The sequence below is a fragment of the Euprymna scolopes genome, chromosome 40, assembly GCF_053919585.1.
Source record: "Euprymna scolopes isolate OS-2025 chromosome 40, ASM5391958v1, whole genome shotgun sequence".
Taxonomy (NCBI): domain Eukaryota; kingdom Metazoa; phylum Mollusca; class Cephalopoda; order Sepiida; family Sepiolidae; genus Euprymna; species Euprymna scolopes.
In genome coordinates this window covers 67,377,743-67,446,425 of record NC_136521.1, presented here as the reverse complement: position 1 = coordinate 67,446,425, position 68,683 = coordinate 67,377,743, and the positions used below count along the sequence as shown (strand labels likewise).

At 34.2% G+C, this 68,683-nt stretch overlaps 2 protein-coding genes, 1 long non-coding RNA gene and 1 pseudogene across 3 annotated transcripts in view; 2 read left to right on the top strand and 2 right to left on the bottom strand.

Moving 5' to 3' along the window:
* The window catches only part of LOC145265601 (uncharacterized), a 100,525-nt gene extending 99,201 nt beyond the window's left edge, over positions 1-1,324 (top strand). Inside the window, exon 4 of the long non-coding RNA XR_013864682.1 lies at positions 1,006-1,324. This is a non-coding gene — a long non-coding RNA (uncharacterized LOC145265601). The remainder of the gene's footprint in view (positions 1-1,005) is intronic.
* Positions 1,325-9,732: 8,408 nt separating this feature from the next.
* LOC145265771 (uncharacterized) lies at positions 9,733-38,366 on the bottom strand. Its single transcript, XM_080121817.1, has 6 exons — positions 38,180-38,366; positions 33,968-34,081; positions 25,771-25,855; positions 18,059-18,235; positions 14,463-14,568; positions 9,733-9,895 (listed from the first exon to the last, which is right to left on the bottom strand). Coding segments are annotated over exons 1-6 (609 nt in total). The 5' UTR covers positions 38,306-38,366; the 3' UTR covers positions 9,733-9,894.
* A 22,191-nt stretch (positions 38,367-60,557) lies between these two features.
* LOC145265770 (uncharacterized) overlaps positions 60,558-68,683 on the bottom strand; it is a 13,474-nt gene continuing 5,348 nt past the window's right edge. The window contains exons 2-6 of the mRNA XM_080121816.1: positions 68,329-68,448; positions 66,326-66,419; positions 63,605-63,781; positions 61,574-61,677; positions 60,558-60,713 (exon numbers count right to left, since the gene is read on the bottom strand). Of these exons, the coding sequence (XP_079977942.1) occupies positions 60,645-60,713; positions 61,574-61,677; positions 63,605-63,781; positions 66,326-66,419; positions 68,329-68,448 (564 nt within the window). The 3' untranslated portion in view covers positions 60,558-60,644. The remainder of the gene's footprint in view (positions 60,714-61,573; positions 61,678-63,604; positions 63,782-66,325; positions 66,420-68,328; positions 68,449-68,683) is intronic.
* On the top strand, positions 62,945-63,061 carry LOC145265925 (5S ribosomal RNA; annotated as a pseudogene).

The window sequence follows — 68,683 nt, the reverse complement described above, 5'->3', positions numbered from 1 at the left end:
TGTTTTTAAGTAGTTTTAAATGCCCTTTTTTATATCGCAAATATTCACTTTTTTATGAGGTTAGAGTTAGGGTTTAGGGTTAGGGTTAGGGTTAATCAACAAAAATGGCTACCATCATTTTCCGTGTAGCGGCAGCAATTTTTGTTGGATTCACTGCACAATCCGCGAATTATTAATTTTCATTTTGAAAGGAGTTGTGTTTGAAGGCTACATCAATGCAGTTCATAGCAAACACCGTAGTATTTATTTATTTATTTTACATAGGCATCACCACTATTTAAGGCCAAGAGGCCACTCCAGGATAAGGGTTAAAGAGTGTACAGTTGTAAATTGGACAATATAGTAATAGTTAGTAATGGAAATTCGGTAAATTTGGTAAATTCGGTAAATTTGTTAACTTAGATGGAACGGCTCATCAAGAACTTGTTTACGTTAGACTTGAATATAACCATATTGTAGTCAGCTGGAAAGCAGGCAAACGGAAGACAATTCCACATGCGTGCAAACAAGCTTTGTTCATGGAATCTACGTTTATGTTTAGGCACAGATAAAGTGGGGGAAATTATTGATAGTGGTTTCAGCTAAACGAGTGTTTCTCGTGAAAGTTTGGCAAAGGGCGACCATGGATTGGAGCTCAGACGAGCACTTGCCATGAAAATAACGATAAAGTAGAGATAGGCTCACAACGTCCCTTGTGTGGGGAAGAGGTTGCAGTGAAGAGAAAAGGGCATCCACTACTAGGCTACGAAGTCTATTTTGAACTCTGTCAAGGCAGGATAAGTCTTTTCTAGCAGATCCTGCCCAGATTTGGCAACAGAATAATAATATTAGAAGAATTTTTCAGTTTTATATGCTTTCTCGTGTCCACTCGTTTCTTATGAACCCACTGATATAGCCTTCAAACACAACTTCTTTTACATTACACATAATGTTTGAAGCAAACTACAACGCCCTTCTTTGATTTTCATTTTGTTTAATCGTCTTTTGTGTTTTGTCTCTTTGCAGTTATAGCTCCAACAGTGTGTTATTTGGTGCGAAATGATGACATCATCGCCTTTGCCGCTGTCGCTGCCGACATTCAGCTGCTTCTGACAGTCTCTCTCTCTCTCTCTCTCTCTCTCTCTCTCTCTCTCTCTCTCTCTCTCTTTCTCTCTCGTTCCTTCTCTCTATTTTTTTCTCTCTTTTTCTTCTGTATTTATCCCGCTTAGTCACATGTACAATGTCTGTTAGTCGCCGTTCAGTGAAGCCTCAACACCTTTTGGAAATGTATCAATAAAAAGAAAGACGTTGCGTCCATCAAAAGACGCAACCAATTTAATTATCACCGCTTGTTTTCGTGTTTCTCTTTCTTTTTTTCTTTCTTTTTTTTTTAGATAGCGATCGACAATTCGTATCGCTTGGATTAGTGGGAACAACTGTTCTCATTTTGGGCGCTATTTTAACAACGTTTCGGCCGATCTAACCTTTGACCTTCCTCGGGTGTATCGACAAACTCGTAAAGTTCTGTGCCTAAATCTAAACGTAGATTCCATGAACAAAGTTTCTTTCTTAGACCTACATGACTGTGGAACTCTCTTCCGATTGCCTGCTTTCCAGCTGACTACAATTTGATTGTCTTCAAGTCCAACATAAACAAATTCTTGCCCTCCTAAGTAATCCAATTTACAAAATTCCCACTACTTAAGTTTACTACGCTATAATCACATTGACTAATATATACCCATTAACCTTTATTCTCGAGTGACCTTCGGGCCTTGATAAGTGGTGATTCCTGTGTAAAAATACAATTTCTGTCGAACTTCGGAATTTGTACGCAAGTTAGAGCGGAACGCTTTATTTAATCAACGGGGTAAGCATGCTCTCGTTCCGGCAGCCATGGCTGAATAGAATTCCTTACTAATTAAAAAATTATATTTAAAAACTAAAAAAAGAATTTTAACAAGTAATTATGGATTTATATGGGTCTCTTGTGCGTTGTTTGGTACATCATTCAACGAGACACGTGTAAGATGTAACACATAGTATATATATATATATATATATATATATATATATATATATATATATATATATATATATAAAATGAAAATTACAATTGAATTTACCAAAATGATCCAAGATGGTAAATATAAAGTAAATTATAAATATTAAAGAATTAATACTTATAAAATTATCTCAGCCAGATATAAAAGCTCAATAAAACCAAATAGGAAATAGAGCTTATAATATGAGCAAACAGTTAATAAAATATGTTAAAAAAACACTTTGAAATGAGTTAAAAACATATTTAATCTTAAAAGGAAACACTAGATAAATGGATAGTCCTTAATCCGCGGAGTTTCGAAGAAATACTTTCCTTCTCATCAGAGAGTAGGAATTAGCAAAATGCGGGATCGGATTTTGCATGCAAAAGTATTTGATGAAACAAGAAGTAAGTCAAAGATCTTACTTGATAACAAAAAAGTGAAGTAGAGGGAATATTGTAAAGAAAAAGGTGATTACACATGAATGGATAGTCTGGTGGAAGATAAAAAATCCAATGACGGTAAAATCCAAATGTAAAACTTCAAGAAAGTTAAAAGAATTTCCATTTGTACAAGTAAAATCCAAGGAAATACTGTAATTGGAAGAAGATGGTCCATAATAATCCAAATGCAGAAACCATGGAATAATTCACAAAAATGTGTACAAGGAAGAAAAGAAAAGAAAAGATTCCAATAATATTAATAAAAGAAAAATAAGATGTGCTTTTCACTCTACTTCCGAGACATAAATATAAATAAGATATACATATATATATATATATATATAAATATATATATATATATATATATATGTATATATATACATATATATATATACACATATATATATATTGAGTAGAAAGATTAATAATTATAAATTACGAATCAGTTTCAAAAGGAAAAACAAATAAACTCAACTGGAGTGTACGATCGTTTCGTTAATTAAAGTTGACAATAATTATTGATAATAATTGACAAAGGTTTTGCCTTGGAATACAATCTCCTCATCAGCAAAAAAAAATAAGGAGGGGATAAGCTTAAGACACAAAAATAAACTAGCATATTAATATAGCTCTAGGACACATATACCTATTGAGCTTATTATATATCTACAGTACTGTGGGCACTGTCTTTTCAAAGTATTGATACATTTACTAATACATTAAATAAATTCTGCTCTTTAGACACCAAGTCTAATTTCCTCTATAAAAAATACATACGTACATATATATATATATATATATATATATATATATATATATATATATACATATATATATATATATATATATATATATATATAACAAATAAATGGCAAAAGTCCATATTTCAAATTTCAATATGTTGACCATCTTACAATTTATTCCTTTATATACGGTGACATACACAGTTCTTGACAGTACCTGTTTCGGTCAAAATCTGCGCATGAGATGACTGACCAATTTTTATGATTTCAGATTCAAATGAACAGTTACAGCCGGAATTAAAGCTTGATTTTCACGGCTGGCTAATTTCAAAAATGCAATCTGGACGTGAGGACACGTTAGAAGAACGACATTCAATAAAATTCTGTTTTAAACTTGGAAACAATGCGACAGAAACATATGGAATGATTCAGACATGTTGAGGCGCATAAGAGATGGAAAGCAGGGAGTCTGTGAGGAATGATGAAAGGTGTGGGAAGAGTAAGGAAGTCAGAACACCAGAATTGATTGGCCAAATAAAGAATTTCGTGGATAAAGATCGTGGTGTGTCTATAGAGACAATAACTGCATAGATTAGTTGCTGTTTGCAAACTGTACACAAAATTATTTGCAAAGGACTTAAGATATGGAGGATTTGCGTGAAATTTGTGCTAAGGGTGCTCAGAGAAGATAAGAAAGAATGACGTTGTCATGACAACAGGAAGATGGTTGAGCTGATCAATTTAGATTCTGCTGTTTTTTATGCTTTGCTGGCCTGCAATGAAAGCTGAATCTACTGTTATGACCTAGCGACTAAGAGACAAAGGTCTCAGTAGAAGCATGTTGGCATTCCCAGACTTGAGAAGGACAGACAGAGCAAATTCACTCAGAAACTTAAAATGATCCCTTTTTTTTTTTTTTTTTTTTGACAACATGGCCATGAACTAGATGCACTGAATGAGTTCCAACTGGAAAGGGAATCAACAAGGAATACTATGTTGAGGTTTTAAGGGAGTTCAAGGAGAGATTCCGTAGGAAGAGGCCAGCACTCTTCGTATCGGGTCAGTAGCATTTCCACCAGGACAATGCAGCAGTCCACAACTCCATCCTTGTCACAAACTATTTGACCAAGATGGGCACCAAGACAGTTCCTCCACCTTCCCTATTGTCCAGACCTTGTTCTCTGCGACGTTTGCTTATTCCATAAGCTCAAAGAAAATCTTAGAGGCTGTCGTTATGAGACAATTGAGGAGATGAAAGAGGCTGTGACGAGAGTCATTAACACGCTCACGCATAAGCCATGGGGCCTTCCAGAAGTTGTTGAAACGGTACATTGCAACCGGAGGAGATTACTTCGACGGGGACTAGAGTTTCATGTGAGTACTATGAATAAAAGTGACCATACGAAAAAAGTCTGGAAACTTATTGAAAGCATTTCTAGATACTAGGGCTGTGACAACAGCATATTCTTTTCATTGTTTTGACTCTTGAGTATATATCCGTTTATATCTCATATGTGTTTATATAGACTGATGTGGTTCTCGGTTGATTGACTGTGTCTTACTATGTCGGAAATATACCCGAGAGTAAAAAGAATGATAAGAATTTTCTGTTATCACAGCCCTAGTTATTACAATGCGGTTATCTATTGCATATATGTTAAACATAAATTAAGACATGACTAATGCAAAAATGAAATGAGTTATTATTATCTTATTTATTTATTTATTTATTACAAGTTTTTCTTGCTTTCAGTGTCACTAGTTGGGTCTGGATAACATACGTTCGCATTTTGCATATTATTAAAATACGGAGAACCTTTTGGAAAATACAAGGATCATTCCAAAATTAAAATCTCACACGAGACATAAAGTCTACATAAAAAAAACTACGTATACTTTTATATTAGACGCGAATTAAGCGAATTCTTTGCTTTTTTTATATATATACTTTAATAACACAATATTACATGCGAAAATATATTTTAGTTCTGAGATTGAGATATGTTTGGCAAAAATTATATTTAAACTATTTTAATTATGCGTAATTTGTAATTAACTGAACAAGTTGATTCCATCTTTCTCTAAAACCTGGGTACTGCTGCATTTTAAATCTCGTTTGGTTTTTGGGGGGGGGTTGGGTTTTTTTTCTTGTGTGTGAGTCTCACTCGCCACCGCCAGCGATTGGTGCAAACCGCCCCAGAAAATGTCGAATGAGCTTATTCAAAGCGAAACCGAGTCGTTCAAAGAGACCCGAGCGAGCAGACGACTCCAAATTGGAAGAAACAGGAAATAAAGGAAAGGGAAGAGTGTCATTGCGCTTCAAAAGATTCATTGCAAAAACAAAAAGGTGTTCATTCTTGTGGCAAGGATAATGAACAGTTCTAGGCTGGAAGTTATCGAGAAGTCGCCAGAAACGGTCCTCGCGTTTTGAAGAAATTTTTGCATAAAATGCATTAAACACAAATTTGCCATCGTCGTCGTTTGCTTACAAAAAAAAAAAAATTTTGTTGGAAAAAAGTTGGTTCTTAAAATGTAAAATAAAAAATAAATAAATAAATCCACAAAAAGTATTTGTTCTTTGTTTCTTAAATCTAAACAAAAATAATTGTTCATTAATACAAAGAAAAAAAATTACACAGAAAAAAATTAGATAAATAAATGACAATAAAAATAATAAATCCATAAATTTGATTGAATTCTTATGGTAAGTTGTTTATTTTTCTTTTCTTTGTTTTTATGTTGGAGTATGGCATCCAGGTGTCGTCTCCATACCTGGTTTGTGACATTCAGCATCTCAGGTGAGTAGAGAGGCTTGCGATCCGGTCGATGCGAGGGTTTAATAACCTTCCTTACAGGACTCGTCTGCAGCGTCTGAAGGTGTGTAATGTTATGACCCTTTAGGCTGTGATCATAGCGTAGTATCTGTTAACTGTGGCAAGCGGGGCCAAGGGTCAAAACATTATTATTATTTTTATTGTATTCTTGTTAATTTATTTGAGCGACGGATGGTCGCTGGATCAGTTATTATGATTAGAAGAATAAACAATTAAATTGCGGAAGAAATGATTGACGTGTGAATCGCAAAAGGAATGTGAAAATAGAAAATATATGTAAACATTATTTTGGAGGTTTTGAATAAACAAATAACTAGTTGTGGATTAGGTTGGTCTGAGACACGTAATTAGGTGACGTAAGAGAACACGTGATGTAGTTAGTTTTGGAGAGATTCAGAGAGTTGAGGATTGACTACCAGAGCGGACTGACGTCTAGACAGGAGTGGACAGACAGCTAGGGAGCGAGCTGTAAGAATAAAGAATAGAAAATGTAGACAAAACTGCAGATCCTGAGAAAACCATCTGAGACAACTGTAATAAATTTATATTATAAAAATATAAAGAGTTGTTTTAATGGTTTCACAAATAAGAATAGGTGTCTCAATTGGATGCTGATCGTTTCATGTTCGTCACGGAGCAGCGGGAAGATACAGAAGAACTCTTCAAGAAAAAAGGTATGAAGCATATATTATTCTTCTTACATATGATCTGTAAAAATATCCCATGTGATAAGTCTCATACAACATTATTCAGTGTACACGTCAATATCATGTCCTCCTAGCTAAACAACATACATTTTAAGAACCAACTTTTTTCCAACAAAAAATTTTGTTTTTGTTTTGTAAGCAAACGACGACGATGGCAAATTTGTTTAATGCATTTTATGCAAAAAATTTCTTCAAAACGCGAGGACCGTTTCTGGCGATTTCTCGATAACTTCCAGCCTTGAACTGTTCATTATCCTTGTCACAAGAATGAACACCTTTTTGTTTTTACAATGAATCTTTTGAAGCGCAACGACACTCTTCCCTTTCCTTTCTTTTCTTTTTCTTCCAATTTGGAGTCGTCTGCTCGCTCGCGTCTCTTTGAACGACGGTTTCTCTTTATACGTTTATTATCTGTCTGTTAAAAGAACAATATCTTACATCCACTAGATAACACATGACACGTTTTAATATATCATCTCCTCCAATAAAAACCAATATACAACAGGTGCACTTGATTCCCTGTCTACAAACTATGCAATCAATGGAATAATCTTCTTTCCGGGAGATTTCCAACACTACCACCACCACCACCACCACCACCACCACCACTGATTCACACTTTAGTGTTGGTAACATTTACTAAATCAAATGATATGAATCAAATAGACACTACATTAATCCCCAAAAGATTTTCTCTTTGTTTACAAAGTTTAATATAGATACTTTCTAAAATTTTCAGGTGATAGGAAGAATGTAACCAGCTCAAGATGGAAAACAAGTCAACACTGAAGTTTAAGGCACAACCATGATTCTTCACCCAAACTTTTTTTCTTTTCCCCCCATGCGATATTTCCATCTTATATATTTTTTCTTAATCGTTATTCACCTCGATTTTAGTTCTGTTAAACGAGGTTCGAAACCGGTCAGCTTGCTTTTTATATTTTATTTTTTAATTTTATCATAAATAAAATTGGTCTGCACATAGCTTTCATTAAATTCTGTACCCCAAAATAGTTATTAATATATATATATATATGTGTGTGTGTGTGTGTGTGTGTGCGTGTGTGTGTGTGTGTGTGTGTGTGTGTGTGTGTGTGTGTGTGTGTGTGTGTGTGTGTGTGTGTGTGTGTGTGTGTGCGTGTGTGTGTGTGTGTGTGTGAACATCTTCATAGTGAGTGATTCAAACTCGTTTATGTTAGGCTGTCCGAAGAATTCTATCGTGTTTTGTTCAAACTCCTTTATGGTAGGTTGTTCTGTAGAGAAAATCGTAACTTACTTGGCTAGCATGTGTGCGTCTTTCAAAGGGTCGGTCGTGTAACAAAAAAGGAAAGAAAAAAAGAAAGAAATAGGAAAGAAAGGAGAAAAGGCTAAAATGGCGACATCCAGTTTTATGGTTGAAGGTCACGTGAGCGATGCCTTTTATATGCAAATGAAACAGGTGAATAAAAATGGACGTGAAGGGAACGAGTTAGAACGTGCCTAGTCGTGTGTAAGTCGACTTGAAAGAGTGTTGAGTTTTTGAGTCGGAAGTTTTGACGACAGAGTGTCGAGTTTTGACGTTGGACGTTTTGACAACACAGTGTCAAGTTGTGGAGTTGGAAGTTTTGACAGCAGATTATCAAGTTTTAAAGTTGGAAGTTTTGACAACACAGTGACAAATTAAGCCGAGTAATTGTACGTTTAACCATATGTTCAAATCCCTTTATAATGGGTAACTCAAAGGCTTTTATGGTGGGATTTTCAAAAATTGTGATGGGTCGTTAAAACCATTTCATGATGGGTTCGTCAAACCTCGTCGTAATTGATGGAACTTCATGGGGGGTGCTTTAAACCTATTCTAAGCCCATTCTTTCTGAGTGATTCAAACCGTTTCCAGGCGGGTTGTTCAGACTGTTATCATAGCGCCCTCTACTCATAACCAAAGGGGAGATAATTCGGATCTTAAGCGCTCACTGGTGAATGTCATTTAAGTATTTTGAATAAGATTATATAGTACTACAATGGATTAGCACTTGTTAAACATTTACAATTAATTTTCATCAAATTAACAATAGTTTTTCTGCTGAAAGAAAAGTGATTATTTTATAAGTGATGATTCATTGAAGAAATAGGAATTTGTTGCGTCCTATGGAAGGCATGATAGCGAGTTCTAATCGTATCAAACCTATTGTGGGCATTATTAGATGATTGAAATATGGTGAAAATTTTCATAAGTAAAATATTTTCCATTTTATTATTTTTTGTCTTCTTTTTTTTCTGTTTTTCTCTTCGTTTGATCCAAGTCCAGTGTTCTTGTTTCAATCTCTGCTCTGGGCATGTATTTTTTTTTCTAAGTTATCGTCATTCCTTTTTCGGTGGTTATACCATTTGTTAAAATATTCACACTATATATATATATTACAAAGGAGTCGGTCACTACTTATCAAGGTCCGGGGGCCACTCGAGGATAAGGATTAACGAGTGTACGTTGGTCAATGGGACAATATTGTAGTAATTGTTAGGCATAACAGAATTCTGACATTTTATTTTTGCATTCGTTTTTTGATTTTTCTCTTTTGATTTAATCCAAGTCCAGCGTTCTTGTTTCGATCTTTGTTCTGGGCATGTATTTTTTTTATCATCATTTCCTTTTTTGTGATTAAAGTTTTATTAGTTATAATTTTATGTCGATTATTTCGCTTATAATTTTTTTATTTCGTCCATCATGATATGTCAAAATAGGCACGGGAAAAAAACAACAAAAAAATCCAATTTATTAACAAAAACAACAAAAAAATTCCATTTATTAACAAAAAACATCAAAGAAATCCATTTATTAACAAAAACAAAAAAATCCATTTATTAACAAAAAACAAAAAAAAATCAATTTATTAACAAAAAACAACAAAAAAATCCAATTTATTAACAAAAAACAACAAAGAAATCCAATTTATTAACAAAAACAAAAAAATCAATTTATTAACAAACAAAAAAACATAGAATTTCAGGTTAAAAACAATTCTTTTTTTTATTTACTACAAAAAACTCACTTTAAATTTGAATTTCGTGGAAAGAAATTAAAAATTGTCTTTTCATGCTTCCACTTTTTTGACTAACGTCGTTCAACAATGGCACCAAGATCCATGATCATCCTTGCATGTTTATCTGTAAAAATGAATGTAAAAATAAAAGATTATAACGTTTATGATAAACTAGCAAGACGCCCGGTATTGCCCGGTCGGACAATATGCTTGAATATTATATTTTAATTTGTTCAGATTGCGCATGTATTATTATAGAATCAATCCTCTATTGATTATTATATATTACGAGGAATAATTTGTCCGGTGGACTAATTCGCATTTTCTTTTTTAAATAATAATGAAAATTTCGTTCAGCAAATTCTGTCTGAGTTTATTTACAATATCATGTCAGCTTGTTACATATCGTTATCATTGAGGGGCACCATTTACGTTTTGGGTGTATAACATCAAAATGGATTCCGTGTGCGTATGATTGTCTCTAATATAAATGGTTGTGTGTTTGATTATCATAAAGGGAATCGTGTGTGTGACATGCATTTTCAGAACCTACCTCTGCTTCTTCGATGTTGGACCATCTGGAAATTTCTCATCCTGGAGGGAGACTTGATACCTGTTTGACGAAGATTTATCACTCCAAGACGATGAATGGGTTTTATAGTTTTTATTTCACTTTCCCCAGAGGTCCTGCAGAAGGTGGAGGTGAAATCGGCCTGTGTGGGTTCTTCTTCTACACACGTCAGCGTTCGTCCCCCCCCCCGTAGAGAGGAGGAGACAACGGGAAGCCGTCCGTTGTCTTCTGTGTCCAAATCAAATCTCACAGATCTAGTCAACCTGACCACGTCACTCATACGTAATCTGGTCAGCTGACCTTCGGTTCTGGTAAACGTGTCTACACTCAACGTTTACTCACCTCTCTCTCTCTCTCTCTCTCTCTCTCTCTCTCTCTCTCTCTCTCTCTCTCTCTCTCTCTCTCTCTCTGTAACAAGCTGATATTTGGGGTTTGACGATGAATGTCATAGAAAACTCACTTCTGATTAATGTTTAGTGTTAAAATATGCAAACGATGAAATGATTTGCGGCGATTTTAAATGGTACCTCTTCTTTTACTGTAAACTGAACAATTAATAAGAAAAAAATAAAATTAAATGGTGTTATACATCAGGGCTTGAACAGGGAATCATTCGACCTGTAGTCAAATGCTCTACCACCAAGCTATACCTTCAGATGAAAATAATCCTGTTTTTTTTTTAATACTTTGCTAAGATGTTATTATTTTCCTTGTCAGTGTAACGTAGAAAACTCCCTTGAAAAAATTCTTCTTTTTTTGTATATGAGAAAAAAAACTGTTTTTAGGATCGGATTTTTTCGATTTTCGATGCTTATCGGATGAATTTCTATTTAAAAAAAAAAAAACGTATCTAAGAACACTGCCAGACATATAAATTAGTTTTGTGCGAAATTTGAAAAAGATAGGCTCAGCCGTTTTGGAACATATGAGGAAGCAACTCTCTCTCTCTCTCACACACATACAAAAAGTGACTTTATATATAGCTATAGATAAAAACATATCAATAGGAGAATGGTAAAAAAATATGCTGCCTTTTTTAAGTTGGTCAATTTGCGTGTGGATATAGGAGGTGGATGTAGACTATACATAAGTCGATAATAATTGTACAGTTCAACACTATTTAAAAAGTCCTTTAAAATAAAATTATAAAAACCCTTGCATAATAAGACAAGCGCTTTTACACAGAGCCAGCAAAAGCATTTTAAAACGAAATTCATTTCCGTCTATAAACTACTTATATCGACATCAGCGGAAGGTGACGGGGGTCAGGTGGTTAACGACACAGGCTGATGACCTGAGTGTTCCAAGTTCGAATTGAGTTCGTTCCACAAATGTCACTTTCACTAAGGGTGTTGTCAACCTTTATATATATCTACATAATTATAAAACTCAGATCAGTTTGCTTGGGCGTTTAAACCGTCCATCCGGTTTGTACCTTTCGTTTTCAAAAAATTCGTCTACTCACATATTTTATGGCCGCCCTGTCTTAAACCGCTGTTGCCATTCAATCTTTTTTATTTTATTTCCTTACAAAATAGACTCCGTGGCTTGGTGGGGGATGCCCTTTTCTCTACCCTGCAACCTCTCTCCCACAGAAGAGACGTAGCGAGCCTGTCATTGTTCTATAGTTATTTTCATGGCAGGTGCTCGTCTGAGCTCCATTCTCTGGTCCCCCTCACCAATTTTTCTCAAAAAACACCCGACTAGCTGAAACAACCGTCAATAATTTTCCCCACTCCCTACCTGTGCCTAAATCAAAACGTAGATCCCATGAACAAAGCTTCTTTCTTAGAACTGCACGCCTGTGGAACTCTGTTCCACTTGCCTGTTTCCCTTCCGACTTCAACCTGGATGTCTTCAAGTCCAACACAAACAAATTCCTGATGAACCGCCCCCCCCCTAAGTAATGACACCTTACCAATTCTCCAATACTATTGCTGCACTATCCCTTTGGTTACTGTACACACAAGAACCCTTATCCCTGAGTGGCCATTGGGCCTTGATAAGTGGTGAACTCCATGTAAAAAAAAATAAATAAATAAATGCAATTTAATCCCATATAAAAAGAAAAATATAGACAAGATAATATAAATATGGATATATATATATATATTTATTTATCAGAAAAATGAACATTCAAGGGATTATAAATGTTCTTTATATCTAGTAAGAATCATAAAGCTTTTATGCTTATGCTCCACCTCTGCATGTTGAGCTTTTTATATTTTGTTAGGTCTCTATATGAAGAAAATATCCATATTATTCAATCCAATCTGATGCTTAGTATATATATATGTCGGGGGGGGGGGTACTAGCAGTTCAGCCCTATGTACTGTTAATAACTTTATGTGTGTGTATATATATATATATATATATATATATATATATATATATTAAAAAGTTTGACTCATGTCCAGATAACCTACATCTAAAATTTCAAGTGTTTAGACTGAAAATTGGCAGAGGAGTTAGGTAGGTTCTGCAAATGTCAACTCTTTCAACTTTGACGTATTGGCAAACAAATGTTCGCCCTAAAACCGATTACAAAGCTTGCTGCATGTCTGAATACCCTTTATGTAAAATTTCAAATGTTTGAGCCAAAATTGGCTGAATAGTTTGCTAGAGACCGCAAAGGTAAAATCTTTTGAACTTTGACCCCTTGACAGCCAAATTTCCGGCCAAAAACGGATTAAAAGCTTGCCCTATGTCTGAATATACTTTATGTAAAATTTCAAATGTTTAGATCAAAAATTGGCTGAGTAATTTGGTAGAGACCGCAGAGGTCAATTTTTTTTTTAACTTTGACCCCAATTTTTACCCCTTAACTATTATTTATTTGGGTTCAAATCAAGTTAAAAGTTTGATTCATGTCCAACTAACATACATCTAAAATTTCAAGTGTTTGGACTCAAAATTGGCGGAGGAGATTGGTAGAGTTCTCAAAGGTCAAATCGTTTAACTTTTACCTCTTAACAGCCAAATTTCTGGCCGAAAACCGATTACAAAGATTTTCCCAAATCTCGACATCCTGTATATCAAATTTCGAGTCTGTAGACTTAAAATTGAGAGAGTTATTGTGTAGGGAAATGTATACATACACACACACACACACAAACACACACACAGACACGTTCAATTTTATAGATATATAGATATAGTCAAACACACGACGATGCAACACACATAGGTCTAAAACGCAAATACGTATATACACACGTGATTATACATACAAGTACGTTTAACTAGTAAAGTATATTCATCGTATATAAACATCCACACCATTCCCTAATATAGGTTGCATTTAATCTGGTGCCGTTCGAATAAGACAACGTAGCATATATTGATTTGGTGCCGTCCAACACACACACACACACACACACACACACACACACACACACATATATATATATATATATATATATATATATATATATATATATATATATATATATATATATATATGTGTGTGTGTGTGTATATACTCGGGGTTTTTTATTCAAAAGTAATGGACTAATGAATTCAACGAGGTTGTTAGATAGTGCTCAATAAAAAGAGCTGATAATACTTGTTTATTGTTATATAAACATGGTCACATCCTGCTGCTACAAATAGCCACTTGTTTCAATCAAACAACAGATATCATCAGGCAGCGACTTGACTATTCAAAAGTTCAATGAATAATCTGATATCTGTTGTTTGATTGAAACAAGTGGCTATTTGTAGCAGCGGGATGTGACCATGTTTATATAACAATAAACAAGTATATATATATATATATATATATATATATATATATATATATATATATTTGTTATCCACATACAGTACTGTTTTGTTGTATCACAACTCATCAGTGCGGCTAGACATGCACCTTTCCCCAGCCGTGGATCGAACATACAAACGTCGCGTTGACAGTCAACAGCTTAAACCATCAGACCACGAATCAGTGCCGTAAATATTTCTCCTCGAGTGTGTATTAAATCCACACCCGCCCGTCGAAGACAATGCCCAAACCATCATTTGTTTGCAAGCAAAGAAATAGTGGAATGGGTAAACAAACGTTGTGCATCATGTTGACAGAAGGTAAAACGAACGTTGAGAAACAAAAATAGGAACTTACCATCCTGTAGTAATGGCATTCTTACACGCGTCAGGGATAACAAAGGGGGAAGAATCGTGAACGGTTGGCGTCAAGTTCAAGAAGTCCACGTCAGTGGCAGCAATTGCTTTTAGAGAAAGAAATAAAAAAGAAAATACAATTTAAACTTTGTTATTCCAGTGTCTTTTCACGTTTACATAATAATATAAGGAACGATAACTCTTACTAAAATAAGAAGAGTTCCTCCCCTTGGAATGAAAGGTAGCTCGTGTTTTTAGGTTATCACTTAAGATTCATTTGCCGAAACGGAAAAAGTATTGTTTTTAATAAATTGAAGCGAAGTGCATTATTATATTGCTAATAACATACTTAAAAACAATAACAAATAGAAGTTGGCTAGTCAGAATCAAATATTTATTTGTCAACTTAAATGATATTGGAGTGCAACTTCTAAAAACAAAAGCATACGTCCAATCTATGGTCCCCTCTCGCCAACTTTCACGAAAATCATTCGTCTAGCTGAAACAGTGAAACACTATCAATAATTTCCCCCACTCTTTATCTGTGCCTAAACCTAAACGTGGATTCCAAAGACAAAGCTTCTTTCTTAGAACTGCACAACTGGGGAACGGTGTTTCGGTTTCCTTTCCAACTGACTACAATATGGTCGTCTTCAAGTCTAATGTAAACAAGTTCTCGATGAGATGTCCCTTTAAGTAATCCAATTTACCGAATTTCCGCTACTAATGGTTACTACGATATTGTCCAATTGACTATCGTACACTCTTTAATCCTTATCCTTGAGTGGCCTCTGAACCTTGATAAATGATGATTCCTATATAAAAAAAAAAGAGTCTGCATAGCTCCGCCTGACAACGTAAGAATGGGCAGAAGTTTTGCTTCGGTCTTTCTTCTACATATTGTACGAAGTATTTCCGAAGTTATGCGATGAAAATATTGATAAATCAAAAAAGTGTTTATTTAGGTTGAAATTTTATATACCGTTATCAAAAATCATTGGATCGATAATCAAATTTGGAGAAAAAAAAAAGCAGAAATCGAAATTCCGTCAAAATTTAAACCGTGAAGTGCATTCATTTTTCTTTTTCTCCAAGTCAAAATCTTTTCTTTCTTTCTTCACGTTCATAGCGTCAGGCATAATTTCCAAGAAAGAGTTCCAGTTTATGGAAAAGTCAGGCGGATGGATTTAAATGTTGGGCGTCTGGCACCGCTCTCGGCTACGTGTAGTGAATCTTGGCGATAGTAACATTTTTGAAAAATGCTAAGAACAGCGCTAACAATGAATATTCACGTAGTGAAATTGGCATGTGAAAAGGATGAATAAAAACGTAAATGTTATGAATGGGTCACCAGTTGGCAAGAGCAAACTAAAAAACGGAAATTTAATGTAAAATATACTTTGAAAGACCAAAGTTTGTTGAGAAGTTTTAAAGTTCTTCAATAAAAAGTAGAGAAATGCGTCAGAAAGTTTGTTTCAAAGTTTTGTGTGTATGTGTGTATATGTATATGTGTGTATGTGTATGTGTGTATATGTGTGTATATATGTGTGTATGGGTGTATATGTGTGTATGTGTATGTGTGTGCATGTGTATGTGTGTATGTGTGTATATATGTGTGTGTATGGGTGTATATGTGTGTATGTGTATGTGTGTATATGTGTGTATATATGTGTGTGTATGGGTGTATATGTGTGTATGTGTGTATATGTGTGTATATATATATGTATGTGTGTCTATGCGTGTGTATATGTGTATATATATATGTGTGTGTCTGTGGGTATGAGTGTATGTGTGTATGTATGTATGTGTGTATATATGTGTATATATGCGTGTGTGTATGTGTTTCTATGTGTGTATGTATATGTGTATATATATATGTGTGTGTGTCTGTGTGTATAAGTGTATGTGTGCATGTGTGTATGTGTGTGTGTGTATGTGTGCGTGTGAATTTATCTTCTTGGTGGCTGTGTTCACTGGCGTTATAGCAGCAGGCTTAAAAGGAATTTCAGTGTGGGGCATTCCAGTCTTGGATGCAGAAAGTCGAGGCAACTTCTGGTTTCAGTTCACCAAGTCACTATTTTATAGTTTTTAAGTTGTCATCGGTTTGTTTATCTGACACAGGATTATTACTTTTGGTCTTTGACCCGATTTTACTGGTCCAAAATTCTTTGAGTTAATAATAAGAGTAGAAAATAGATGTTGTATTTGCTTACGACAACCTCGTAAATCCCACTTCTCTTTTTTTTTGTGTCATTTGATCCTCACATTCTATGGACAATGTTTCTGACAAAGGAGGAAGACTTGCTGTTTTCTGGGTCGGAATCCATTCATCTCGCACTTATCGTTGGTCGGTTCTCGACCTTGAAGTTGCATTTCTTTTATTTAGCTTCTTACACCAACTGACTTCATGCTGTGTCTGGGGCGATTTTCATTTTTTTTTTTTTAAATACGTTTGTAATAGTTATACCACAAATAGCCTTATCACAAAAAGGTGTTCTTTCTGCCACTCGCACATGCAGAGAAGAAGCAAAAACAGGAAACGCAAACAGCGAAATTGTTTTATGCAAAAAGACGTGAACAACGTGATAAGCCCACATGACTGGGCGAGATTTGGGGTGGATAAAAGAACCCGGCTTAAGATTCACTAATCGATTAATTAAATAAATATGGACATAAATAAATCGTTTTTAATTTTTCTAACTTAGCCTTACGATCATCGATGCAGAGTCTCTAGGCAATATTTACTTAGACTCTGTACATTTTCAGTCGTATTTAACCTCTTTCGCTTCCAAAGTCCGCCTGACAAGAAAATCTATGTAACTTAAACAGGTGACGTCATTTTTATGTAATATCATTCAACACCTGCATTACTAGCACATTTTGTCTAAGAATGTAACCCGTGAGCTCTCCCAGCTCTCGGCTTCAATCATGCCAGCTGCACTGGGTCTATTTCCGTTTGCTTCCAGACTGACATGACATGCACTCATGTAACGCTCGTCGAAGTTCATACTAGTTAACATAATCGCTACTTATTGTTATAGCGTCCTAATATTTTAAGGTCCTGGATATGACCTTAAACTATATCTTAAACTATAAACTAATCTTGCGAGCTCTAGGGAGTGTAGAGCCACCCTTTAATTGCTATTGCTCCCAGTTCCACTCTGACCCAGAGTGGTAGTACCTGTTAGGGTTTCCAACTATGGGTTAAATAGAATATATATATATATATATATATATATATATATATATATATATATATATATATTCTATTTAAAAAATTTTTTTCAAAACAACTGGATTCGGCATTAAATAACCTGAAAATAGTTGATATACCGTAAAACAAAAACAACCAACCAATATTTTAACAGTTACATATTGGTTCCGCTGAATCTTTGTTCAAGGCGTTGTATACTGGGTGACCTGGGCATACACCTTTGAACTACGCCTCAAGCACGCTATATGGAACTGGGTCTATTTTCGTTTGCCGCCAGGTCATCCTGACATGTACTTATGTAACCTTCGCCCAAATTTCACTAGTTAACATAATATCCAGTTACTGGCGTAGGATCCTAATGTATAACAATGGGATGCACATACTTTTATATTTGTTGTTTTCGATTTCACCAGTTTGCGTGGATATGTGCACGGGTATGCAATGTTTCTTCGTGACGGTCATCTGCAGCAGGGTATTCTTTGCCGGGATAGTTATTTGTTGCAGCTCTAGATCTTCATGGGGCCCTCCTATGAATAAACTCTCGCTCACGGTTACATTTTCTGAAAAAAAAAAGAAAGAAAATATGGAACTCCTATTAAATAAAAACAAAGTATTAATATTTTACGAGGTACGTTCAATAAATTCCCATACTTTTTTGTACAAGCATTTAAAATTGTCGCAGACTTTTGAAAATTCATTATGTTTTTGCTAGACATCTTATGAGACGACTGATCAATTTTTATGCTTTCAGATTCAAATGAACAGCCTCAGAAGAAATTGGAATACGCCCTACTAAAGCCTGGTTGTCACCACTGGTGATTTTCAAAAATGCAATCTGGACGTAAGGACATTTTAGGAGAATGATATGCGATAAAATTTTGTTTTAAATTTAGAAAAAAATGTCACAGAAATGTATAGAATGCTTCAGACTGCATTTGGACCATCTTGCATGAATCGAGCATCAGTTTTTGAGTGGCATAAGAGATTAAAGGAAGACAGAGAGTCTGTGAGGCGTGATGAGAGGTGTGAAAGGATTAAGGAAGTCGGAACACCAGAGTTGATTGGACAAATAATTTCATGGATAAAAACTGTCGTGTGTCTATAGAGACAATAAATGCACAGTTTGATGTGAGTTTGGGAATTGTACACACAATTATTTGCGAGAAACTGAAGATGTGGAAGATTTGTGCAAAGTTTACTCCAATGGTGCAGTCCACAACTCCATCCTTGCCACAGACTATTTGACCAAAATGGACATCAAGATAGTTCCTCACCCTCCCTATTGTCCAGACCTTGCTCCCTGTGACTTTTGGTTATTCCCTTAGCTCTGGGAAAACCTTAGAGGCTGTCATTATAAGACAATTGAGAAGATGAAACAGACTGTGGGGAGTGTCATTGACACGCCCTCACAAAAGAACTTACGTGCGGCCTTCCAGAACTTGATGGAACGGTACAACAAGTGCATCGCAGCCGGAGGAGATTACTTCGAAGGGGACTAGAGTTTCATGTGTGTACTATCAATAAAAGTGCCTATACGAAAAAAAGTCTGGAAGCACCTCGTATTTATCTCATCTCCAGAGTTAGAGTTAGGGTTAGTGTTCCGATTTACTTGCCTCCCCACGAGGGCAGAGTTGGATACAAGGTCGGTTTTTAATGTGAGGAAAATCCAGCTCCCCAAAAAGAGGCATCCTGAATAAGAACAAAAGTAAAACGTGCCTCAATCTAGCAGGAGTTCTCCTGCACTGATCGAAGTCAGAAAAGGTAAAGTGTAGCATCGGAACATATACTACACTTTGTTCCTAGCCAAAAGGCCAAGAAGAAAACTGGTTAGTTAAGGTTAGTGTTAGACTCGATGCTATGTGTAGATTTGAAAAGCACTAGGATTAGTAAGCTATGGCGTACAAATAAATGACTGGCATTCCTCTGTATGTGCGCCTCATTGATTAGCAATAAGGTAACCACTTCTCAAAGAGAAGGTAAAACCAGGAATGATAGACCTCCTGAAAAAAAACAACAACAGTACAACAGAGCGGGACAAGCAGAAAACACATCGTCACATCCTTTGCCGAACATACCTTCAATGACGTACCTCGACTGTTGCAGAGGTATCTACAAAACTTGTGCCAGTATGTAAGTATATTTTATAAGCCGTCGGGTTAGGGTTAGGGTTATACCAGTACATTATAATAAATATCACGTTAGCATATTAGCACAAATAGTATATTACTACATTTTTATAATTAATATATTAATATATTATTATAATTAGTATATTAAAATAAACGGTATGTTAGTATGATATTACAAATAATATATTAGTAAATTACTATAAAGAGTACATTATTATTATTATTTAATTATTTAAATTCGTATATATTATCATAAACAGTGTATTAGTAAATTATAATTAGTATAATGTAATAAAGCGTATAGTTGTATATTATTTTAATTAGTATATTATAAACGATATATGATTACACGTATTATAGTTGCATATTAGTATAATTAGTATACTATTACTAATAGTATATTAGTGTATTGTTATAATTAGTATATTAATATTATTATAAATATTATATTAGCAAAAATAGTTAAGTAGTATATACTTATGAAGAGCATATTATTATAAATAACATATTAGTATATTTTTATTAGTGGTATATTATTACAATGAATATGTTAGTATAATTATCATATTATTGTAGATAGTATATTAAAATATTATTATAACTAGTATATTCGGATAATAGTATAAATATTTTATTTGCATACTATTAGAAATCGTATATTGTGTATTGGGGTGGAGAGGGCTCCCGTAAGCCGTGGTGAAGGCAACCTTTCTAGGAGAAGCAAATCTCTGATTTAAAAAAACCATAAAGCGAAAGACCATTACCCGCATTAAGCTGGTCTGCAGTTTAATTTGTTGCTGGCTATCTTGCTCTTGCTTGTTGCTGGATCTCAACATTTTGAACCGAGAGAGAGACTTAGCTGTCGTACAAAGCTAAGACTCTGTAACATCATGTGTATATAGATACTCCCTCAGGCATTTGTCTATAAAAATGGTCCTGTGGCGATGGAAAAGTTGTGACTGTGGAGGCTTGAAATGCTGGAAGCAAGTAATAATTGATCTCAATGACCGTCTTCAGTGTCATGCCTGCTTGAGCGTGTGAATTCACCGGTAGGACTAAAAAAAACCCAAAAAAAACGTCATTTTTGGGCTCATGGACTTTAAGTGTCTGAGGGAGTGGCACTCGTCTGACAAGACGTTGCAATCATCATGTATGCAGCTAAACTAGCAGGAAAGACAACAATTTAGCTGTCGTACAAAGCTAAGACTCTGTAACATCATCTTTGTATAGATACTCCCTCAGGCATTTGGGCTCATGGATTTTAAATGTCTGAGGGAGGGCACTCGTCTGACAAGACGCTGAAATCATCATGTATGTATGCATGTTAGCTTTTTGTGGATGTCCGCGAAAGTTTTTTTTCCAAGAAGCGATCGGTCGGCTTACTCCTGTAAACTTTTTATATCACGTCTAAATGATAATATCTCAGAGTTACGAACAGGGGTCGCGTGTGTATTTAATTTGCCCGACTTTTGCCAGCTCGCCACTTCGAAAAGTGAATGATCTGGCTTGCAGCGCAAAACTAGGTCAGAAACCACGCCACTTCCTCGCACCAGTTTATTTCGCTTCATAAACATTCACTTAACGCCCTTCTCAGTTCCTTTCCCTCGTGGTCGAGACGGTTAGGTGTCTGGCTTTTTTCCCTTTCATTTCCACCTTCACGTCAAGGCTTCGGGGTTCAATCCTACCTTCCTACTAAATTTTTTTTATCGAACAATTGGCAAAAGTCATTTATTCCTTCACCTTCATCTGGCCAGTTTTTTACACGGAGGGGTCGCTTGTTTCGCTGATATTTTCGCAAGGCATCATCTCCTTTTGATTGACTAGTTTTTATTTCAACCTTCGCGACTTCCGGTTTTGCTACGGAGACATCGGCTAAGAGAATACGTTTTTATTTTAACTTCTTTTTCTCCTTTGCGTTAGGAGTTCGAGCCTGCTGCTACCACTTTTTTATCCCCCCCCCCCGGATTCCTTACTACGCAACCTACACATATCCGGGCAACGCCGGGTACGCCCGCTAGTATATTATAAATAGTACATTAGTATATTAATCTAAATTATATATTATTATGTCATCATAAATAGTATTATTTTGTAATGAATTGTATATTATTATGTTATTATAAATTACTATATAATATATATTGTTACCAATAGCATGTTAATATATTATAACTAGTATATTAGTATATTATTATATATATTTTATTAATAAATAAAGGGATATGATAAAATTTAATGAGAAAAACGGTAAAATCCAGAACAGGATAAATCCGAAATGAATCCATTAAAAATCCATTGGTATTCCATGAGAAAAAAGAATTATAAATGTCCAGGATAAATTACAGCTTCAAGGAAAAAACATCATATCATAAAGAAGTGAAGTTCAAGTTTTTTAAGATAAAACGTTTTTTTAAGTAACAAATAAGGAAGTGCTAAAATTTAAATTAAACCAGGAAGTGTTAAGAAAAAGAAAGGGAAAATGGAAAAGAGAGAGAACAGAGAAGAGGAAGAAAGAATAGTAAGAAGTTGAAAAAACACTGGCATTCAGATTTGTTAGCTGCCATGGCTTTTGTGTGCTACGACATTGTGTAGCTGTGGAAATAATTATATCATCTCTCGCATTTTTTAAATTTTTCATATATATATATATATATATATATATATATGTAGAGAGAGAGAGAGAAGGGGAGAGAAAGAGAAAGAGCGGCACAAAACTTATAGATTGTAAAACCCGAGAGGCCCCTTTTATCAAAAGACTCATCAGGAGTTAATCGTTGATTTATAAAAAAAATAAATAAATAAAATATCTCGCAAGAGCAGACTTAATGGGGTGTACGTGTAGATTTTTTTTTTATCGAATGGAGAGAAGAAAAAAAGGAAGGACGAGTGGGAATACGAATAAAATAAAATATTCACAAAATATTATTAATTATGTAAAATATCTGTACAATTGGGGAGAACGGGGAGAGTTAAAATATATCCGCAAATATGTTTAATGACCTAACAAATTCTTTCTGTCGACAGAGAGAAGGTGTGCGTAAGAGAATGGAGATCGACTCCAAAATCCTCAAGTGATTTTAAGAATCAGCCCGATGCAAAATTCTAAAACACTCCATTTTATACACATTGGCACACGTTGGAGTTTCATGGAGGTGTTTGTCATATATATTGTTGTGGTAGCACCCACTCATTTACATATGTGGATAATATTACACATAAATAGCAAGACTCGATTAGTCTGAGTGTGTGTTAACCAGAAACCACCGAAGGCTGAGCCGAGAGCAGATTTGTTCTCCAGCCAAGACTCTCTTACTTGACAACCATTAGGTAAATATACTGTAAATATACTTTTCCTAATACACTTCTTATTGATCTACGTTTGTTTGAGTCTTCATTTGTATTGCCTTATACGTTATTTGGTTCAACCTGCAAACATAACAGTTGGCGACGAAGATGAACGTCAAACATAACATGTGTGTGTGTGTGTGTGTGTGTGTGTGTGTGTGTGTGTGTGTGTGTGTGTGCCAATGTGTATAAAATGGAGTGTTTTAGAATTTTTCACTGGTTGATTCTGAAAATGCTCACAAATTATAGTCCGTTGTGTTCAAATGGCAATATGCGCTGTCGAGTATATATATATATATATATATATATATATATATATATATATATACTCAGCAACACATATTGCCACTTGATATATATATATATATATATATATATATATATATTCAACAACGCATATTGCCAGTTGAACACAACGGACTATAATTTGTGAGCATTTTACGCAGATTACTGTAGGGAGTTGAGCAGTGCAATGTTTGTTCACTTTACATTTAATCTTCTGTCTGTCAGTACAGCCAGGGAAGCAGGAAATAGAGAGGGAATGCTAAAGTCCAGCAATCCGAAGAAGGAACTATTAAAGTAGAAGGCACTTATGGTGTTCAACAGTGAAGGGGTGTGATTTTTCTGCTTGTCGAGTATTTGCGTCAATGGAGGCACGAAATGTATGTCTCTCAGAGAACATTCCATTAACGTAGTTGAAAAAACAGGCACAGGAGGCAACTTGTGGCGATGGGACAGAGGTTTAAGACTAGCTGATAGTGAGGGACTAATTAGATATGAGACTTTTGTTTGGACATTGCCTAAGAGTGAGAGACTAGAGACAGATGGTCTGTTATTTTCTAACACGATAGAGGGAGCCCACCTACTTTGCAGCAGCTTAACAATACCCTCAACGTATTTGTTCCAATTCATGTTGGTTGTGAATGTTAAGGCGAGGAGTTTGAAAGACATTCTCTCAGGCAAGCTGTTATTTGTCATTGCAGTCGATGGTTGAGAAGATTTTTCTAGTTGCTAAAGGAAAGGAGTTTAGTCTTAGTAGCATTAAATCTTATCATCTGCTTTCGACCTCATTCCACTTCCGACTGACTGAGGTCGTTTTCTAGTGTTCTCATCATTGCCTCATGTTTTTTATAAATCATAATGTCATCGGCAAGTATTCTTGTGTAAGACAATATTTTAACAGGGAAGTCATTTAAGAATACCAGGATTAATAAAGGTCGATAGATCATACCTGCATTTGCTGCGCTTGGTCGTCCAATGTGCTTTTCAGTATATATAATTTCTAAAAATTGACTTTTGTCACTGTCTCGATATATACACTTGGCAGCAAAATAACAACACACATTTGGGGTATAAAATATTTTGTTTATTTCAATGACATTTTCGATTTCAATATGAGATTGTGACATCACTGAAGGCGCGTGGCATGGGTGTGGATGTTTGGCAGTGAAGAAAATGTGTCAGTTTGTTCTCTCTCTCTCTCTCTCTCTCTCTCTCTCTCTCTCTCTCTCTCTCTTTCTGTAATTCGCTTTCTGTTATCATTTTATATAATCATTTTTTTCATTCTGGAATGTTTAATATTTCCCATTGTCCATTGTTCTACTTTTTTACCGATATTTTTCATCACAGCCTTTTTCATCTCCTCAATTGTTTCATAACAACAGCCTCTAAAGTTTTCCTTGAGCTTAGGGAATAACAAAAAGTTACAAGGAGCAATGTCTGGACTATAGGGAGGATGAGGAACTGTCTTGATACCCATCTTGGTCAAATAGTATGTGACAAGGATGAGGCATTCTTGGGACAAACTTTGAACAAATTTTTCGCATCTCCAAATCTTTGCGAATAATTGTGTTTACAGTTCCCACACTGACATCAAACTTTGCACTTATTGTCTCTATAAACTCACGACGGTCCTTATCCATGAAATTCTTTATTTGGCCAATCAACTCTATTGTACTTACTTCCTTACTCCTCCCGCACCTCTCATCAACCCTTACATACTCCCTTCTTTCCTAGAATCCCTTATGCCACTCAAAAACTGATATTCGATTCATACAACATTATTCAGAAACAGTCTAATGCATACGTTTCTGTGGCATTTTTTTATAAATTTAATAACGAATTTTATTGTATATCATTCTTCTAAACTGTCCTCACGACCATATTGCATTTTTTAAATTCACCAGCTGTGACAATAAGGCTTTAGTAGGGTGTATTCCAATTCTTACTGTAGCTGCTCATTTGAACCTGAAACCATAAAAATTGGTCAGTCATCTCATAGGATGTATAGCATAACATATTTAATTTTCAAGAGTCTACGACAATTTGAAACGACTGTACAAAAAAAAAGTCTGGAAACTTATTGGAGGCACCTCATATTTACCAAAATTACTGGAATCGACATTAATTAATCTGGAAAAGGGTTGTTATGACGTAAAACCAAACACCCAAACCAAACACCATAAATAAATATTTGAAGACATAAAGAATTCGAACTTAAAAAGTGTTGATATGTCGTAAAAATCCAAACAATCAAACTTTAAACCCCAACGATCTCGACAATCGATTAACCACAACAATGGGGGAGGGGGGAATAGTGTTTTAGAAATTTGAATACATACTTGGGAAACAGTTAGGCTTATCTGCATTGATACTTGGCGCAACCGCCTTGATACAGGTGTCTCCAACTAGAGTGAAAACCTCTCCCTGATAAAGAAAAAGGAACAGATTCATTTTGATGTGACACAAGATCAACAACGGTATAGAGAGGGGGAAGAGGTGTCGGGTTCTATTTTCTCCAATTGTTCAAATCATATCCGATTCACTGTATGGACTTAAATTAATTAAAAACAAAACAAACAAAAAAGCGGGCGTAAAACTTTTTTAAAACAATGGGATAAACAAAAATGTAAAGAAAAGGAGAAAAAAAACAAAAAAATCACAGGGAAAAGCGAAAAAATCCAATGGTGCGTTTCACCCAGTCCATTCCCCTTTTTTTTTTTATTCAACTACGAAAATAAACCTTCGATGAGCTTAAATCCAATGGTTCGTTTCACCTAGTAGAAAACATAGACGGAAAGGGCACGTGAAAATGCCATTCCATTTTTTTTGTAAGCAACTACGAATCCAAATCGGTGTTTCTTCTTGCTGTCCCCTGTGAACGGATCGGCAACGGTGTAAGTGGAAATGGGGGTAGGAGGAATTTATTAGAGAGAAAAGATTTTACAGCTTCCGTTGATTCTAACGGATTCTGGCTGTGAACTCTCACCAGAAAAAATATAGGAATCCACGATTATCGAGGAAGTGTAGCGGTAATAGGCCTATAATACACCTCAGATAATGGGCTGCAGTTTGTGCATATTAAATTTGCATGAAATATCTTGCTTTTCAATCCTACTATTAAGGACAAAATCAGATGGGAAAAATGAATTCATTTTTTATATATATATATATATATATATGGTTTACAGAAAGTTTTTAGATGAGATAAGTCATTGGTACCGTCGGTTTCTAAAATGGGTATCTAAAACCGTCTTAATTATTGGGTTTGAAACTGACGATATCAATGACTTGTCTCATCTAAAAACTTTCTGTAAACAAAATATAAATACGCTCTTATTTTCAGATTTTCCTTATAATTGAGCACTCTGCTGGATTTCTTTTTCCAAAAAAGACTATGTATATATATCATCAGGAATTTGTTTATATTGGACTTGAAGACATCCAGGTTGTAGTCAGGTGGGAAACAGCCAAACGGAAGAGAGTTCCACAGGTGTGCACTTCTAAGAAAGAAGCTTTGTTCATGGAATCTATGTTTTGATTTTGGCACAGATAAAAAGTGGGGAAAATTATTAACAGTAGTTTCAGCTAGACGGGTGTTTTTCGTGAAATATTCGTGAGTGGGGACCAGAGATTGGAGCTCAGATGAGCACTTGCCATGGAAATAACAAAAAAAAACAAAGACAGGCTCGCAACGTCTCTCCTGTGGGAGAGACGTTGCAGGGAAGAGAAAAAAGCATCCCACACTAGGCTACGAAGTCTATTGCTTAATCTTGATTCCTTGAGAGATGAAAAACAAGTGGAGATTTCCCTCTTTCAGAAATAGCTGCTCAAACCATCACTGATGGTGGATGCTGCGTTGGGTAAACCTTTTCTGCATTATCAGGTACTTGAGCCTCACGACTTCCTATAAAGACTCAACCATTTTGACGTTTGTGAGATTGTTTTCACCCGTTAAGATGAGGAAAGAACAGATGTATATAAATCTAAGATAATGGCAGAATCGTTAGAAAATAACTTCCAGACCGTCGTGGAATGGGGCCGCAAATGGATATTAACATTTAATGCGAGTAAGACTAAGCTGTTCTCCTTTAACAATTACATGACGCCTCTCCAACCACCGATACCCATGACAAATAGCACCCTACCTGAGAATTCTATCTTCAAACTCTTCGGCCTAACATTTGCAGGCAATATGAACTGGAACAAATACATAGAGGACATTGCAAAGGCTGCTGCAAAGAAGGTGGGTTCCCTCTATCAAGCTAGAAGACTACTCACAGCTGAGAGTATCTTGTACCTCTACAAGGCCACCATTCGCCCAAGCATGGAGTATTTTTGCCACGTATGGGCTGGTGCATTTACCACTAGTCTCTCCCTCTTAAATAAAGTCCAAAAAGGAGTTGTCAATTTAATCAGTCCCACTTTATCAACCAAGCTCCAGCCCCTGTCCCATCGCCACAATGTTGCATAACTGTGTCTGTTTTACAAATATTTTAATGGAATGTGTTCTGATGAACTCGTTTCACTTGTATCCCCTCGACGTACATATCCCCAACAAACCCGCTTAGCAATAAGATCTCACCCCTTCACTGTTGTTGTCCCTAAATGCCAGAAAGCTTTCTATTCTAATAGTTTCTTCCCTCGAACAGCTAGACTTTGGAATTCCCTTTCTGCTGCCTGCTTCCATGGCTGTACTGATATGCAGAAGTTTAAATGTAACATAAACAAATATCTTGTTAATCGACATGGCCCCAAATAGTAGCCCCTTACTTCCAAGTGGCGATTTGCTTTGTAAGGGGTGAACATGAGTAAAAAAATAAATAAATGATAAAAAAATTTAAAAAAAAGGAGCTGTTGTTGATCGTGCCTGATGCGGTTTAACAAGAGTCGATTCTGATGAGTCGCTTTTGGAGCTTATAGGGTGACATCTGTGGGTCACTTCGACATTTACTTTGAATAGTCTTTGGTGAGGTTTGTGCTTTGTTAACTATTTATCTCATAGAACTTTTCGGATTTCGCCTGATTTTTTTTTTCCTAACATTTTTTAATGAGTTTACTTGTTCTTTAGCTGTGGATCTTTGTCTATCTTTGATTGACGAAATTCCCAGGTAACGATCAATCATCCTTTTTATGAACATTTTGTTGATTTTGAGGTTTTTCCCCAACTTAGATATTTCTGGTGGACGCACGCCCTTCTACTACTGCTCTATGATGAATCTTCTCTTCAATTCAACATTGTTAAAAATTGGTATCTTTTGTTTCTGAAATAAGTGGAAATTGTGACGCTGAAAACGTACACAGTAAAACAATACGTTGTAAAATGCTCTTATGGTTGCCAACGGGTTAATGTAGATTTATTTGTAACAAAATTGCGTTAAAATAACTTAAACGTAATACGGAAATAAACGATGTAAAAAGAAAATGCAAAAAGTATTAACAGTTTTTTTTATTTGGATAATGTAAACTCGAAAAAAAAACAATTGGGACGCTGAAAACGTACACAGTAAAACAATACGTTGTCAACGGGTTAAAGTTGATTTATTTGCAAGACAATTGTGACAGCATAGTTTAATACAGGATAGTTGGAAAACATCCCCACCCTTCCCATGTTAAATAATAATTCCTAAATAATAGCGTTAATATTTTAGTGCGCAAGTCAAATTCTGCAAAAGTAGCGATTTATGTTTATTTGTTTACGGTGTTATGAGTTTATGTTTATGTACGCATACGCAACCGGAAGTCGTAAACCGGATGTTGGGTTACAATACCCGTTACAAGGTCATTTGAGTTTTATAATTATATAGATTTAATATAAAATATAATTTTTTTACCATATATGGTATCACATACATTGCTATGGTATAATTATGGTATTTTTTTGGTTTACCGACCCCTCGGCATTCACCTTTGAATTATCGACATTTAGAAGTTTTTTTTGGGGGGGGGCGGTGAGAACAAATATTGCATTTATTTCTTGTGCAAACGAGTAATTATTCATATTTGAAGACATTCAGTATCCAATAAAATCACTACAGTTTGGCAAGCAAGATGACCGCCCGTGCATTTACTAAAAAAAACACCAAAAAAGAGCCAAACGAGCCAAAAAAAATGACCCCAGGCCTTCTTTCACTTTCTCATGATTGGACAAATAATTATTTTTATGATAAAAAAAACATTTATTTTCTTTTTTTAACACAAACCGATTTTTTTCTTTTGACCACCAAATCTGATAATCAAACCCGTCGCAAATTTACCGTTTGCATGGTATGAACTCCTGGACCATGGGACTTTTTGAAGAAATGTTAGTTTCAATAAAGTGGGGGATCACTTTTCTGTGATAATTTAACCTAACATGAGCACCCACACGTTGACCCCCCCCCAAAAAAAAATTTTGTTTATATTGGGGCGGGGGGGATGTCGGCCGCTGTCGGGGGATGTTGGGGCGTTGTTGTAATTGTACTATCTAGAAATGTTTCCTGTGAAGGTGTGTTTTGCAATGAGCATAAATAAAAGACAAACCATTGGCATAGACCTGACATCAGACTGCTTCAGACACGGTATGTTCTATGTCTCCATCAGGACAGGAAGTTCAGAAAAACTCTACATTCTGGCTCCAAATCAAAGAACCAGAAATGTAGTTTACCACAAGGCTCTTCAATGAAAAATTCTACAAAAGGATATGATGAAAAACTGATATGATCTGATTGTGGCAGTTTTCAGTATTCAATGTGTTAGATAAGATTTAAGCATCGATTTGAAATTTACTTCCCTCTTACAACATCCACTTACTGGAAAGGTGCCCACAAATCGTGTACCTAAGTGTGGAGAAAAGTCCCGTGCGATGCGCGGGTATCTTTGCTAGTATATATATATATATATATATATATATATATATATATATATATATATATATATATATATATATATAGTCTAGCGGCACTGATGAGTTGTGAAACAACGAAACAGGTCTGTATGTCGATGACTAAAATATATTTATAAAGCCCCCCTCTTGGGTAGAGCACTATCGTAAATTATCTTACTCGCTACTTAATTTAGCTGAAAAAATGCGAAGCTCGCGGTTTGTTTACAAACACGTTTGAGCCCTTTACGAGTGGCGGACGGATGTTTATTTAAATAGACATTCGGACAGTATAATTTCGGCCCCCGATTCCGTAGTCAGGGGGTAGGACTGCCGACTGTCATCACGACGATTCTAGGTTCGATCCTCGGCTTGGGAGAGGTGTTAGTCTAGCGGCACTGATGAGTTGTGAAACAGCGAAACACGTCTGTATGTCGATGACTAAAATATATTTATATATATATATATATATATATATATATATATATATAGATAGATAGATAGATATACATATATACATGCATATTATATATATATACATACAAATATATATATATATATATATATATATATGTTTAAAGAAAAAATAGAAAAAACCGAATGAAATTATTAAAAAATCAACGTTTCGTCCTTGTCTCAGAGGACATCTTCAGGATAATTGAAATAAAAATGTGATAAAAGAAAAAGTCATAGATCGTGCGAAAAAAGAGACAGTTTTTTAAAATCCAACCCATGTCGGGAAAGGACGAATATGCACTTTAGGGTTGGATTTTAAAAAACTGTCTTTTTTCGCACGATCTATGACTTTTTCTTTTATCACATTTTTATTTCAATTATCCTGAAGATGTCCTCTGAGACAAGGACGAAACGTTGATTTTTTAATAATTTCATTCGGTTTTTTCTATTTTTTCTTTAAACATAACGTCAACCACCGCTGGTACATTTTTTTTATTCCTTATACATATATATATATATATATATATATATATATATATATATATATATATATATATATATATATATATATACGCACTTCTAAATTTCCTTATCCCCGGAGGGTATCTTCAGTTATGTTATTTGACTTGCGTCTTTCAACATCATACCGCTCTCCCTAAGCCAACCCCGTTAGAGCAGATCAGACTCTGGCGCACCCTACCTAGAATCTAAAGTGCAGAGTTTATTTTAATGTACTAGTAAATGTATTAATACTATTAAAAGACAACAGCGCTCATTGTACTGTAGTTATATAATAAGCTCAATAGGTATAGATAACATAGAGCTATTTTAATAGTGAGTAAAACGATTCATAATACCTGCAGACACCTGTGCTTCATGCTTAAGCAATTATCAGGGCAAGAGATGATGGTCAATATTTTAATACCTACAGACATTAGTGTTTCGTGCTTATGTGCAAGAAGTGCAAGAAGTGAGACTATATAAATACGTAAATATGAAGCACCAGTGTCTGTAGATATACAGGATGTCCGTAAAGTTACTATACAGTCCTATTGTTTTATTGTATTATATTTGTATTAATAGTTAATATTTATTTTTTTTTACAGGTTTATTTAATCAAGCATGCCACTTGTAAGACTGTATGGTAACTTTACGGACACCCTGTGTGTGTGTGTGTGTGTGTGTGTGTGTGTGTGTGTGTGTGTGTGTGTGTGTGTGTGTGTGTGTGTGTGTGTGTGTGTGTGTGTGTGGATATATACCTACAGACACAAAGATGTATAGCAATAACATATTGAATTTTCAAGAGGCCCACATTACAGATGAGGAAGGGGAGAACCGAGGACGGCACATATGGGCACCATTTGACTATGGTTAGAAAATGAAATCACACGATCAGCAGTTGTTGCAAATGGTATCCTGAAATCAGCTGCACAGAGAGAGACAAAGAAAGGGATTGGAGCAGAACACGCTCAGAAAGGTGGGAAATCGGAGGGTTTGAAACATTTGGTGCCCCAATGGTCACCATGACTACAAACAGATGATGATGATGATGATGATGACTGTTGTTGATCATCATCCACATAATGAATCAGATGGTTATTGCTGCATTCGCTTCTAGCCAGAATTCTTTCTTTAAAGATATTAAGTTGCCTTCAAAATTCAATATGTTATTGCGTACAGAAGAACGATATGCAATACAATTCTGTTTTAAACTTGGAAAAAAATCCACAGAAACGTATGGAATGCTTCAGATTGCTTTTGGACCATCTTGCATGAATCAAGCATCAGTTTCTGAGTGACATAAGAGATTCAAGGAAGGCAGGGAGTCTGTGATAGATGATGAGAGATGTGGGAAGAGTAAAGAAATCAGAACATCAAAGTTGATTGGCCAAATAAAGAATTTCATGGATAAGGACCGTCGTGTGTCTATAGAGACAATAAGTGCACAGTTTGATGTCAGTGTGGGAACTGTACACACAATTATTTGCACATAACTTAAGATGTGGAAGTCTTGTGCAAATTCTATCCCAAGGGTGCTCAGCGAAAATCAGACTATTTGACCAAGATGGGCATCAAGACAGTTCCTCACCCTCCCTATAGTCCAGACCTTGCTCCCTGTGACTTTTGGTTATTCCCTAAGCTCAAGGAAAATGTTAGAGGCTGTCGTTATGAGAGAATTGAAAAGGTGAAAGAGGCTGTGGCGAGGATCATTGACACGCTGCCACAAGAAGACACCCATGGGTATTTCCCGGAGTTGTTGGAACAGTACAAATGCATTGCAGTCAAAGGAGATTACTTCGAAGGTGACTAGAGTTTGATGTGTGCACTATAAATAAAACTACCGATACGAAGAAAGTTTGGAAACTTATTGAAGACACCTCGTACTTACAGGAAGAACCACGTGAAGGTTGCCAACATCCCTAAGTGAAAATATTTCTGTGAAACAAACTGGATTCGAACTTTGCACACTTAGGTTGTCAGTCCATGTCTTTAGCCGGTATTTATTTGCTTCCCCACGAAAGCAAATGATACACAGGGTTGCTTTTAAAGTGGGGGAGAAACCAGCTCCCCCAAGGGGGCACTCTGGCGAGGTCCAAATAAATAAATAGCAATTGTCTGATATGAAGAGTTGCCCCCACATTGACTAAAACTGATTGCTTTTACTGAAGAACAGATACTACACTTTGAAATATTAAATCCTTTATTCCGGCTAAAATTATAAAGTAAGTTCAAACTGAACAAAAAACTTAGGTACAAGGCCAATTCAATAGGGCCGGGAGGGGGTCGTTGGTCATGCTTGTCACTCCAGAACTAAACAAACGTTTCTCTTAGCTAGTATCTTCTTTCACCATAATACCGCATTCACCCTTTCGTACAGGGGGGGGGCGTCCTACTTAGAACACAATTGTTTAAAACATTTTTTTTTCTACACTTTGATCTTGTCTCCCTGGCCAAGAAGGCATAAACCACTGTCGCTTTCATCATGACGATGATGATGATGATCATAATAATCATCATCATCGTCATGATGAATCTTCAAGGGCAACAAGGGAAAAGCAACAACATATTACACAATAAAGAATGCAAAAAAAATCACTATTGTGCTCTAGTCGGACTTTATATTACACGAGCTTGAAACACTCTCACTGTCTACCCACACTGAGGCACTGTGATACAGCTTTCTCTTATTAGGTTGTATCAAGAATATTGGTTCAACTTACCGAGTGGAGATCCTGATAAACCTTTGATGTGGATGAACTTCCGTCATCCCGCGTGATTTTCGTAAAAGTGGCGGTCTTTTTGAGTGTTGCATCAAAATATTGAACACCTTCGCTCTAAACGAAAAAAAAAAGAAGTGATTTTTTTTTTTTTTAAATGTGTAAATCACGACGTTTGATATCGCCATGCGAAAGGGTCACTTGAATAAAAATTATAAACCTGACAGGCATCTGAGTATAAAAACAACAAACTTGGAACTATCAGAAAAAGGTTTTAATTAATCTAAATCTGATATTAATAAAGAAAAAGTTAAAAGTCTGATGTTTGAAAAGTCATTTTCTGCAAAAGGTTACACAGGTGCAATCAAAGTCAGATGAATCCGGTGAAACAACGATGATCGAATAAAACACCATTGACACGTAACTACAGCGAGAATGCTATCCAAACAGGGCGTTTTTGGGGATCACAAATACTTATATTATAGTGATCAAAGACGATATCAGTTGGTTGAAAATTTGGGCCTGAGAAGCATTAATCCGTCAAATTGCCGTGTGTACATCTTCTTCCTAACACCCAACCATCCATCAAATTCCCATGAGTGTATCTCCCTTCTAATAAACAAACAGTGAAAAAAGGCATGCTTCCAGTTCCAGACTCGTATCAAGGTGGTGATTGAGGCGGAAGGCGGCTACATTGAATAGATATCAGATCTACTACATAATCAATTACCTGAACTGATTTTTTTTTCAATAAAATTTAAAAAAATAAAGCTGTAGGGTGACAATTTTATCATTTTACCTTGTAAAATGTTCTTTTCTTAAAAAAAACTTCAAAATTTCTTTCAAAACACAGTGCTTTCGGAAGGGAATTCCGTGGTAAAACATTTCCGAATTATGTTTGAAGACTCAACTTTCACTATTTTTAATACTCGACATTACTTTTTGTTTTCACTAAATAAACTCTTTCAAATAAGTTGAAACACTAAAAATTTTCAAAGCTAGGTAGAAAACGAAAATTTAGAAAAATTAATTTAATTTTTTTTAAACAATAAACATGTAAAAATATTTTTTTTTTTCAAATATTATGGGACGTGTCTTATCACCTAAAAATATACAAATTTATTTTCTTTTGGAGGTGGGGGACTCGTTTTAAAACTATATCTACCTCAGTATTTTCTTTAATTTTCTATTTTTGAGCAATTATCGAGACTCCTAAGACGTGATCCTCTTACGGCAGACATTTTTTGTTTATAAGTAACACTCGACATTACTTCTTTTTTTTTAACTAAATAAACTCTTTCAAATAAGGTGAAACACTAAAAACTTTTAACGCTATGTAGAAAACTAAAACTTAGAAAAATTAATTTAATTTTTTTAAAACAACAGTAAACAATTAAAAATATTTTTACAAAAATATTATGGGATGTGTATTCTCTTTTAAAAACAATATCTTCTTCAAGAACGGTCATAAAATGTGTTTTTAATCGATATTTATTCAATAAGGGACCAGTTTTCCTACCTAGCAAAAGGGACGAGTTTTCCGGGTACAAGTTTTCCGGAGACAAGGTTTTTTTGTTTGTTTGTTTTTTTTTTTACATGGAAGTCACCACTTATCAAGGCCCAGAAGCGACTCGGGGATAAAGGTTATTGTGAGTACAGTAATCAAGTATCGTAGTAATCGTTAGTATCGGAGATTTGATAAAGTGTCTTACTTAAAGGGGCGGTTCATCAGGAATTTGTTTATGTTGGACTTGAAGACATCCAAGTTGTAGTCAGGTGGGAAACAGGCAAGCGCCAGAGAGTTCCACAGGTGTGAAGTTCTAAGAAAGAAGCTTTGTTCATGGAATCTACGTTTTGATTTAGGCACAGATAAAGAGTGGGGAAAATTAATGACAGTGGTTTAAGCTAGTCTGGTGTTTATCGTGAAAGATTGGTGAGGGGGGACCAGAGACTGGATCTCAGACGAGCACTTGCCATGGAAATTACGATAAAACAAAGATAGGCTCGCAACGTCTCTTCTGTGGGAGAGAGGTTGCTGTCTTTGTTTTATCGTTACTTCTATGGTAGGTGCTCGTCTGAACTCCAATCTCTGGTCCCCCCTCACCAATATTTCACGATAAACACCTGTCTAGCTGAAACCACTGTTAAAAATTTTCCCTACTCTTTATCTGTGCCAAAACCAAAATGTAGATTCCATGAACAAAGCTTCTTTCTTAGAAGTGCACGCCAGTAGAACTCTCTGGCGCTTGCCTGTTTCCCACCTGACTACAACTTGGATGTCTTCAAGTCTAACATAAACAAATTCCTGATGAACTGCCCCCTTAAGTAAAGACACTTTATCAAATCTCCAATACTAACTATTACTACGATACTGTCCCATTGATTACTGTACACGCAATAACCCTTATCCCCGAGTGGCTTCCGGGCCTTGATAAGTGGTGACTACCTTGTAAAAAAAGAAGCCAACTACTCCTGTGCCTTCCTCGAGTGGTTAACAGAGGAATATTTGACTGAATCGTTGTGAAACAACAATTATGAAGATGGGAATAACAGTCCACAAATAAATAAACAAATAAACAAATAAATAAATAAACAAATAAACAAATAAATAAATAAATAAATAAACAAATAAACAAACCAATAAACACACAAATAAAAAATAAACAAATAAATAAACAAATTAATAAATAAACAAATAAACAAATAAACAAATAAATAAATAAACAAATAAACAAGTAAATAAATAAACAAACAAAAAAATAAACAAATAAATAAACAAATAAATAAATAAATACACAAATAAACCAATAAATAAATAAACAAACAAATAAACAAATAAATAAATAAACAAATAAATAAAAAACAAAAAGATAAACAAATAAACAAATAAATAAATAAACAAATAAACAAATAAATAAATAAATGAATAAACAAATAAACAAACCAATAAACACACAAATAAAAAATAAACAAATAAATAAACAAATTAATAAATAAATAAATAAACAAATAAACAAATAAACAAATAAACAAATAAATAAATAAACAAATAAACAAATAAATAAATAAACAAACAAAAAAATAAACAAATAAATAAACAAATAAATAAATAAATACACAAATAAACCAATAAATAAATAAACAAACAAATAAACAAATAAATAAAAAAACAAAAAGATAAACAAATAAAAAAAATAAATAAATAAATAACCAAATAAACAAATAAATACACAAATAAATAAACAAATAAACAAATAAATAAAAAATAAATAAACAAATAAATAAATAAATAAATAAATAAACAAATGAATAAATAAATAAAAAATAAATAATATACAAATAAATAAATAAACATACAAATAAATAAATAAATATACAAATAAATATACAAATAAATAAATAAACAAATAAACAAATAAATAAATATACAAATATACAAATAAATAAATATACAAATAAATAAATAAACAAACAAATAAATAAACAAACAAATAAATAAATAAAAAATAAATAAATAAACAAATAAATAAACAAATAAATAAATAAACAAATAAATAAATAAAAAATAAATTTTAAAAAACAAATAAATAAACAAACAAATAAACAAATAAATAAATAAACAAACAAATAAACAAATAAATAAATAAACAAACAAATAAACAAATAAATAAATAAACAAACAAATAAACAAACAAATAAACAAACAAATAAACAAACAAATAAATAAATAAAAAATAAATAAACAAATAAATAAACAAATAAATAAATAAACAAATAAATAAATAAAAAATAAATTTTAAAAAACAAATAAATAAACAAATAAACAAATAAATAAATAAACAAACAAATAAACAAACAAATAAACAAACAAATAAATAAATAAATAAAAAATAAATTTTAAAAAACAAACAAATAAACAAACAAATAAATAAACAAACAAATAAATAAATAAAAAAATAAATAAATAAACAAATAAATAAACAAATAAATAAATAAACAAATAAATAAATAAAAATAAATTTTAAAAAACAAATAAATAAACAAACAAATAAACAAATAAATTAATAAACAAATAAATAAATAAACAAATAAATAAACAAACAAATAAATATACAAATAAATAAATAAATATACAAATAAACAAACAAACAAATAAACAAATTACTCATCTCAAAGGATTCCAATAATAAAATGATATAAATGGAGTAATCTTACCCTGTATATACTTCCGCTGATATAGGAAGTGGACCGGAGCCAGGTGGTGTACTTCTCGGGTATGCAACAAACGGCTGAGGTGGACGCCACAAGTGTAAGAGACATTAACATCCCAAGTAGAGACATGGCGGATTGGGTTTTTGGTTTAGTTGTCGTTTGAACGTAAAAAAAGAAGAGCTTAAAGCAGCGCTGGGACTTCACCTTAAATACTTCGATTAGTATCCCTGTGAAGACAACAGTTGCTTATCTGGTGGAGTTGTTGATTTGGGCCATTCATCTTCAACTGTTTATTTTTTGGATCGTGTGAGATGACAGAAACCGCACTTGACGAAATTTGCTTCCGATCGCGTCAATTATGCACTAAATTTTGAAATGAAACAAATATGTAGAATTTCGTCAAATGGGGTTTCAGAAAGATAACTGGGTTTTTTTTCCTTATTATAGACTAGCATGGGTACGCGGCATTGCCCGGGTGTGCAGAGGTGGTATATTAAGGCTATTAATCAACCAACCCCCTAAAAAAAAGCAACTAAAATAATAGCGAGTATCCGTGCAAGTGAAAAAAAAATAGCCGCAGTAGCCAGGCTCGAACTTGTAACGTGAAAAAGGAAAAGGAAGTAAAAAATAAAAGGAAAACGCGTTAGTTGTGACATCACGAGCCTTCGAAATAAGGATTTTAAACGTACGTTCAGACATATAGTAACATACACACATACTAACATACATTTTATATAATGGATTAACAGATCAACTTGGGGTTGCACAGAAACATGGATTAAAAAGTAAGGTTAATTCTGGCGCCACGAGAATTTCTATTCAAAGAAAAGACGACTTTTAATGTATATTTGAAAAATGTACTTTTTTATTATATTAAAAGATTCTAGGGAAAAAGTCTCAAAATCAAGACTAAAAAATATATTTTGATTATAATATATTTTATTAAAAGATAAAACATTTCTAAAAATATATTTTGATAACATCGTATTTTATTAAAAAATAAAACACTTCTAAAAATATATTCTGATTATAACATATTTTATTAAAAAATAACACATTTCTAAAAAATATATTTCGATTATAGCATATTTTATTAAAAAATAAAACATATTTTGATTAAAACATATTTTATTAAAAATAAAACATTTCTAAACATATATTTTGATAACATCGTATTTTATTAAAAAATAAAACATTTATAAATATATATTTTGATTAAAACATGTTTTATTTAAAATAAAACATTTCTAAAAGTATATTTTGACAACATCGTATTTTATTAAAAAATAAAACACTTCTAAAAATATATTCTGATTATGACATATTTTATTAAAAAATAACACATTTCTAAAAGTATATTTACATTATAGCATATTTTATTAAAAATAAAACATTTCTAAATATATATTTTTGATTAAAACATATTTTATAAAAAAATAAAACATTTCTAAAAATATATTCTGATTATGACATATTTTATTAAAAAATAACACATTTCTAAAAATATATTTAGATTATAGCATATTTTATTAAAAAATAAAACATTTATAAATATATATTTTGATTAAAACATGTTTTATTTAAAATAAAACATTTCTAAAAGTATATTTTGACAACATCGTATTTTATTAAAAAATAAAACACTTCTAAAAATATATTCTGATTATGACATATTTTATTAAAAAATAACACATTTCTAAAAGTATATTTACATTATAGCATATTTTATTAAAAATAAAACATTTCTAAATATATATTTTTTGATTAAAACATATTTTATAAAAAAATAAAACATTTCTAAAAATATATTCTGATTATGACATATTTTATTAAAAAATAACACATTTCTAAAAATATATTCTGATTATGACATATTTTATTAAAAAAATAACACATTTCTAAAAATATATTCTGATTATGACATATTTTATTAAAAAATAACACATTTCTAAAAATATATTTAGATTATAGCATATTTTATTAAAAATAAAACATTTCTAAATATATATTTTTATTAAAACATGTTTTATTAAAAATAAAACATTTCTAAAAGTATATTTTGCTAACATCGTATTTTATTAAAAAATAAAACATTTTTTTAAATATATTCTGATTATGACATATTTTATTAAAAAATAACACATTTCTAAAAAATATATTTCGATTATAGAATATTTTATTATAAAAAATAAAACATTTCCAAACATATTTCGATTATAACATATTTTATAAAAATTATAACATTTCTAAAAACATATTTCGATTATAGCATATTTTATTTTAAAAAAAAAATTCTAAAAATGTATTTCGATTATAACATATTTTATAAAAAATATAACACTTCTATAAATATATTTTGATTATAGCATATTTTATTAAAAATTAAAACACTTCTAAAAATATATTTTGATTATGACATATTTTATTAAAAAATAACACATTTCTAAAAAATATATTTCGATTATAGCATATTTTATTAAAAAATAAAATATTTCTAAAAATTTATTTCGATTATAACATATTTTATAAAAAAATATAACATTTCTAAAAATATATTTTTATCATAGCATCTTTACTATTATATAAAAGGAACTTTGTTTGTTCCTGTGTGAGTTCATTCCTTATGGACTCGAAAACGGCTGGGTCGATTTTCTTCTGCATCCTTCAATGGTGAATCTGAATAATATCGTCATATAGCCGTGTATAACGTTTCTGTTTTATAGTTGTGTTTTTATAACAAGCGTCTCTTTAACGTGGTGACGTGTAAAGATAAACACAAACATTCAACTTAGGCCCCCCTCGCTCACCTGTGACAGTCTCAATGTAGTCTACATAATATATTGCATCAAATTTGCTGGCTTCACAAAACATAGTTCTTGCGCTTCAGTATACAATGTAGCAACCGTTACAGTAACGGCAGCAACAGAAAATATCGTTTGGGTTCTCAGCAAGTGTTTTGACTTAAAGCGCTGGTGGTTAAAAATCCACCACTGATACGGTAGGTGTGTCAGAAATTTCGTGAAAAATATTGAATAATTCCACCCCGTCTTTCCAAGCTTATAACTCCTCGAAAAATGTAATTCAAGCCCTAATTTTTTTTTCAATTAAAGGAGCAAGGACCAAGGTTTCATTTAAATAACAAAAAAAAAGAAAAACAAACAACGTGGTTTTAAAAAAAAAAAGGTTTTAAACTTCGGACTTTACAGGTAAATTTCTAAAAACACTACTTTTTTTGTGTTTTAAATTTGAATATATTATTAATTGATCTTTTATATTCAATTTGTGATATATAGAACTTTGGTGAGTAAATTAATTATTTACTTTTTAATAGACACTTGAAAATGGGGGGGGGCGTGAATTAAAAAAACACGTTTGTCTAAAATATTATATTCGGTTTTTTGGAAAGAGCATAAAATTTCACATTGACCCTGAAAATATCGTAAAAATTGAATCAATAGAAAAATTTTGATAGATTTTTAAAGTTTAAAAATTGAAAAATACTGAACTCGTAAAATTCAATTAATTTCATTAGTTTTTTTTTTTTTAATAAAAAAAAATATTTCTATTACTTTTTAAACGACTTTAATAGTTTATTTTGGAAGTATAACCCATAAAGAAAATAAACAACCCACTTTTAAAAAGAGAAATTACGAGTTTTTTAATATTTTATTCGCAGTTTCGTGTTAGGGGTGTGGTACGGTATTGGAAGTTCACACCACCATGGAAATCACTGTATGTATATACAAGCTGGCAGTCCGGCGTTGTCCGGTCGTACAATACGTTTAAGCATGAATTTTCATTCATGCAGATTGCGTACGTATTATTATAGAATCAATATTCAACATCCACAAACAAACAACTAAGAATGAATCCTCACAGCACACCATAGCAATGTACTATACCTTCCCAGCCCACAGCAGAGACAACACCAAATGCATCTTTATAGCCTCCAACTTTCGGACACAGCAAAACAAAACAAAAAAAAGACAATATGAAAAGAAACTCATTCTGAGATTTAACACCCACATCTCCGGTGTCAATAAAGATTTGGGGCCACTAAATGAGTATTCTTTTTATAAAACCTAAACCAATCAAAAACATTTTCCTACATGGCACAGGGCAGAGTGAGTTTGCATGGTGGAAGAATGGCTTAGCGTTCCTCACTAGGTGTTTGTTTTTTGTTTTCGAAATGCATTTTTTTGTTTGTTTTGTTGTTTTGTTTTTGTTTGTTTATCTTTTTGCTTGTTTTTTTGTTGCTTTTTTGTTTTTTTGTTTTTTTTTGTTTTTGTTTTTTGTCTGTTTTTTTGTTTGTTGCTTTTTTGTTTGTTTTTTGTTTGTTTGTTTGTTTGTTTTGTTTGTTTGTTGCTTTTTTTGTTTGTTTTTTTGTTTTTTTGTTTTTTTTTGTTTTTGTTTTTTGTCTGTTTTTTTTGTTTGTTGTTTTTTTGTTTGTTTTTTTGTTTTTTGTTTGTTTGTTTGTTTGTTCGTTTGTTTGTTTGTTTTGTTTGTTTGTTTGTTGCTTTTTTTGTTTGTTTTTTAATTTCCATATATTTTAATTTTCGACATATATTTAATTCCATTTTCCGAGCACGCATATGCGCGCACACAAATGCAGAGGTGTAGACATGGGTGCGTTATTCATTCCCCCTCACAAACCCTATATAATATAATACCCCTCTTTGAAGATGTGTGGGATAAAGTTTATTATTATTATTATTATTATTATTATTATTATTATTATTATTATTATTATTATTATTATTATTATTATTTAACTTTAAGCATTGCAATATATATCTAACTTTGTGTTTTATTTCCAACATCAATTATTAACCTCTGGTTTCTCTAGTCGGCATATTGAGCTTCCAATTTTTGTGATGGCTTCTAATTTAAAAATAATGCTTTTCCCTTATATCTGTCATTTTATGTATGTATGTATGTATGTATGTATGTATGTATGTATGTATGTATGTATGTATGTATGTATGGGCATGTAACCCAGTACTACCTGCCTCATGGTCGGGTCACCGGCGACTAAACTGGTCCCCCCACCAGACTTGTTTGGTGAGGAAGGTGACTAGTCTCCCTAAAGGATTAAAAATAAGACCTTCCAAAGGGCGAATGAAAACTTTTTCGGAGTCAACGGCCAACTAGCACCGTGTGTGTTTGTGTGTATGTGTGTGTTGGGGTGGAGAGGGCTCCCGTAAGCCGTGGTGAAGGCAACCTTTCTAGGAGAAGCAAATCTCTGATTTAAAAAACCATAAAGCGGGAGACCAGTACCTGCATTAAGCTGGTCTGCAGTTTAACTTGTTGCTGGCTATCTTGCTCTTGTTTGTTGCTGGATCTCAACATTTTGAACCGAGAGAGAGACTTAGCTGTCGTACAAAGCTAAAACTCTGTAACATCATCTGTGTACAGATACTCCCTCAGGCATTTGTCTATTAAAATGGTCCTGTGTCGAGGGAAGTCATTTTGGGGCTCATGGACTTTAAGTATCTGAGGGAGTGGCACTCGTCTGACAAGACGTTGCAATCATCATGTATGGGTATAAACGAGTGTGCGTGTGTGAGAGAAGAAAGGGAGAGAGATATGGACACACAGACAGACAGAGAAACGTTATACATAAAATAGCCTGAAACCTAAGAGGTTTTACGCTGATATTTTAGTGTTTAAAAAAAAAATAGAAATAAACTAAGTAAATGAAAAGGAATATGTTTCGTTTATTTAAAAAAAAAAACATTATATGTACGTTTATATCAACCAATGATAGACACCAGAATCTACATTAAGCGGCCGAAAAAAAAATAAATAAATGTGTGTGGGAGTGTGTGTAGACAATCTAGACAAGCAGTTATCCTTTCACCCCGTCCCATACCTAGAACTATAATAAATTTATGATTTTAATGGGAAACATCAGCTTTTGGTCAGAAGTTTCCGCTTATCTTATCGGCCTACATCTGTTCATCAGTCTCCAAGTGTATGTGTACCTACGTCTATAGACGTGTGTGTGTGTGTGTGTGTGTGTGTGTGTGTGTGTGTGTGTGTGTGTGTGTGTGTGTGTGTGTTCTGAGTGCACCGGTACGTGTAGAAGCATATGTGGTAGTGTGTAGGTGTACATACATGCAGGTTTACATATGCGAGGATGTCCGTGGGATGCGTGGGTGTTTTATGAAACACTTAGTTCTGAATAGAAGCCACACAAGTTGCTGACCATTCCAAGTCAAAAATGTTGGAAGGGTCATATTCAAATAGATCTTAACCTCATTGGCTACACCCGTGCCCCACTGCCCCACCTGCTGCCAACCCTACACGCCCTGTACTCATATTTACATTATTCACGCTAGAGCGAAAATATGTGCTTTTGAAAGAAACGTTTTCGTTTTTTGTGTTTTTTTTCGAAAGACTTTTTGTATCCCTACACGTAGCAAGTAAATACAGAAAAGATGTAAACATTCATATATTTTTCGTATTGATTTTTCTCCAGATATATATATATATATATATATATATATATGTATATATATATCCATCTATATATATATAAAAGCGAAAATGTATGTATGTATGTATGTATGTATGTATGTATGTATGTATGTATGTATGTATGTGTGTGTATGTGTGTGTCTGCTAAAAACTTTCGACAGACACGACGAACATTCACAAACTCAGTATCATATCGAAGCCCCATCCTTCGCTCGAAAAATATCGAAAAATTGGCCAAAAACGTTCATTTTTTCACCCCGAAATCGACAATTTTCGATGGGGGGGTCAACAAAAACGGTCTTCTCTTGACGATGAGCGGTTCGACGCATGCGCCAGATGACATCGTGACCTGATTTACTTTAAATAGTTGAAAAACTAAACAAATTTCGTGTACGTCGCGTTAGGTCAGTTGATTAGCGCGTTGGTTCATTGTCTGAATGTTTTGGGTTGGAATCGTAGTGTGAGCTGCCTCTTTTTTTTCGATTTTTTTAAATTTAAATATTGAACCAGTGTTATTTAAGCCATTTTTCACGTAACGTTCGTTTTTCTGTTTTTGTTTTTGTTTTTTTTACTTCGCTTATCCACCCCTGACCACACACCCAAAAACACCCGGGTATCCACCGATTTTTTTTTTAATTTTAATATCGAAACAGGCTTATTTAAGCCATTTTTCACGTGTTCTTTTTTCTGTTTTCATCGTTCATTTGCCTTACGTTAGTGTTTTTTTAGTTTTTTCCCCGCTTAATTAAAACGTTGTTTTCTTTTTTTACTTCGCTTATAACAAACAAACCTACGTCGTCGTCGTCGTCGTCGTCGTCGTCGTCGTCGTCGTCGTCGCCGTCGTAACGCTCGACGACTTCCGGCCGCGCACCTGTCAATTTGGTTTTTAAATAAATTCAAACATCTTTCACTAACTCATTCTGGCTGGCAGATTTTATTTTCAAACTTCGCCTCAGGGCTTCCGGTTCGATCCTAACCCCCCCCGGGTTCTTTTTTATTTAACACCACACACACCTCCAAACAATCGGGCATCGTCGGGTACCCCCGCTAGTCTGTATATATAAAAGCGAACATGTATGTATGTATGTATGTATGTATGTATGTATGCATGTATGTATGTATGTATGTATGTATGTATGTATGTATGTATGTATGTATGTGTGTCTGCTAAAAACTTTCGACAGACACAACAAAAATTCACAAACTTGGTATCATATCGAATCTCCATCCTTCGCTCACAAAATATCGAAAAATTGGCCAAAAACGTTCATTTTTTCACCCCGAAATCGACAATTTTAGACAGGGGGGAAGGGCAACAAAAACAGCTCTCTCTCGGCCGGTTACCCCCACGCGTCAGATGATGTCATGACCTGATTTACTTTAAATAGTTGAAAAACTGAACAAATTTCGCGTACGTCGCGTTAAATCAGTTGATTAGTGCGTTGGTTCACTATGTAAATGTTTTGGGTTCGAATCGTGGTGTGAGATATCTTTTTTTTTTTCGATTTTTTAAATTTAAATATTGAACCAGTGTTATTTGAGCCATTTTTCACGTAACGTTCGTTTTTCTGTTTTTTTTTTGTTTTGTTTTTTTTTTTTACTTCGCACACACCCAAAAACACCCGGATACCCACCGATTTTTTTTAAATTTTAATATCGAAACAAGCTTATTTAAGCCATTTTTCACGTGTTCGTTTTCTGTTTTCATCGTTCGTTTGCCTTACGTTAGTTTTTTTTTAGTTTTTTTTCCCCCGCTTAATTAAAACGTTGTTTTCTTTTTTTACTTCGCTTATAACAAACAAACCTACGTCGTCGTCGTCGTCGTCGTCGTCGTCGTCGTCGTCGTCATCGTCGTCGTCGTCGTCGTCGTCGTCGTAACGCTCGACGACTTCCGGCCGCACACTTGTCAATTTGGTTTTTAAATAAATTCAAACATCTTTCACTAACTCATTCTGGCTGGCAGATTTTATTTTCAAACTTCGCCTCAGGGCTTCCGGTTCGATCCTACCTCTTCTACATTTATTTAACACCACACACACCTACAAACACCCGGGCAACGAGTATATCTATAAAAGTGAACGTGTCTGTGTGTCTGTGTACAGTTCCCAACGCAATAACTCTCTCAATTTTCAATCTACAGACTCGAAATTTTATATACAGTGTACTGAGATGTGGGAAACTCTATAAAATATCGGTTTTCGGCCAGAAATTCGGCTGTTAATAGGTCAAAGTTCAACGATTTGACCTTTGAGAACTCTATCAAACTCCTCCGACAATTTTGGGTATAAACAATTTAAATTTTAGATATAGGTTCCTTGTGCATGGATCTTACTTAATAACTTGATTTGAACCCTAAAAAGTAAATGCTAAGGGGTCATAATAGGGGTCAAAGTTTTAAAAAATTGACCGCTTTATTTTTTGTTCAGCATACACCTTCAATTAACCGGGCAACGCCGAGAACCCATGCTAGTATATCTATAAAACTGAATGTGTCTGTCTGTGTGTCTGCGTGTCTGTGTGTGTACATTTCCCTACGCGATAACTTTGTCAATTTTTAGTCTACAGACTCGAAATTATATATACAGGATACTGAGATTTGGAAACATCTTTGTAATCGTTTTTCGGCCAGAAATTTGGCTGTTAAGTGGTCGAAGTTCAACGATTTGACCTTTGAAAACTCTACCAAACCCCTTCGCCAATTTTGGGTCTAAACACTTGAAATTTTAGATATAGGTTCCTTGGCCATGGATCTAACTTAATGACTTGATTTGAGCCCAAAACAATGAATGTTAAGGGGTCATAATAGGGGTCAAAGTTTAAAAAAATTGACCTTTTTTTTTTCGCTTAACATGCACATCCAAACGCCCGGGCAACGTGAAATACTAGTACACACACACACACACACACACACATATATATATATATATATATATATATATATATATATATATATGTGTGTGTGTGTGTGTGTGTGTGTGTGTGTGTGTGTGTGTGTGTGTGTGTGTGTGTGTGTGTAACATATCTCGACATTTATATAAAAAGTTTATTAAATTACACACGAAGGTACCTGGCAGTGTTCTGAGATAGGTTTTATATCGGAATGTTTTCAATAAATATCGATAATCGAAAAAAAATCCCATGAAAGCAGGAACAGGCGATTTGGACCAAAGTTAACACCTTACACAGCCTAACATCACAGGTGCATTTGAGAAGTTTTATTACCACATGAGCCAAGAGGCCCGACGTATAAAATCAACAGTAGGTTCTTTGATATGACAGGGGTGCGTTCGAAATGAATGTTTCTTTTTAAAGCATCATTCCACAATGATACTTGTACTTTTATATTTTAAACTTTAATTCAAGCCATTATCTATCTATATATCTATAAAAGTGAAATTGTCTGTGTGCATCGGGGGTGTACATTTCCCTAACTAGTCTGTCAATTTTCAGTCTACATATTCCAGATTTGACATAAGCGGTATTGAGACTTGGAAAAATCTTTTTAATCTGTTTTCGGCCACCAATTTGCCTGTCAAGGGCTAAAAGTTCAAAGATTTGACCTTTAAAAGCTTTACCAAACTCCTTCGCCAATTTTGGGTCTAAACACTTGAAATTTTAAATGTAGGTTACTTGGTATAGGCCAAACTTTATCATTTAATTTGAGCGCAAAACAATAAATATTAAGGGGTCAAAATTGGGGTCAAAGTTTTTTTTTAATTGATCTCTGCGGTCTATACCATATTGCTCATCCAATTTCTGGTCTAAACATTTGAAATTTTACATAAAGGCTATTCAGAGACAGGGAAAGCATTTAAATTGGTTTGGATCGAAAAATTGGCAGCCAAGGGCTCAAAGTTCAAAAGATTGGACATTTGCAGTGTCTAGCAAACTTCTCAGCCAATTTTTGGTCGAAACATTTGAAATTTTACATAACGGGTATTCAGACATGTCGTAAGTATTTTAATCAATTTTGGGGCTAAAATTTGGCTGCCAAAAGGTCAAAGTTGACAGAGTTCATCTTTGCAGATTCTACCAAACTCCTCCGCCAATTTTGGGTCTAAACACTTAAAATTTTAGATGTAGGTAACTTGGACATGGGTCAAACTTCTTTTTTGATTTGAGACAAAAACAATAAATGTTAAGGGGTCAAAATTGGGGTCAAAGTAAAAAAAAAGATTATTTCTGCGGTCTCTATCAAATTACTCAGATAATTCTTGGTCTAAACATTTGAAATTTTACATAAAGCGTATTCACACATAGGGCAAGTTATGAACACTACATAGGGCCTAAGCAAAGCCGAACTGAACTGTTAGTATATCTATAAAAGTGAAATTGTCTGTCTGTGTTTATTTCCCTACCAAATTACTCTGCCAATTTTCAGTTTAGACTCGAGATTTGATATAATTGGTATTGAGATTTGGGAAAATCTTTTGTTTTCGGCCAGACATTTGGCTGTCAAGGGATCAAAGTGAAACGATTTAACCTTTGAAAACGCTACTAAACTCTTCCGCCAATTTTTGGTTTAAACACTTGAAATTTTAGATGTAGGTTCCTTGGACATGGCTCAAACTTTTAAATTTATTTGAGCCAAATCAATAAATGTTAAGGGGTCAAAACTGGGGTCAAAGTTTTTTAAAAAATTGACCTTTCAGCCAATTTTTAATCTAAATATTTGAAACTTTACATAATGTGTATTCAGAGATAGGGCAAGCTTTTTAATCCGTTTTTGGTCGAAAAATTGGCTGTCAAGGCGTCAAAGTTCAAAAGATTTGACCTTTGCGGTCTCTAGAAGAGTATTCAGCAAATTTTGGATCTAAACATTTGAAATATTACATAAAGGGTATTAAGACATGCAACAAGCTTTTTAATCGGTTTTGGGGCGAAAATTTGGCTACAAAGAGGTCGAAGTTGAAAGAGTTGACCTTTGCAGACTCTACCAAACTCCTCCGCCAATTTTGGGTTGAAACACTTGAAATTTTAGATGTAGGTTACCTGGACATGATTTTCGACCCAAACCGATTAAAAAGCTTACCCTATCTCTGAATATCCTTTATGTAAAGTTTCAAATGTTTAGACCAAAAATTGTCTGAGTAATTTGGTAGAGACCGAAGAGGTTAATTTTTTAAAACTTTGACCCCTATTATGACCCCTTAACATTTATTGTTTTGGGCTCAAATCAAGTTATTAAGTTAGATTCATGTCCAAGGAATCTATATCTAAAATTTCAAGTGTTTAGACCCAAAATTGTCGGAGGAGTTTTGTAGGGTTCTCAAAAGTCAAATTGTTGAACTTTGACCCCTTAATAGCCGAACTTCTGGCCGAAAACGGATTACAAAGATTTTCCCAAATATCAATATCCTGTATATCGAATTTTGAGTCTGTAGACCGAGAATTGACAGAGTTATTGCGAAGGGAAATGTACACAGACAGACAGACACACAGACACACACACACACAGACATTTTCACTTTTATAGATAGATAGATAGATAGATAGATAGATAGATAGATAGATATGCACATAAAGTTATGACCAGTACATCGGGCGGGAGCAAAGCTGGGCTGAACTACAAGTATATAAAAAAAAATCATAAAATCAACAGTAGATGTCAGAAATAGTGCAGAGAGAGGGGGAGGAGGAAGAGATAAAGAGGGGATAGAGAGAGAAAAGGAGAGAGTAAGACTCAGGGGATGATATCGGCAGGGAAGACGACGTGAAGGTAAGAAATAAGAGCAAATCAAAGAAAGTTAAAACGACAACAGAGAAATAAAAAAAAGTGGGTGATATAAAGTGAGAGAGAGAGAGAGAGAAAGAGAGAGAGAAAAAGTGAGAGAAAGAGTGAGAGAGAGAAAGAGTGCGAGAGAAAGAGTGAGAGAGAAAGAGTGCGAGAGAAAGAGTGCGAGAGAGAGAAAGAGTGTGTGTGAGAGAGAGAGAGAAGACAGAGGCAGAGCGAGGGATAGGAGAAAAGAGAGGGAGACGGTTTAGATAGAAAAAGAGTTAGATAAAGAGAGATGTAGAGAGAGAAGGGGTGAGTTTTTGATATCTCTACTAATATATAAAGAGAACTGTGTGTGAGTTTGTGTGTGCGAAAAGTAGGGAAAGTTCCCTATGGACTCGGAAACGTATAGGCCGATGTTTTAAAAATTCCATACGAAAGTACTTGATGTGTCTGGGAATGTTCTCACGTGAGTTTTGTATCGGAATGCGCCTGATGAGTATGGAAAATCGATAACCGAAATAAATCTGATTGAAGAAGGAAGTCTGATTTTGACCAAAGATAACACCTTTATACAACCTAACATCACAAGTGCATTTGAGAAGTTGTATAACCGCACAAGCAGAAAAGTCCAGCCTATAAAAATCAACTGTAAAACAAAAAATAAATAAATGTGCAGATGTTTTCTCAAACATAAAAATACATTTCTCGGGGATGATCTATCGATTTTTTAGTTTAAAATCAATAAAAATTTATTATTTGAAAATTATATATGCAATTTATTGTTAGGTGTACATTCATGGACCAGACGCTACCATACATTAAAACACATTCAAATAAAAAAAAATATATAAATTAAAAAGTTAAATTGATATAAATTAATATCAACATTTGCAGCTAATTAAAGAGAAAATAAAGATCGCAATTCCACAACTTATTTTATAGAAGTTTCTATTTTTGATACATAATTAATGCAGATTGTTTTGGCTTGATTCAGCTCAACGGGAATTTAAAAAAAGAAAAATAAAAATAGTTGTAATGTGCCGGTGTTCGGCCAGCTATGAACATGTGTCGTTTTAGACGTATGGGATGCACGAAGAGGGGCGAAGAATACAATTGTCGGATGTTTTATTTATGCTATATTTTAAATCAGCATGCGAGACGGATGAATACATTCTTGGACATTTTCTTCGTTTTGGCGTCGTTTGAACTTTTAATGAATCACGTTCTCTGACAAAACGCATCAACATCCAATAAATTCTTTATTAATCACTTGTTGAAGGCAGATGTGAAACAAAGTTCATAAAAATATCTTATTACTAGCAGGACCCGTGGAAATTCCACGGATTGAGGAATTTGTTTTCATACAGCTGACATTTTTTTTTTTCTGGATAGCGCAAAAATTATTTTGTTTGGACAAACAAAAAAATCAGCGCTTCTACACTATCAGAACGAAATTTCGGAAATCGTATAAAACTGAATTTCACATAAAAGCAAATTATCTACGTATTCCTCGTATTTTTTTTAGATGACTATATCCAAAAATTACGAAAATCGATAAGGTAGAAAATTATTTATTAAAGAAAATAGAAAATAGAATTTCAAGAAAACGATCGTATTTGCTTATGTAAGACAAAGGAGAGTCCAAAAGGGAAGTAATTTTCCGTTTCGATTTGTTTATAAAAACAAGATGGTCGCAATTTTTCACCTGCTAACACAATTAAAGTTGTTTTTTTTTTTAATAATTCAATGATATTCATGTAATTTCGACTGCATAATTTGTAAGCGAACATTGTAATTTATTAGAATTGACAAAAAATCATTAGAAATTATTGTTTTTTTTATCTGAAAACTCCATTTATCGACTACAAAATTTCGTTCTTTATATAAAACATATATATGTGTATAAGCGCCGAAAACTCACTAACTAGCAGCAATTATGAGTTTACTAACATTTCAATGAAAATCTCTCCAAACTCTACAACAAATGCCTTAATGAATCTTGCTTTCCGGGCTGTTGGAAAACTGCTTCTGTGGTACTAGTATTCAAGAATTCTGGCGAAAGAACTGACCCATCAAATTATCGCCCCATTAGCCTTCTCCCATTTTTTGCCAAAATATTTGAGACCATAATTAACCATGCTTTAGTCCATCACCTTACAGATGCTAAACTTCTGACCGACCAACAATATGGATTTAGACAAGCCCGTTCCACGGCAGACATCCTCACTGTAATCTCTGAACGCATATACCATTCACTGGACAAAGCGGGAGAGGGCAGAGCGGTAGCTCTAGATATATCTAAGGCTTTTGACAGGGTATGGTACGATGGTCTCCTCAGGAAGATTAGATCATACAGTATCACTGGTAGAATACTTAACATAATTAAATCCTTCTTAGATAAGAGAAAAATCCAGGTTGTCCTCGACGGTCGTACATCTAAACAATATGATATAAATGTGGGAGTGCCCCAGGGATCTATCCTTGGACCTTTGCTGTTCCTGATATTCATAAATGACCTCCCCGACAAAATTGCCTCTGAGATGGGTATATATGCTGATGACACCACACTCTATAGCAGGCACGACAGGAAAACAAATGAACATATATCTAAAGTAATGGCAGAAACACTAGAGGATGACCTCCAATCAGTAGTGGAATGGGGACAAAAATGGATGGTCACGTTCAATGCCGCCAAGACAAAACTGGTTTCATTCAATAATTACAAGAAACCTTCTCTACCACCTATAGCAATGGCCAACGACTCTTTATCTGAGAGTACGTCTCTCAAGCTCCTTGGCCTAACGTTCACAGGAAACATGAGTTGGAACAATTACATCGAGAGCATTGCCAGGGCCGCTGCGAGGAAGGTGGGCTCTCCTTACCGTGCTAGAAAACTTCTAACACCCGAAAGTATCCTGTACCTCTACAAGGCCACTATTCGCCCATGTATGGAGTATTGCTGTCATATTTGGGCTGGTGCATCGGCTACTAGTCTCTCGCTCCTTGACAGGGTTCAAAAGAGAGTCGCAAACCTGATAGACCCTGAACTGGCATCTAAACTTCAGCCTCTGTCCCATCGTCGAAACGTTGCATCCCTCTGCCTGTTCTACAAGTATTATAATGGTGAATGCTCTGATGAACTGCAAGCACTTGTGCCCCCACGACGTAAACACCATCAACAGACCCGACAAGCTACAAAATCCCACCCCCACACTGTAGAGATCCCTAGATGTAAAAGATCTTTCTACTCCAGTAGTTTCTTCCCCAGAACTGCTAGACTTTGGAATTCCATTCCAGGTCACTGCTTCCCCAACTGTACTGACATGCATAAGTTCAAGTGCAACGTGAACCAACATCTCGCTGCCCAAATCCCTACATAGTACCCCAGTAGATGTTTCCCCTGATAGTAGCCCCCTATACTAAAGTGGCAATGTGCCTTGTTTGGGGTGAAAATGTAATAAAAAAAAAATTTAAAAAAAAAAAAAAAATAGTGTCCATTGTATTTTAAATATAGAACTGACCCAAATGATATAAATTAATAAATACTAATAAATACTCAAAAAGTAATATTGTGCTACATAGTTCAATACAAATAATAAAATCACATTGTAAGAAACAATCTAATTTACACCTTCAGTTCAGCACCTCTTAGCAGAAAATATTTTTCTTTTTCCTCTGCTTGTTTCGAATGTTCCCTTTTTTAAGTAATGTTTCACTTCCTTCTTCGGTGAAGAAACCGCTGTACATCGAAATTACTACAAAATATCTAATGTTTAAATGTTTTAAATTAATGTTTTAATTGGAGAAATAAATAAAAATATTAATTGATTTATTATTTTGCTTAATATTAGATCCAATTCATCCTAAGAGAAAAAAAGAAAAGGTGATGGTGATAATAATAATTCTATAATAAACGCAAACGTCGTTTATTGATTTTATAGTGATTGTTACTTTGCAGTTGGATTTCACTGGATTGAAGATGCCCACTTTCCTTCTCCATTGTGTGTTGTCTAATGAAACATTAATTTCAAGTCATATGAAAAAAAAACACCTTACTACTAACTCTTAGACTTTGGAACTCCCTTCCAGGATTCTGCTTTCCCAGGTCCTGGATATGACCTTAAACTATATCCAGTGGTGAGGCCCCAGCTTGTGGGCTTTGGGGAGTGTGGAGCCACCCTTTAATTACCATTGCTCCCAGGTCCACTCTGACTCGGAGTGGTAGTACCTGTTAGGGTCCCAACTATGGGTTGAATAGAAACCGACGTGAAAACAACAAATATATTCTATTAAAAAAAATTTTCTTCAAAATCTTTGGATTCGGCATTAAATAACCCGAAAAGGGTTGATATGCCGTAAAACAAAAACAACCAACCAATCTGCTTTCCCAACTGTACTGACATGCAGAAGTTCAAGTGTAATGTGAACAGACATCTTGCTGCTCATCTCTCTTCATAATATCGCTGCAACTTATATCCCCGATAGTAGCCCCTACTTCAAAGTGGCACTGTGCCTTATTTGGGGTGAAAATAGAATTTAAAAAAAAAAAAAAAGATTTTATAGTGATCGTAACTTTATATTTGGATTTCACTGGATTGAAGATGCCCACTTTCCTTCTCCATTGTGTGTTGTCTAATGAAACATTGATTTCAAGTCAGATGAAAAAAAACACCTTACTACTAACTCTTAACCTAATTTTCAAGCTAAACTTTATTCAATAAAAAGGTTTTATGAGCAAAAAATATTCTTTTGATTTTTGTGATAGGTGTGCCTTCAATGAAATAGTTTATGAAACATTCCTATAGTGAACGAAAGTTGAACAAGTCAATTCTAACGGGAAAAAAAATGTTTAATATGAAGCAAAATCTAACAAATTTCATAATATTGTCATAATAAAATCACATGTGAAGTTCAAAATTTAAAAAAAAAAAATTGAATAGAATATTATTTTGAGACAGATATCAAAATGTTGATCAATGTTCAGTAAAATTTGGTTGAAAATGGATTCAAGTTATATATTCCAACAGTGTTTTTATGCTACAGTCAAACCTGTTTTTGTGTTTAGCAAAACAATTGAAATGAAATAAATTGAAGTAAAATGTAGTTAAAATTAGATTCAATTCACTCTTAATCATGGACAAATTTCTACAAAAGCAAAAAAAGTTGATAATAATTCTATAACTTTATTGTATAGTGATGATTACTTTTGGATTTCACTGGATTGGAGATGCATACATTCCTTTTTCACTGTGAGTTATGTGTTCAGTCAAACACAAATGTCTCATGAAGCAATGGTTTCAAGTTGGATGAAAAGACACCTTTCTGCTAATCTTTCGCTTCAAACTAAATTTAATACTAATAATCGGTTTATATATTCCAATAGTTTGTCTATGCTACAATCAAATCTGATTTTGTGTTTATCAAAAACAATTGAAATAAATCGAATGTAAGTAAAATTACACTGTGCAACACTAAAAAAAGTACAGGATATCTGCAGCAATTTTTGTATACCTAGTAACGTGGAAATTTTATTTCTGGCTTTCTTTTTGTTGAATTAGGTATAATTTGTGCAAAATTGCCACATTGGTAAATTTCAGAAAAAACGTCAAAAATGGGTTACTGACGACTTTGCAGTCACATATTATGTGTATTAAATTATAAATCTTAAGAGAAAAACACAGTTTAATATACACATATTATGTACATTATTTGTTAAATCATTTATTTGAATCATTTATTTGCTAAAGTCAACCGAAATGAGCTATTTTTCCAGATTTAAGAGAGTTAGATGACAGAGCTAGCTTGGTTAGCATAATATTTTCTAGACCAAGGGCTAATTTTTTCAAAAGTAAAAACATAATGCTGTAGCACATGGTTTGGTGTACACCACCTTCCGAAAAGCCATGGTATTCGTCAAGAAAGGCATTTTTTATGTAGGCTAAAAAAATCAACGAAAAGAAGCTAAAACCTGCCTCAGAACCTTATTTGTAGGGCACGGGAAAAAAATCTGAGGGTTAAAAATAGATATCCATTTAATAAAGTATTTTTTAACTAAAAACTACAATAAAGACCGGATTATTGTGTATTTTAATGTTTTAAACATAAAGGCGCATTTTATACATTCTTTTCTAAAGATTTACTAAATTAAATGCAAAAAATAGAAATGAAATTTTATCAACCCCTTACTTTATGTACGAAAGAATCTAATAACTTGCTAGTGGGCGTTTATAATGGCTTAACATGTTCACATTATGGAATCCTTATTTTTCTTTATAAAACAATTTACTTTTTTTCTTGTCATTATTCTTTAGATGCAGTATAGGCTTTGACGATGACTTCAAGACAGTGCAAAAATGATCCAAGCAAATTCTGCTACATATGTGGCGAATTAACATTTGCTAAAGAAAGGCGCAGCATTACCAGCCATATCAAGAAATTGTACAAGGCGTACTTTCATTTTGATATAGGAGACCAAGACAAGTCATGGGCTCCTCATGCCTGTTTCCTTACATGTGTGAAAACATTGAGCGCATGGTATGCAAAAAAGAATGTTCACATGAAGTTTGGTGTGCCAATGATTTGGCGAGAGCAGAAAGATCATTCTAATGATTGCTATTTTTGTCAGCAAGACTATACGGGCTGTACAACAGCAAAAAAAAAAGAAACACATTGTTTACCCAAATTTGCAATCAGCAATGCGCCCAGTTGAGCACTCAAAAGAATTACCTGTACCAAAAACCCCTGATCAGGAAATGTGGAGTTCAAGCAGTGAGGATGAACATTACAGTGATGAAACAGTAGAATTTTCTAATTCAGAAAGCAATAATAAACCAATACTATTTTCTCAAGATGCTCTAAATGACTTATGCAAAGATCTTTATTTAACCAAAGACAAAAGTGAACTTCTTGCATCAAGGCTTAAAAAACGAAATCTTCTTAGAAAAGGTGTGAAAATAACATTGTACAGAAAACGTGCACAAAACTTGCATGTTTTGTTCACTTTGACAGATGATTTATGCTTCTGCAATGACATTGTTGGACTTTTTGAACAGCTGGAAATACAATATGATAACACCAACTGGCGATTTTCTTAGATGCATCCAAGGAAAGCATAAAAGCTGTTTTGCTTCACAATGGGAACACCCTGCCATCTGTTCCTATAGCTTACAGCACAACCATGAAAGAATCATATGAAAATTTAAAAACAATTTTAGCAAGCATACATTATGAAGTCCATAAATGGCATGTTTGTGCAGATTTCAAGGTTATAGACATGCTCACTGGCCTTCAGCCAGGCTATACTAAATTTTGTTGCTTCTTGTCCTCATGGAACTCTAGAGCAAGAGCTGAACACTATGTACGCAAGCACTGGCCTGCTAGAGATGAAATTGAGCAAGGAAAACATAACATCAAACACAAACCACTTCTGCAAAGTGATAGAATCCATTTACCACCTTTGCATATTAAACTCGGTTTGTTCAAGCAGTTTGTGAAAGCACTAGACAAGGATTCCTTGGCATTTGCATATCTTGCAGAAAAGTTTCCTTCATTAAGTCGAGCTAAAATAAAAGAAGGTATCTTCATAGGTCCCCAAATTCGAAAAATTGTTCTTGATGAAACTTTTAACACACATCTCACGAGAAAAGAAAAATGTGCCTTTGAGTCATTCAAGAAAGTTTGTGATAACTTCCTGGGAAAACATCGTTCAGAAGACTATGTGCAAGTTGTGAATGATCTATTGCATCATTTTCATGATATGGGATGTAACATGTCTCTAAAAGTTCATGTGCTCCACTCTCATTTGGATTTTTTTGCTGAGAATCTTGGCCATGTGAGTGATGAACATGGCGAAAGGTTCCATCAAGATATTTCATAAATAGAAAAACGTTTTAAAGGAAAATGGAACACTGGTATGTTGGCAGACTACTGCTGGAATTTAAAAAAGGATGATGACACTCTACACAAGAGAGTTAAGAGGACAAATGTTGCTTAAACTGGTGAATACGGTGTTTTTTTTTTCAAAATAATTAATAATAAAGTACATGAAAATGGTACCTAATCCAGAGAAATAAATGTCAGATTTGGAATCAGCATACTTTTCTTACACCGAAACAGGTCTTATATGTCTTGTACTTTTTTTTCAATTCAAATTTGTTGCACAGTGTTATTTAACATAATTATTTCAGCGATTCCGATTGCCTTTTTAGCATTGGTATAATGGTGATAACATTTAGATTTTGTTTTAAAACAATTGTCTTTCCTGCTAGTTAAGCTGCGCACACATACACACAGAAATGCATGCATAAACACACACACACACACACACACACTGAAATACATACATATGTATGTACACATACACAGAAATACATACATACACACAAACAGAAATATATCCCCCACACTTGCCTACTAGGACTGCCAGGAGATATTAACTAGAAATCTATGAATGATAATGAGTTCATTGAACCTCACAGACCAGCGAGACTGTTACAACTAGATGTTAACTAGATTGTCTTTTTGACATTAGCATAATGGTGATAACATTTAGATTTTGTTTTTTAAAAATTGTTGCCTTTCCTGCTAGTTTAGCTGCATACATGATGATTGCAACGTCTTGTCAGACGAGTGCCACTCCCTCAGACACTTAGAGTCCATGAGCCCAAAAATGACGTTTTTTTTGTTTTTTTTTAGTCCTACCGGTGAATTCACACGCTCAAGCAGGCATGACACTGAAGACGGTCATTGAGATCAATTATTACTTGCTTCCAGCATTTCAAGCCTCCACAGTCACAACTTTTCCATCGCCACAGGACCATTTTTATAGACAAATGCCTGAGGGAGTATCTATATACACATGATGTTACAGAGTCTTAGCTTTGTACGACAGCTAAGTCTCTCTCTCGGTTCAAGATGTTGAGATCCAGCAACAAGCAAGAGCAAGACACCCAGCAACAAGTTAACTGCAGACCAGCTTAATGTGGGTACTGGTCTCCCGCTTTATGGCTTTTTAAATCAGAGATTTCCTTCTCCTTGAAAGGTTGCCTTCACCACAGCTTACGGGAGCCCTCTCCACCTGCATACATACACACGGAAATGAGCACACACACACACACACACACGGGAATACATAAACACACACACAAAAACACAAACAGAAATACATACATACACACGCGCGCACACACACGGAAATACATACATACACACACGTACACACAGATACACGGAAATGCACACACACACATACATACACACGCATGCATATACGCATATATACATGCATACATACATACATATATGCACATATGTTTTTTACATAGGCATCACCACTTATCAAGGCCCAGAGACCACTCGAGGATAAGGGTTAAGAGTGTACATTAGTCAGTTGAACAATATAGTAATTGTTAGTAATAGAAATTAGGTAAATTTGTTAACAAGTGGAACAGCTTATCAAGAACTTGTTTACCTTGGACTTGAAGACAACCATATTGTAGTCAGCTGGGAAGCAGGCAGACGGAACAGAGTTCCACAGGCGTGCATTCTAAGAAAGAAGCTTTTTTCATGGAATCTACGTTTAGGTTTCGGCACAGATAAAGTGTGGAAGGAATTATTGATAGTGGTTTCAGCTAGACAAGTGTTTCTTGTGAAAGTTTGGCGAGGGGGGACCATAGATTGAAGCTCAGTCGAGCACTTGCCATGAAAATATCGATAAAGTAGAGACAAACTCGCAACATCTCTTCTGTGAGATAGAGGTTGCAGAGAAGAGAAAAGAACATCTACATTGCCACAGAAAAACAATACGCACACACATACACGGAAATACATGCACGCACATGGAAATTTAATGTAAGTAAAATCATTTTTACTAATCTTAACTTTTAAACTAAATTTATTATTAATCTTCCTGATCTTCAAGCTAAACTTTGTTATTTTAATGCATAAAAACGCTTTATGAGTAGAAAAATGTTGATTTTTGTGTGTGTGTGTGTGTGTGTGTGTGTGTGTGTGTGTGTGTGTGTGTGTGTGTGTGTGTGTGTGTGTGTGTGTGTGTGTGTGTGTGTGTGTGTGTGCTGGGAAAATTATAAATAAAAAAAAAACTCAATAGTGTGACGTCATGTAAAAAAGTTTGAGAGCCACTGATTTAACTCATATTATGAAAAACAAGACAGGAAACAATTCTTTCATCATTTTTTAGAAGTTTATTTATTTTGTATTCTACAATACAACCACTGGAATTTTCCTCATTGTTTAAAACTGATTCGTCGTTCACAGACCAGCCAAGAATGGCACCATCTTCCAGGGATCGACAGGCAGGTTCTTGTCGTTGTTTCTCGTCTACAAAAGAGTTGGAATGAATTTTAAACAAATTATTTTCACGTCAAAAACGCGCCAAATATTTTGAAATAATGTATTTGTATGTTATTTTTTCAAATCAAACGTACTGAAAAGGTCTTGAAATAAAAACGAAATTAAGAATAATTTCGGTTTTTGTTTTTCATTTTATGTTTAATGTTTGTTTGTTTTTTTGTTTGTTTTTTTGTTTTTATTTGTGGCTAATAGGAGAACGACGCTGGTGTTGTTCGTCCAAGGCCTATCACAGTGGCAAAGCCTTTGTGAGATGGTAGTCGCTTTGGCACCTGTTGATGTCCAAATAGGGGATGATGATTGTCGTTGTTCTGCGTGTCACAATCTGCCTTTGCTATCGTCTCTCGACGGATCTGTGGTGGAGCGATTCCAGACATCCTATAGACACATGGCAGGTGGTCGATTGACGCTTACCGGTAATCGTCCTGCATACCTTCTTGAGCTCGACGTCGAGCTTTGCAGCATGAACAGAACGAGTCTCTGCTGGTGCACATTATTCTGCAGTCGTGTTGCACAGCACTAAAGCTCTGCTTCGGCTCCTCAACAGCTGTTAGCCAGAGTCGCAAGCAGACTGTTGCGCATCGATAGCATATTGCGGAGCTTCTCGATGTGGGTTCTGTATGACAATTTCCTGCTAAGTGTTACGTCGATATAATTTGGGTATCAATAATAATCCACTGAAAAAAAATTGCAAAAAAAAAAAAAAAAAAACGAACAGAAAAAAAAAAGAGAGGAGAATTGACGTTCGTTCAGGTCCACCAAAAAGAATAAACAAAATAGTGTCTGAAATGATACCTGCAAAAAGGATATGTAGGAAAGCAATAACTTACCGTGGAAAGGGTGGTTTTATCACAGATGGATGGCAAAGTGAAGACAGATGGATCATCGATGGAAAGTTTCAGGTTCACCAAGGTTGTCATCGTGGAGTCTTTCACTGGAAAACAAGAGAAAACAATGCATCAACAACCAAACATCACGAACACACATGCATATCTCCATAGTATCTATATACGACATGATCACGTGACACACATCATGTTACACAAAGGGAGGTAACTCTATGACGACATCAGGTCAAATTCTGTCGCCATCTTGTTTTTAATATGCTTATTCATATAATGTTGAGGTTATCCTGACGCTCCGCACTTCTTTGTTTACCTTGGAAGTGACGTCACACAAATCTTATAATACGGATGGCTACAATTGTAAAAATAATTTGTTTTATTTTTCTTTCATTTTGAGCTCCTTTTTTCTCCCGTTTAACTTCTTTTTTTTTTCTCTCATTTCTTATTTTGAGCAGAGAATTTATTTTATTTTCATTTTGAGCTCTTTTTCCGATCCGGCGTTACCTTTTATAGGTACTCCTGCAGTCCTGCACTTTACGACCCAAGCTATTTTTTAACGCTATTATTTAGAAACCTATTATTTAACATGGGGAAGGGAGGGTGTATTGTAACTATTCTGTACTTTCACCTAACAATTCAATTAAAAAAAAGGTAAATATGAAGAATTACTCCACCCTCGAAAATTCCTTTAAAATTACCACTCTGAAAGGTTTTCGGGGTCGCTAAAAACGAAAATAACGTTTAAAATTACGGCAAACGAGTAGTTTCCAAGATATGAAGAAATGTTAGTTTTAAAAAATGGGGGATCACTTTTCTATAATAATTTAACGTAAAATGATCACCCACTTTGGGGGCACGATTTTTTTGGAGGTGGGCTTCCTTTCTACCATCGAAAAATTCTTTAAAATTACCTGTTTACATTTGATGGGAAGCGGTGTAAAATAATAAACTGTTTTTCTGCTTGGTTAATGTCGTCACGTTACTTATATTAAAACGGTTAATTAAACTGCATAAGCACCTGTTAAAAAACTATACAAGTAAAACAAATTATTTTTTACTTGTAAACTGGTGTATTAATTGTAGAAAACAAAAACAAACGGGAGAAAAAAGGAGCTCAAAATGAAAGCAAAATAAAACAAATTATTTTTATAATTGTAGCCATCCGTATTATAAGATTTGTGCGGAGCGTCAGGATAACCAATGTTGACACATTTCGACCTGTTTTTCTCAAGTTTGCATGCGTAATACTAAACGTCTCGCAGTTTCAAATTTTGATGATATCTGATTGATATATATATATATATATATATATATATATATATATATATATATATATATATATATATATATATATATATATACGGTACAATCACGTTGACACACTGGTTCTCGTCAGATCACCAAAGTTAAGCAATGTTGAGCCTGGCTAGTACCAGATGGGTGATCATTTGGGAATTCTAGGCGCTATATGTACTCTGGCATTTAAAAACGCCGACTCAAGAAAGATGAGGATGGAGATTGCGCAACTCTTACCACAAAGATTTCACGTGCAGGCAACCTTACAGTGGGTATTCATAGTCTGTCAAGACGGAAGAAAGCTGCCATCTCTATCTCCACTATTATATAGAATAAACTTTGTCTGCGTGGGTGGTTAGGGTTAGGGTTTGTCTGTGTGGGTGGTTAGGGTTAGGGGTTGTCTGCGTGGGTGGTTAGGGTAAGGGTTTGTCTGTGTGGGTGGTTAGGGTTAGGGTTTGTCTGTGTGGGTGGTTAGGGTTAGGGTTTGTCTGTGTGGGTGGTACTTTATGTGACTGGCAGCGTTCTTAGAGAGGTTTTGCAGCCGGAATATCTTCGATAAGTATCGGTAATCGATTAAAAATATTTTTTATTAATATATCATTGTCGTTACTATTATGAGTATCATCATCAATAGTAGTAATATCAGTAGTATCATTATCAGTAGTAGTAGTAGTAGTAGTAGTAGTAGTAGTAGTAGTAGTAGTTTTATAATATTCTCACCGGTGTATCCTGTCTTGGATTTATCAGCAATGAAAAAGATCTCCTGGACGGGATAACAATGGTGATTGGTGACGATCATTTGTCTCTCGACGCTCCCAAAGTTTTGGATATAACGGCTCATTTCAACGTCTTCGTGATTTCCTCCAACGGTAAATGTCGAATCTAACTTGGCAGTGTCTGCAATGAAAAAAGATTGCGTTTTTGTTACATAACGAAATGCTTTCACAATTAGCGTGCAATATTAGATTTGAAACAGATGTTAAATATATATATATATATATATATATATATATTTATATATATATATATATACGTGTGTGTATGTATGTATGTGCATACGTATATATGTGTATCTGTGTGTATCTGTGTATATACGTGTGTGTATATATGTGTATATGTATATGTGCGCATGTGTGTAGATGTGTGTATGTATGTGTGTATGTGTATATACGTGTGTATGTATGTGTGTAATGAGAAAGAGAGATTAACAGAGTGTGATATATATATACATATATATATATCACTCTGTTAATCTCTCTTATATATATATATATATATATATATATATATATATATATATTATTATTATTATTATTATTATTATTATTATTATTATTATTATTTGGCTCCCGTTTTAAAGCTTTGGCAAGTAGAAAATCAAATATAACGCATATATAGAAATACGTTTTTAAGCCATCCAACGCAAAAAAAAAATTAAAAATTTTTAATTAATATTACATAACGAAATACATGTTCTGCTCTCTCTCTCTCTCTCTCTCTCTCTCTCTCTCTCTCTCTCTCTCTCTCTCTCTCTCTCTGTATATATATATATATATATATATTGCTCTGATGAACTGCAAGCACTTGTGCCCCCACGACGTAAACACCATCGACAGACCCGACAAGCTGCAAAATCCCACCCCACACTGTAGAGATCCCTAGATGTAAAAGATCTTTCTACTCCAGTAGTTTCTTCCCCAGAACTGCTAGACTTTGGAATTCCATTCCAGGTCACTGCTTCCCCAACTGTACTGACTTGCATAAGTTTAAGTGCAACGTGAACCAACATCTCGCTGCCCAAATCCCTACATAGTACCCCAGTAGATGTTTCCCCTGATAGTAGCCCCCTACACCAAAGTGGCAATGTGCCTTGTTTGGGGTGAAAATGTAATAAAAAAAAAATAAAAATAAAAAAAAATAATGTAATGCAATAAATCTACTAATATGCAAATCCAGTGATTAAAGACAATCCCAGCTAAATGAAAATTGCTCAATATACTAGATAGAGCAAATGAATCAAAATTTAGTAATTTAAATTTTATGATCTGAAATGGTTACATTTTCAATATAGAATTTTTATTATATGTAAAACAAAGAATCCATTCTAATAAATATATTTCGTTAAACCATGAGTTTTTAATGTTTTTTTCATCTTCTCAGAGGAAAGAATATTAGCAAATTATTGTTAGTTTTCATTCTGCGTCAACATCTAATTTCCCTTATTCTATTATTTAAAAACGTTAAAAACTTTTAGTTATAATGTTATATGTTTATTACATTTAGCAAATTAGGTGCAAACCATTTATAATATTTGCTAGTATTTTTTTCCTCTGAGGAGATGAATATACATCGAAAACTCATAGGTAAAGGAAATATACTTGTTAAATTATATTCTTTGTTTTTCATATGATAACAATTCTAGATTTGAAATTTTACCGTTTCAAATCATAAAATTCAAATTACTAAATTATACATATGTACATATATATATGCATATATATATACATACATACACACACACACACACACACACACACACACACACACACACATATATATATATATATATATATATATATATATATATATATATATATATATATATATATATAAAACGAACTAGGGTGTCAATGTGTAGCCAGAGCAGTATATAGGAAATTATATATATATATATATATATATATATATATATATATATATACATATATATATATATAAGCCTGAAGAGTCCTAGAGTGGAGGAAACGCGGAATATTCAGGGTAGCTTAATCGCCATATATATTTTATAACTTACTAACTAGCTCTACCTACGTATTGAGCACTTTTGAAGTAAATACTTAAAGTTTACGCATAAATTTATACTTTCATATATTAATTCTATGTGAGTAAACGAAGTAGTTATATATATATGTCCTTTTCTCTTCGCTGAAGAGATGTTGCGAGTTTGTCTCTGATGTATCGTTATTTTCATGGAAAGTGTTCGACTGAGCTTCAATCTATGGTCCCCCCTCGCCAAACTTTCACAAGAAACACTCGTCTAGCTGTAAACACTATCAATAATTCCCCGCACTCTTTATCTGTGCCTAAACCTAAACGTAGATTCCATGAACAAAGCTTCTTTCTTAGAACTGCACGCCTGTGGAATTGTCTTCCGTTTTCCTGCTTTCCGGCTGACTGCAATATGGTTGTCTTCAAGTCTAACGTAAATAAGTTCTTGATGGGCCGTTCCATATAAGTTATCAAATTTAGCAAATTTGCATTACTAATGATTACTATATTGTCCAATTTCTACTGTACACTCTTTAACCCTTATCCTTGAGTGGCCTCTTGGCCTTGATAATGTGGTGATTCCTATGTAAAAAAATATATATATATATATATATATATATATGTGTGTGTGTGTTATTACATTACATACATATATATATTTTTGCCACTTACCTGGAATGCAATGAGGTTGATCACTCTCTTTTAACCATGATTCCTGAATTGACTCTTTTGTGCAAACTCCGCCAGTCATAGTGTAAACAGTACCCTGATGGAATCGGCAATAAATATCGGAATTAATTACAATGCATATACAATGTATATATATATATATATATATATATATATATATATATATATATATATATATATATATATATATATTAAGTAATGTGATTTATAATTTAAAAGTTTTAAAATTTTTTAAATTTAAAAATCAAAATTTAATTAAATTAAAAATCAGTTTCATAAGAAGGAACAACAACAAAGTCAATTATCTGTACGATCGTTTCGGAAATCCGTGCTTTTTATTTGTGGTATACATGAAGTCACGTAGAATAATTATACATAGTTTTTTTGGTAAGCACGGTCTCCTCATCAGCAAATTTAGGAGGATTTCTATTGAATTAAAAAGACACCAAAAATAAACCTAGCATTAAAAGTAAGGCAGATGAATCTGAAAAATTGAAGTAAAAGGTTTGGATATAAAATTTATAAGAAAATTAATAAGAAAATTGGTATAGGTTAGAGATAGAAATGAGTAATTTCATTCAGAAAAGTATAATTTTTCAAAGAAAAATAAAAATTATTTGAACAAAGAATATAATTCAAAATAATTTGCTAAATACATGGATTTTCGATGTAGGCTCTACTCTTCAGAGGACAGTCATTAGCAATGTATTAAATCTGGTTTGATATCATTTTGCTATTCAGCAAATATATAAAAAATATATTAATAATTAAATCTTTTTAAGGGATATAGAGAAAAAATAAGAGTTGAAACAAAGAAAGTTATGAATATTAATCCTTGAATAGAATGGGATGATGTCATTAAATTCCACATTGGTTGAACAAATCCACATTCAAGATAAATGCTCATAAGATAAATAAATGCTGGAGTCCCTCAGGGGTCAATCCTGGGCCCAACTCTCTTCCTGGTCTACATCAATGACCTCCCTAAACACATACTTAAATCATTCGTTGACATCTATGCTGATAACACGACCATCTACGGCAACACATCAAAGGCTGTAAATGACAAAGTTCTCTCTGATTCTCTCTCCTCTGATCTCGAGCGCGTGGTTCAGTGGGGGAAGATCTGGCTGGTTACCTTTAATGCATCCAAAACCAAACTCCTATCCTTACATCATCAACGCTCTGATCCCCATCTGGCATAAATTGTGATGGATGGCTCTCGTCTGGGTGAGATCCCGTGTTTTGACAAGCTTCTGGATTTGACCTTTACTCCTGATCTGAAATGGAACACATACATCAAGTCTGTTGCCAAGGTCGCTGGAAATATGGTGGGATCCTTCTACCACTCCAGAAGATATCTCACTACTGATGCAATTCTCTATCTATATAAAAGCCAAGTACGTCCAAGGATGGAATACTGTTGCCATATCTGGGCAGGAACTGCTAAAAACAACCTATCCTGCCTTGACAAAGTACAAAATAGACTTTGTGGCTTAGTGGGGGAGGCCCTTTTCTCTACCCTGCAACCTCTCTCCCACAGAAGAGACGTTGCGAGCCTATCCTTGTTTTATCGTTATTTCCATGGCAGGTGCTCGTCTGAACTCCAATCTCTGGTCTTCCCTCGCCAATCTTTCACAAAAAACACCCGTCTAGCTGAAACCACTGTCAATAATTTCCCCACTCTTTATCTGTGCATAAATCAAAACGTAGATCCCATGAACAAAGCTTCTTTCTTAGAACTGCACGCCTGTTGAACTCTGTTCCGTCTGCCTGCTTCCCACCGGACTACAACCTGGATGTCTTCAAGTCCAACGTAAACAAATTTCTTATGAACCGCCACCTCAAGTAAACACTTCAATAAATCTCCACACTAACGTACTTTACTTGCAATAACCCTTATCCCTGATAAGTGGTGACCCACCGTGTAAAAAAAAAAAAGTAATAATGTCGATAGAAAAGGAGAAAGACGCAAGATCACTTACGGTATTGACATCAAGGTGGGTGCTGACGAGGGAGTAGACGCCTTTGTGTTCGTCGACGGTGATGTTGATGAAAGATGAGTGCATGCCGGCTGCGTAGTCATAGTAAACCTCACCTTTACCCTGCGATTAAAATGGGTGACAGAAAAAGGAAAGTAAGAAGAAGAAAAAAATAAATCATCCATAAAATAAATACAGGCTGGAACGATAAAAATGTCGCCCTAAAGAAAACAACACTACAGCTTTATTTTTAAAATTTTTATTGAAAAAGTTTATTTAGATAACTTGATTATGCAGAAGACATCTATCCAATGTAGCCGCCTTCAGCCTCAATCACCGCCTTGATACGAGTCGAAAC

What these genes read in the sequence shown, in the direction of transcription:
- LOC145265771 (XM_080121817.1), bottom strand. Translation starts at nt 38,305, where the DNA reads ATGTCTCTACTTGGGATGTTAATGTCTCTTACACTTGTGGCGTCCACC. An exon ending in TCAGCGGAAGTATATACAGG is followed by an intron (nt 34,082 to 38,179) that starts GTAAGATTACTC and finishes TTTTTCGTTTAG; the next exon opens with AGCGAAGGTGTTCAATATTT. An exon ending in CGAAAACAACAAATATAAAA is followed by an intron (nt 14,569 to 18,058) that starts GTATGTGCATCC and finishes TTTCTCTAAAAG; the next exon opens with CAATTGCTGCCACTGACGTG.